At 45.2% G+C, this 72,089-nt stretch overlaps 1 long non-coding RNA gene across 1 annotated transcript; it reads right to left on the bottom strand.

Moving 5' to 3' along the window:
- Nucleotides 1–20,457: 20,457 nt before the first annotated feature.
- LOC109747666 (uncharacterized) lies at nucleotides 20,458–34,691 on the bottom strand. Its single transcript, XR_012188658.1, has 4 exons — nucleotides 34,054–34,691; nucleotides 20,950–21,128; nucleotides 20,773–20,875; nucleotides 20,458–20,705 (listed from the first exon to the last, which is right to left on the bottom strand). It is a non-coding gene; the product is annotated as an uncharacterized lncRNA (long non-coding RNA).
- Between the last annotated feature and the right edge of the window lie 37,398 nt (nucleotides 34,692–72,089).

Here is a 72,089-nt window from a genome sequence, read left to right on the forward strand (position 1 = left end):
TATACCTAATGTTTCTGAATCAGAAGTATATATACATGTTTTAATCATTTAATGTGCTTCTTCACTCATTTGAGTTTGTATGTAGTTCATATTGAACTATACAAAACATCTTATATTTGTGAGCGGAAGGACTAATAAAGAAGATAAAGGAAATGCAAGAAAAAAAATATTCTGATAAGGCATGCCATGTGTTTTCAAAACTCTGAACTGCAAGGAAGAGCATTCACAAGACATTTTTTCACTTGCTGCATGCCGTTATTTTTCTCAAGCACGCATCTAAATGTGCGTCATAAATACTATACAGTATGCCGAGAAAACAAAAAAAAAGCCCGACAAGACGCAACCACAAACTATACAGCTTAATTTGACTTCTGCAAATTAATTAGCATCCTTAATTATAGTGTAACACTAACACAGATATAGATAGATTCATAGATTATCCCTCTTATTATATAGGAGTATGTGACCTCACCATCACCAGCCACCCAATTATGGTTAACCAAATCGGTTATGGTGGGTGGATCAACACCCACACGCATGCTCTTATGTAGAAGCTTCTGGTTCATCTTATTGCAGCCTGCAGCCTTCAGTCGGTATGAACAAGCCATGCATACTAAAATCATGATATGCTCTATATGGAGATATATGTCAGTGGTCTTGTCAGGTCTCTTTGTCTTCTTCGCCATCACAACACGACCACTGTCACTGTCAGAGGGCTTATTGAACTAGTTTCCATTAGCATTGCTGCATGGACAAGACTAGCTGATTGGTCAATTAATAAGACTTTCCCTTCAGCAAACCTGATTTCTTAAATTGCTTCCTCTGGTTCAAAAAAAAAAAGAAGATTCGGTCCGATGCAATCACTGAACTGAACTTGCGAAACTTCGGTTTCTGACAACAAGAAAAACTAGTATGTCTCTGTCGGTCACTGGCATTATGTGCTCATGTTAATAACTGAACATACAAAGCATATTTCAGTGTCTTTGATAATGTGTGAGCTAGTAGATGTGACAGGAAGAAAAAACTTAGTTTTCATTCTGATAGGTTCTGCAAGTACTCCAGCTTATTATGGATGAATTGGCCAACATCCCACTGTAGAATTCAGATATAAGTACCTGACTAGGCATCGAGCTACTAGGACAAAAGACAATGGCTGTTTTTTGCCTGTTAGTAGCATTGAGACGCCAACTTTGATTCATAGTATAGGAGAGTGACATGATGAATTTGAATGCTATTGCATATGTAAAACTAAGATGTGGAAGCGTATGCAATCCTGCAGGGACGCGTGCATGTTATATAGCTCAACAAGTTTACAAAGATCGGCAGATAGTTGGTAGTCTTGACCCATACTCCAAGCTATACATAAGATGAGATCATATCTACTCTAACCACCTGCCTAGATTACACAATGCGCACGCATACACAACCGTGACACATATGTCACGTTACATAGCTATAAACCTATCTGTTAACAGCATAGTGTCTCCAATATGTACGATTGTAGCATGCGTGTAGAATCTTCATATACGGCCCAATACCCTAACACTACTAAAATTTCTAATTGCCAATGACACGTCATCCTGGCTCCTACACAATGTTGAATAGTTCATAGTTCATACTATAAATTAAATATGCTTGAGCTAATCAGAGGGAGAACTTAATTAAACTGCAGTGCAAACATCTCGTCATATACCTCTTGCCAATTCTTCTTTCCTGACGCGCGTGACAGCCTCGACTGAAGAGTAAGTTATTCTAAGAAGAAATCTTATATGGACATCTTATATGACTATGTGTTTATATAAGGAGGCAATCCTTTTCAGCCCATCATTATTGTGTCTCACTGGAATCAACCGTGTTGCAAAATGACATAAGGACTTCCCAGTTATATACGTCATTCACAGAGTTAATTAATAATGTCTATCATTTTCTGAGGAATGTAGTTCCTATCTTTTGGCTCTTCTCCCTTGTTCTGTAATTGGCTAGTTAATTTAGTCTATTCAAAATCATAACGAAAATCAACATATGCATAATATGGATAGATACGTTCTTGCTGAATTTTGGGATCATCCTGAGGACAATACACAACATACTTACTAAGGAGTACTTGATCACATATGAAGCTTGAAGATGGCAGAGAAAGGAAGTTTTTTGTCACCTTTAATGTGTTTTCTTCATTATAATATACCATTCAAACTTCAATGTTGTCCGGTTGACGAATAAAACAACGATCCGAACGGATAAGTCAAGCTTAAATGTTTATACAGCCTTGTGGTGTCTTCTAACTAGGGTCTTAACTTAGTCTGATGAAACCTTAACATGCGTGAAGAGACTGTTCTCATGTCCTTCATATGATACTGCATTGCTTAAAAATTATCGGAAAATTCCTCAAATTTTTGTTTGACTGAATCAATAAGAATTAACAACATGATCTGCCGCGACATGCCCCGGCCAGTCTGCATCCGTTGATTATAATAAATATATTATAGACAGTTAGTAAACAGAATCTGATAAAGAAATCGGACCCAATCTTTGCCTGATCCAATTGCTCATCGCATGTCACTGTTAGGCATATAGTTGTTGCAGTTTGGTGAGGATTGTGTCCAAGTTTGTACTACTTCACTTGTATCTCCGCGCTTATTCTAGACGCTGTATTAACGACCTAGACCTGGATTGATCGCAGTTTGCGCATCGATCTACATAAAGGATAGTTAAACTTAGCAGTCTACTTGCAAGACGGGGTTGTATTAAGTATTAGCCAATGCTAAGCTAGGCCTATTGGCCTAGGCTTTCTCAAGTCAATAGGTTCACTGTCCTAATAGCAGACGTGTAGAAAGGCTCCAGTAGTATGATATGGTGATAATTTGGCTGAGTTGACAAAGACTATATCAAGGCCTCGGCCGATTTGCTCGTCTCGTTAATGTCATCAGTTACATAAACAAAAAAATTTGGTATTCGGATGTGCAGGCATCATATTCATATACCAGTAAAAACCATATCTATAATTATATTTGCTCAAAAATATATCTGCAATTACCTTCGGTTTCAGGTAAGGACATATTTCAATACATATGGTGTCCGCGGTGTCATGCCGTAGCAATAAACCCGACAAGAGCCGCAACAAGAAAACTTGTTCGATCTATCTTAGTTTGTTGCATTAATCTAATCCAGTTAATGATGAGAAAGCGGACCATGTTGCATTTGTATCAGTTTGACTTTGCTCTTGAGATTGACCCCTTTTTATTTACCGGTTTGTGTAAGAACATGTCTGTGCTATTGGCAACAGGAATTATTTATAAATTTCATGGAAGGAATTCAACCCTGAACCTGTGTGTCTGTGTCTGCACCTGAAAAGCATGCACAAGCTATCACCTGTTGTCCAAAGATTGCCAACAAGCCACGGTGTATGAAACTGAATCTGGTCTTAGATCTTCAGTTATCTCATATGTCTTGTAATTATCGATCCTTGACAATACTAATTACTCCGTTTGTAAACTAATATAAGAGCGTTTAGATCACTACTTTAGTACTCTAAACGCTCTTATATTACTTTACGGAGGGAGTACTTGCTTAATCTAGAGTACAGGGGATTACGGAGTTGAAACTTCAACCGCCAGTAGTTTATGCACAGTTAATCGCTAGACTCAGATCACTGGGACCTAGTGAGGTGCGTCCCCTCGGGGACATAATTTGATCAAATGAATCTGCTACACCAGTACGGCAGTACCTCAGCATTACTAGCGTGTACGCACGACACGGATGTGACCCCCAGGTCACAAAATGTAGTGTAATCCATCAGGCTGCGCAGAAGAGCCAATGAGAAATGTGACTTCAGAATGTGGTCCTATACAGACCAAATCCTGTTCTTTGCCCTGATTTATTTACAAAGGCAGTAGGCTCTTAGCAAGCAGCAACTCGGCGCAATTGGTTTGTGGACTGGGGGGTCAAAGGCATAGTTGAGACGCATGGGAAAGCATCACAAAAGTGGCATGACAGTGATGCATATCCATGGCTGACTAGCAACAGTAGTGCCTGCAGGTTCCTATCTGAACCTCTGAGGAAAAGGAAGGTTCTTGTCAATGAGGAACTATTGTGTTGTCACTCTGAAGTCTGAACAGTCACAAGCAGGACACAGAGGCAGAGAAACAGAGAGAGAGAGAGAGAGAGAGAGAGAGGATTGTGCTGTGATCCAATCCAACACATGGATGATGGTGATTGGATTATTTAAGAGCTAGTTAGGTAGGCAGGGTTGTGGCTTACAGGATGGTTAGGTTATGTGGTGATGATGCCATTTGTGCATGCTTGCAAGGGAAGCTCTGTTGTGGATGTAGGCTGAAGTGACTCATGGTAGTACTGCTGCTGGGAAAACTGGCAGCTCGAGGTTGTGATGATTGTTATATAATAATGCCAGTGATTAGTTCGTTCTTTCTCCAGGAATCTGCTAAAACGACAGGGGAAAATGCATAGAATTTTGTCAAAAAAACGAGAGCACATTTTTTAAGCAAAAATATGGGCACCGTTGCCGGTGATCGAACACTGGTCACCCGCATGACAGGCGGGAATACTTACACTATACTACAACGACATTGCCGAATTTATAGGATATAAGCACTCTACCTTACGGAACTATGGTGTTAACATATAAGAGCATCCCTCTTGTCTAACCGAAAGGGTGGGACTCGGCCACAGAAAATTGCGCCTGACTTATTAGAGGCCAAAGTAGCCAGTCAACAGTTTCCTTAGTAAGATCTCATCTCCCAAGCAAATTTTGGATTGACCTGATTTGAAAGTAATGATTGTAGGCTCCCAAAAAAAATCACCTTTTTCTAGCGTTTTGTGTTGCCAAAAAGGTAATTTCCATCAAGTACATGTGACGGTTTTTTATCTTTGAACTCCACACTCGAACTCACTTTAGTCCATAAACTCTTATATGGTTAAGTTCTTGGCGTCCATCTAGCTCAGTGTTCGTCCAAGTCTAATACACCGAGCAAACTTGCTACCATTGAACATGGTATGTCGATTTGGACTGACCGTATGAACAGAACTTACATGGTGATGTTTTGTACCACCCCAATCAAGTGTCCGGTTCCATGATGGTACCCTGAAGAAGACTCCTTCTCAAGCTAACAATTCAAGTGACTACGACACCAGGAGAAAATACTGTGTGGCGCAGTCAGAGATCCTGATGCTTCCATGTCCTATGATGTCTTTTGGTTTTGGCTAGCTTGTAAAAGTAGTATCCAACAACTAAGTTCAAAACTTGTGCCCATCGCGTACACATGTTGTACGTTGATATAATCTTAGCATATCAAAAGCTATTCCAACTAAGTGCAAAACCTTTGTGCATTGTGTGTGGTATATACTAGTATAAACCTAGCAACGACTAAGCTTTACGCCTTGCTCGGCCTCAGGTGTGCAGGATGGCTTTGTAGCGAGTTATAATCATGTTTCATCCATCTTCTCAAGCTTAAAAAGGAACACCATCACGTACATTACCGTACTATTTGATACCATATGGCACAACAACCATGCCATGAATGCTTTTATGTATGCATTTGAATACTGCCATAAAAGGAGCCTATGGAAATTTCAGAACTACTACGGTTTTCCCCTCAATACATTACCTCGTAGGTAGGTGGTCGCCATATCAGTACAAGCTCAAAGTGTGGTAGATGACCACAACTTACCTTTCCATTCACTGTCTCAAGTCGCATGCATCGGCACTATGAACATGGTAAAGATAATAATTCGTCAGAGCAGAATCATGATATCGGAACACATATCAGCGAAAATCATTGAAAGTGCATCAGGATCTAATATAGGTCAATAATTAATATACAACTTTGTCCTTTGTCCAAGAATCCGCACAAAAACGAGGGGAAAGTTTGTATTGGAGAGAAACTGTTGGGATAGAGAGTATGTGTTGCTAAAATGTCAAGAATTATTTATTGGGATGGAAAGTACATATACACTAAAATGCCAAGAACTATTGTAAGCGAAAAAGTAGTTTTACTAATGAAAACAAATGCGGCATTTCTAGTGATAAAACCTAGGCTACCCACGTGACAACCATGAATACTTACCACTATGTTACAATGACTGGGTTGACAGTTTAGTAACATACGATTTATAAAGGTTACTCAATGATCTTGCAACCAACTCAACAAAAAAATCTTGTCAAGCTATAACCATGTCGTTTATCTCTAAGTGAAGAGATGAATTGCATTTTTGGTCTCCACAAAATGCAAATATGGATTGAGTACACGCCAAAACATAAACAAGCGAAAGCTCTATGCTTTGGCGCCGTCGACGGTGACGCCTGAGGGTGTCACTTCCCTCTTGGGGACGTTGTTGTGGGTCCCTTCACGATGTCAGGGCTCCAGGGTGAAAACCCTAGTTTGTCCTCTCAGGCTCGATGACGGTGGCGCTTGGCGTCATCTCACCCTTTTGAGGGCGCTATCATGGAGCCCCGGTATCTTTGGTTGTAGCTAGACAACGGCATCGGACATGCCTTGTCCCTGGCAGGTGGCATCCTCGACGCTGGTGTGGGGTGATCTCGGTGTTCTCCTATCTTTTACACGTGTCCCTGTGGTCTTCGTTCTCGGCCCTTGCGATCTCCTGGCAACAGCAGCGCTCCACGGCCCGGAGCGAGGGGGCAATCTCAACGCTGAGTCAGCCCTTTCCGGCGATGGCTCGGTGTGTTTGGTATCGTGGTGTCCGATGGTTTCTCTTGTTGGCTCAGCTCCTGTCCTGTTCGGTTGTCTAGGGTCTCTTATGTTAGGTGTGACATCTCCTGTTTTCTTGCTTGGTGTTGGGGTGCAACTAGCTTGAATGCCATTTTTTTACCTGCTTTTACGAGGATTTTCTCATCATTTTGAATCGGTTCAGCCGTTTGTGGCTTTATATATAAAGGGGGCGACATTCTGTTTCGTGGAAAACATAGAGAAGGGAAACAGGGGCACGTCTACAAGCCTGACACACCATGTCTTTGTAAAACGCCCTTCGTGTTACTCTAACTCAACCGACAGACCGTGTGGCGGGAAATGGCCATCACATACAAGCGCACCATAAGGTGGTGATTGGCCGGAGAGCGGCGGTGGAACTGCACGTCCCCGCCAACTATCTTACTACTTATTTCATCTTCTATTCAGTAAAAATTAATGTTTTTATACAGTGATGAAGAGATGGAGCAAATTCCGCAAGCTAGGTTTATGGTGTTGGGTTGTTGGCATGTCTGAGCATTTAGCAGCTTAATCTCATTCTAGGAATAACATCAAGGGTCGGCTTCGTCTCTTGTACATGTGCACCCGTACGTTATGGTGCAGCTTGTCGTTTTTGTACTGTTTCGGAGGTCTTCTATACTTGAGTTTCTTTCAAGATTTTAGTTTAGTTACTGTGACACGTTTTGTTAATTCACTACAATCTATATCTATATCTATATCTATATTTATATCTATATCTATATCTATACCTACTAATAAAGCAAGGTGTGTTTCGCCTATATTTTCATCCGTTCACCGTCGGGAAAAAAAATCGTTCACCGTTGGAAAAAAAAAACTTTCTACACGTGGTGGTACTAAAGTCTTATGCGTTTGTTTGCTAGAAAAAGAACTGTTGTACGTGGGCTGCATGTGGTGGCCCAGCAAAGCCAGCCCACTTATTTTTCTGCCCATGCTTCTGGCAAAACTCTATTTTCCGCACAGTGCGATAAATAGTCAGAATTTCGCACAGGGCAAACAACAATGGGCTGGCCCATTTATATTTTTTCTATGTTTTACTTTTATTTTTATTCTCCTTTCCCTATATCTTTTTTCCCTTCCAAGTTTATTTTTCTTTTAGAATTTATTTCGTAAACTAAAATTCTCAAAAAAGTTCAGAATTCCAAAATTTTGTTTCTATTTCAAAAAATATTCGGAAATTATAAAAAGTTGCCCTTTTCAAAAATAATATTGTTTTGCATAATTGTTAGGGATGTCAAAAAATAAAATGGCATTTCAAAAAGTGCCCCAAAATTTTTTTGGAACAGAGGCTCCAGAGGAGCCCGACTTTGAATTAACAAAGCCATCAACCGGCCAGGAGTACAAGAGCAGACCACGAACAAAGCAACGGCTAAAGGATACAAGGGAGAAAGCAGAACAGCTTACAACGCTACACCTACAACCAGCGAACGGAAAATTACAATGAAGTGCAGCTAATTGAGGATAAGCCCACTACACAAAGGCCCTGAAACGACTACGGAAGAAGCCACGAGGATCTGCAGCCGCTAGAATAGGTCGGGCACATGACTGAAACCAGGAACTGGAGATGGCTTAACACATGCTTTCTCTAACACCGAAGGGGAACCCTTCCCCTCGCCTAGGCTCGAAGGCGCCGAACCGTCAAAGTGTAGAGACGCTCACCCGAGAGCTAAAGCAAGGTTGGCCTCAAGTCCGGGCCAGCCATGGATCACGACCAACATCACGCCGGAGCACACACACGGAGGCTGCGACGCAGACGCCGTAGGGAACCGATGGAAGAGGGTAAGCCGCCGGGAGAGTCGCCGAAAGGAAGAAGCTGCCAAGCCCCATGGCGAAGATTAGGTCCGAGGAACTCAGGAACCAGCCGAATCGGCACCAACGGCGTTGCTGCTGCCAGGAAGGGGAACCCGATCCCCTTCCGCCCTGTCTCGAGGGCGCCAACCCGCCGGGGCATTGCAAAACACCGCCGCTGAGCAACTTGTGGCTGGATCTGAAACCTGCACCGAATATATACGCCATCGACTCTACAGACGCCAGGCGCCCACCTGCAGCTGCTACACGCCCCCAAAGCACCAACCTTCCCCAGACGGCGCCTCCAAGGAGGACACGACGCACCAGGCGCCGCCGCCGTCCATCCCACGCCGGGATTTGAGCTTTCGCCCGGGAGGCATGGCCGGGGTGTGGATGGGAGCCCACGGCTGCAACTCCAACGGGCAGACCGACGCAAAAGGGGCGCCACCACCGCCGTGTTGGGAATACCAACAGGGGTTTCCCCCGGGCTCGTACAGCACCACCAGCTCAGGGAGCACCCCGCTGGCACCGGATCCGGGGATCAGAGGCCCGGAATCAGGCGAATCCAGCAAGGGAGAGCAGAGAGAGGGAGAACCTGTCCCCTCCCCTCGCGTCGTCCTTCCCGGGGCGACCCGAGGGCCCCTAGGGTTTCCCTAGGCGCCGCTCCCTCCACCCCTCCTCCCCTGCCGTCACCCGAGGGAGTCGTCGGGCTTCGCCTGGGCGACTGCTGATGACGGTGGCGGCAGGGCTTCGTCGCTTCGCTCGCTTGCGTTGGACCCCGGAAGCTCCTTTCCCCTCCCCTCGCGTCGTCCTCCCCCGGGCGACCCGAGGGCCCCTAGGGTTTCCCTAGGCGCCGCTCCCTCCACCCCTCCTCCCCTGCTGTCACCCGAGGGAGTCGTCGAGCTTCGCCTGGACGACTGCTGATGACGGTGGCGGCGGGGCTTCGTCGCGTCGCTCACTTGCGTTGGACCCCGGAAGCCGGGCGGCGGCCTGGTTGGTGAGGCGGCGTCGTCCTTCGGCTAGCGGCGCGCGCGGGAGGTGCGGGCCGGATCCCTCGGCTGCTCGGGCAGCGAGGTCCTGGCGGGCAGTGGTCGCGGCGCGGCGAGGTTCTCCCTCCTCTGCTCCAAGTGCCCCAAATTTGAAAAATATTCCTGTTTTAGTGAAATTTTAATATTAAAAATAATGTTCGTGTATAAAAGATACACATTCTCTGTTAATCTTATGAATTCTCAACACATGTTCCCGTTAAAAAAAGGTTCACAAATTCATATAATGTTTATTTCTTCTGTGTTTTACATCTATTTTGATTCTCCTTTTCCTATATCTTTTTTCCCTTCCAAGTTTATTTTTCTTTTGGAATTTATTTCGTAAATTGAAAGTTCTCAAAAAAGTTCAGAATAAAAAAAAGAAAATTTGGAAAATGTTCGGAATTCCAAAATTTTGTTGCTATTTTTAAAAAATTCTAAAATTTCAAAAAGTTGCCCAGTTTTTAAGAAATTATTGTTTTTCGAAATTGTTCGGAATTTCATAAAAAGAAAATGGTGGTTCCAAAAATTCTCCAAATTTGAAAAATATTCATGGTTTCGTGAAATTTCAAAATTAAAAATAATGTTCGTGTAGAAAATATACATATTTTCTAAAAATCTTATGAATTGTCAACACATGTTCCCGTTTTAAATAAATGTTCATGTTTTTATTTTAAAAAATTGGGGTTTTCATAAAATGTTTTTGAATATTAAAAGTGTAGTTAATTTTTTATAAACTGTTCAGCATTTAAAAATTTGTTCATATTTCTTAGAATATTCAGAAACTTCATACCTTAAAATCCCCTTGATTAAAAGGGTTGAAAGGAATAGTAGATTGAATAACTCATGCGCAAACTCTTAAATGCCATCGATCAATGAATGAAAAAATAGCAGGTTGATTCCTCCACACGCGGCGAAACCGATAAGCTAAATGTTTCTTTTTCGTGTGCCCACATATAATTCTCACTGACTTTAAATGCATACTATTTTATCTTCCGTTGCATCGCATGGGCATATTTGCTAGTCATAGTATAACATAAAACTGAAAAAGCACCACCGATTATGTTCTCACGGTTGTGACACTATGCACTGTATGTTAGTGCTGTTGACAACGTACAAAGTGGCCATTACTTAATTTTCAACGTGTCTTAACGAAAAAAAAACAGAGTGTGGGATGTTTATATTATTCCAGTTTAAAGACATCTTGTACCACCTGAATCGGCTGTGCTAGTTCCATGATGATCCCCTAAAGAAGAGTCCTTCTCCATCTAACCATCATACTGATGTAACTTCGTTTAGGAATCTAGGTTAGTACAGTTGCAAATTCTGATGACTCCTAGTCCTAGGTTGTTAGTAGGTTTCTACAGCATTGCAGAAGCGGATACAATTAAGGGTAAAACCTGTGTCAACTGAGTACGCATGTGGTTTATGAAGTGCAAAGCTTACGTCTATCATTGACTAAACTTTATGCCTGGCTCGGCCTCAGGTATGCACGATGGCTTTGTTGCAAGCTATCATCATGTTCTATATCTCTTTTCATGCTCAAATATAAAGGCTATTACATGAAACAAACATTGCTGTTTGATACTATATGGTGCAAAAACCATAAGATCAGGCCCGTCTGGAGGTGGCTGAGGTGGGCAACTGCGCAGGGCCCAAAAAAATTGGTGCCCCCAAATAACTACTCCCTCTGTTCCTAAATATAAGTCTTTTTAGAGATTCGAATACTAAATACAAAGCAAAATGAGTGAATCTACATTCTAAAATATATCTATATACATTCGTATATAGTTTGTATTGCAATCTCTAAGAAGACCTATATTTAGGAACTGAGGGAGTAGATATTAGTATATTGTATGTACAAGTATAATCACACTTTGGCACGACCAACTAATTAAGGGTTATGTGTCAGGGCTATGTGTCACACGTACCAATTACTATTACGAATCGCCTAGAGCAGGGGATACCGGGCCATCCAAACACTGTAGCATGAATTTATGTGCTATTTTTTTGCGGGTTTTCCACTATTTGTAGCAAGGTTTTCCTCGGGTTTTCTTCCGTGTCTCTATACTTTCTTTTGGGCATTCCATTTTACATTTTTTTTCGTATTTCTTCGTTTTTTTCCTTCAGTTTTCAATGCTTTTCTTTGGGTTTCTTTTCTATTCCTATTTTTTTCTTTTTCACCCTATATATTATTTGTTTTCATACACACGGTATATTTGTTGTATAAATGATGAATATTTTTATACATGTTTAACATTTTACAAACACATGGTTAACTTTTTTTCAAATAAACAAACATTTTTGACATATATAACTTTTTTCTTAAGTGTCGCATACATTTTTCAGAAAGCATGACTTTTTTGTAATCTCACATACTTTTTGAATGGTACAAACATTTACAGAGGTTGACTGGTCACTTTTTTACACTAGCGCTGAACACTTCTAAAAAGAATTAACTATTTATTTTTCAGTTAAATAGATTAATTGAACAAAAACAGCAAAAGAAAAAAAAACATGTGATGTTAGCATGGCGTCAGCATGACGACGCCACGTGGTTACCAAGCCAGCTGTGTACCACCTCACTGCAGGCGACCCACGCATAGGAGTCATTGCAGGCGGTACATGGCCGCGCCCTGAGCCACTATGTCCCTCTTAGTGCGAGACAAAGTGTCCACTCATGTCTGGCCTCGCTATAAATAGGCCGGCCCAGGTAGTTTCCAAGTTAGTTTGTTTTTTGAAGTTAGTTAGTTAGTTTGTTTATTAGTTTTGTTACATTCCTTCAGTTTTTTTCTGTGGTTCTTATTTGGAAACTATTTTTATACATATATTCCAAAATATAAAATTAATCATAACACCATGAATTATATAAAATGTCAATGCAGTGTAAAACGTTTGTAAGCTTAATTCACAACAAATGTTGATAGCAATCAAAAATTGTTTGTGACACCTAAAAATGGTAACGCATTCCAAAAACATGTTTGTGACATTTTTGTAAAATGTTTGTAAAATGTAAAAAAAAAGTTTGTACCATTCAAAAAATATGTACGTTACACCTTCAGAAATGTTCACGCATTCTAAAAGCATGTTATGACATTTTTGTTAAATGCTTATACAATCTACAAAAATATAACCATAGTTCGAACAAATATTTTATACCATTCAAAAACATGTTTTAACGTGTATTTGAATGTTTTTAACATGTATTCTAAAACAATTCAAAAACTTGTGTTTACAAAAAATGTTAATCATGTATTTTTTTTCAACATATATAGAAATAGTGTAGATGTACACCAAAAGCATACGGTGTGTATCAAAAAAACATAGACATCAAAAACATGCATTTTAAAACATGTTAGTCATGTATTTTAAGAATCTTAAAGCTAAATAGAAATGTTCCTGATATATACGAAAAATGTAAAATGTGTAGAAAAAATATAGTTATGTGCTATAAAAATAGAAAGAAAAGTAAAGGGAAAGAAAAATAAAGGAAAATTGTTTATTGCCATTTAGAAAATGTTGAAAGTTTATTTCAAAAATGTCGAGCATGTGTTCAGAAAATGTTCAAAACAATTAGTAAAAAATGTGCATTTTGTATTTCAAAATGGTCAATGTGTATCAAAAAAATGATTCACGTGTAAAGAAATGTACATTGTGTAAAAGTGTAGATGTGTAGAAAAAATAAATATAAAAGGAAAAAACAACAAAAATAGACGAAGAAACACCAAAAAACCAAAGAAAACCAGTGAAAAAACAAAGAAAATATGATAAACAGAAGTAAACCAGGAAAAACATGTGAAGAAACGAAAAAAAACCCATAGAAAAACAGAAGAAAAATGATCTAGAGTAATGGCTGGCCCACGAGCCTGATTAAAGGAGGTGAGACCAGGGTATAACTCATAATGAGCGAGATATAGCCCAGATGGATATTTTGTGTGCCCCTTGTTGGGCCAGTTTGGGCCTTAAGAGGTCATCAAGTGAAAGAAAAGTTCATCAAGTCAAAAAAGGGCCATCATGCTGACACAGTGGGTTAAGAAAGGTTGTATAGCCGCCTCATGGAATTATTATTCCCCTTGCCTCCATATGCCATCTTCACGTTAGGAGGTGGAGGACCTCGAATCTTCAAGAAATTTAGGAGTCTTTGTCACATATAGAAATCTTCTTGGTACTTTTGTGAATAAATCACTCTGGTTCGTTGTGGCAGTGCCATGGAGACACGGAGTGTTATTTCTTCCAAGGGCCGATTATTTGGATCTTGACAAGTTTATGCTATTGTGTCATGTTACTTTTGTTGGGTTTATTTTGTGGAGTTACAGTGCTTTCACGACATTGTGGTTCGACTACTGCACTTTTTGGGGATAATCCTGGCCTAAGCACGTTCAACGCTCACAGTTTCACATCTTTTTGGATGGGCTACTCAAGGAGCTTTTAGAAACCTTTTTTGGTAATCAAGTCTGTGAAGGTGAATGAGTAGCGTTATCTCTGCTCTAGTAAAATTGTTGTATCTTTACTAAAGTCTTGAAGGTATTTCATCTTGCAGAAATTGATACCAAGGAGAAGATGTCTCCAAGAGATTTTATGGTAATTCTATGTTTGTGAGGGTTACCTTTTATTTCTTGGGATCCAATCAATGTGCTGGTAATATTACATTCTCCAAAAAGTTAAGAACTATTAAACCCGAACCACTAAATAATACTATGTAATTATGAGGGTCCACCTGGTGGCTAGATGATTTGATTTTTCTGGAGAAATCTTCGCCTGTCCCTTTCGATTCCTATTATTTCTCAATATAAAATAAATAGATAGATATGATGAACATACATTTCACCGAACATATAAGAGACCCCAAAAATGTTCTAACAATTTTTTACATTGTGCGTTGGTATTTACAAATATCTACATCATTGTGTCTTAACGGAACAAACACACAACGTGGAACCTTGTAGTTGTTCTATTTCAAAGAATTTCAGAAATAATCCAACCCGGTGTTTTAGTATCATAATGGTAATCTTTATAAGAAGAGTCATTCTCAACCTAACCACCATGCTGAATTTTTCTTCGTTAGGAGAGCAACGACATGCAGTCAGAAATTTCGATGCTTCCCAATCCTAGGATGAATGTGAGTTCCGACAACGTTTCGAAAGAAGTTCCAACTAGTCCAAGTCCTCTAGTACGTATGATGATTTTGTTCTAGTTATGATCCAGTTCCATCTCTCCTCTCAGGCTTAATTAGGGTCATAATTACATTGTCATTTCATACCATGTGGTGCAACAACCATGGGAGGGATGCTTTGATGCAAGCAATGCAATACTTCCATAAGTAACAAATGGACATTTTTGTTTTGCTATGATCATACTCTCCCTTAATGTAGTACATTTCTACAGAGCTAGGGCTAAATGTTAACAACATAGAACCGCAGGAACATCACAGCATTAGCAATATTGTTACATCACCCTTCCACAAATTAACAACAAAAGATCCATTTCAGTTATACCTTGATCCATGTTGTCACATATTCTCATTCATTCTATCAAAAATATGGCATGATAATTCTTAGGAAATTGCTGACATGGACTATCGGCAATGTTGCAGCTAGAGCAGATTTAATGCATAGTCACTTGTTGAGTAAGAAATATATTCATACGCCGCATGAACTAAACGGCTCTCTTTCCCTGAGAGCTAACTATCATATGGTGACTGAGAACATAGCCCCGGCCATGTTAAACAACTCCTAGGAACCACACATCACCAGAATTATTATTACAACACCCTTCCACAACTTTAATAAAGTAAAAGGTTCATTCTAATTCTACTCTAAAGCAATCTTGAACATAGTATAAACACCTATAATATAATGTGACCACTAGCAGCATGTTCTTGTATTGACACAAAAACCTGCAAAAGTTTACATGCAGGAGGATGGTCTGATGTGTTATATATCTATGTTTCTAATACACCAATACAACATGATGAGACGCACCAAGGAACATGAGATGATCAGCGGATTGGAGTGTACGAGCTGCCCCCAAATTCCTTCTGCTAGTCCTTGGCCGACATCCTCTCCTTTGTCACTGTGTTGACGTTGGTGGCAGCCTTGCTAACCATGTTGGTTGCCCATGACACACTTGTGAGGACGTACATGTTCTTCATGCTGGCGGACCCCACGCTGCTCACCATCTACTCGGCTACAGCCAACGTGACTTGGTCTTGTTGAAGACCTGGAACTTCTGATCCATCCCCTTGACCTTCTCATTGACCACTGTAGTGCCCAAGGTGAATTTTTGGCTAAGCCCGATATTCTTGTTGATGGAGGCCACCTTGGCACCAGCAGTGTATGTGAAGCCATGCTTCCCCTCGAAAACATTCGCATTGCCAACTGCTTCAACCTTGTAAGAACATAAGAGTCATGGCACATTGCAAGGGCCATGATTACCTAAGGACTACTGATGGAACCACACATCTTGGTGGACTATCTTACTACTTGTTCATATTCGAACGGAAAATACATTGATGAAGAATTGGTGCACATTTGGCAACCCAGGTTTCTTGGGGGTGATACTTTCCATTATTTGGCAGCTTAATTTAGTGTAGGTGTACATCAAGTATGCATTTTGGTCTCTCATGCTTGTGTATTTTTATTTAGTGTAGCTTGTCATTTGTATTATTTCCGTAGTCTCCTATACCCGAGTACCTTTTTTGCGCATAAGATATTACTTTCTCAGTTACTATGATAACTTATGAATGTGTTCCCCACTGTTAATTGTTTGTAATAATATCTTAAATAAAAATTTCACTGGTTAAAAAAATGTCATTGATGATGTTCTCATAGTTGTGGATATTATTTATTGCAACATACAACAATGAACTGACTATTACCAAATGTTTAGTGTGTCTTAACAGAATAAAATAGAGTGAAGGAGACTGAGATTGTTCGACTTTGTACATACAAAGTAGTGCTTTCAAGTGTGCTTGTTCTCTGACGGTGCACACAAGAATAGTAATTCTCAAGCTAACCACTAATGGGAATGTGTCTTTGTCTGGAAAGCAAGGTCATGTAGTCAGAAATTCCGATGCTTCCAAGTCCCAGGATGTTCGCGGGTTTCGACAACATTACAATAGCAATTCCAAGAGAAGGCTAAAATTGCGTCCATTGCATATGCATGTGGTGTACATGTTTATGTGCGGCATATCAATACCTATTCCAGCTAAATGTAAAACATGTGTGCATTGCTTATGTGGTGTATGCTACTATGAACCTATAACCGACTATTTACGCCCTGGTCACCCTTAGGTACACATAATGGCTTTTTTGAGACACTACACCACAACATTGATGCAACGACATGTAAACAGCCGTGAGAAAGCACTTTAAGCGACAGACTATCTGCCGGGACAATATTTCTCTCGGCAGATAGAACTGCCACGAGAACGGCTGCCGGGGATTGCTTGTCCCGGCAGATAAAATATTCCCGGCAGTCCAACTGCCCTAGTGCATTTATTTGCCGGCAGTTTCTTTTCTCCCGGCAGATTAGGCAAGACACGTGGAACATCAATTACTGGCAGTCAAACTGCCGGCAGAAGAGTGTTGACCCGGCAGTTATTTTGCCAGTATGCAAATTTCGCTACCTAATTGGTCTAGGCGTCCCCTATGTAATATCCATTTAATATGTTCAAGCAATCAGGACATATCACACGTACAATTTATACATATTTCTATCAAAGTCACATATATGTCTCATCCATACACTTCAATCAAAATAACTCCAGGCCTCATCCAGAACCTTAAAACATCATTGGATAAACATAATTAACAACCAAATATATATATATATATATATATATATATATATATATATATATATATATATATATATATATATATATATATATATATATATATGGAGGTTGTGCCACAAAAGGTACAGTGCATATATATTTTAAAATGTGCCACACAACCAACAAAATGAAATAGTGCGACAAATGGGGAAGTACATGTTTCTGGGTGTGCCACACAACCAAAATGAGCACAGTGGCTTAACAACCAGCAAAAGGAGTGGAGCAAGTGTCCAGGTTTCACAAACTAAACAAGCATATTACATAATCACTCCACCAACTGTTGTAGGTATTCCAAATCTTCAGGAGTTTGAAAATCTTCGAAACCTTCATCGACTTGTGTACCTTTGGGAAACCTGCAACAGATAGGATACTCAATAGGGAGCTCTTGTTTCAGAATTTAAATTAACATTCAAGTTGACATGCTACAGTTTAACTCAAGTTACATTTACAAAGACCTGGAGAGTAGTCATTCTTTGCATCTCAAGGAATAATATGACACATGTACAAAAGAATACACCATAGTACAAAGTTGCAATTTTTTGACAAACAAAACTATGCGCCTATGCCTCGTCTAGTATACAGGAACACAAATATTGCTCATGTACTGCCAAGTAGTAGCGAACAAGGCATCAAGCAATCAATATTTCAATAGGAAATCAGCAAAATAGTCTGATACAACAGTGGAACTTGGTGACTTAACATGCAATTCAGAAATAGTAAATTTTCAGCAGCAGATTCAGAATTGGACTGGCATTTAAGAACAAATCAAGAACTTTGTCAAACTAAATACTCTTTTCAACGGACATGTAAAAGCTACCACTAACATGCATACACAGGACATGCAAGAACAACATCCAATAAAAGTCTCCATCGGCCCAGTCACATAGATCAAGCAATTAACCATGCAGCAAGTTAACATCACCCACATAGCAGCCAAGAGAAACATGTATATTACCTCCTCAGCCTGCTTGTGGTCGCATTCCTGCTTTTTCCATAGACTTGTCCACTTCCAACTGCATACATAGAAGCAAAGCTTTTTCAGCAATCAACCATCATAGTCGTCATTGGTAAGTTTAATCATAAGAAAATAAGAACAAAAGCTCACATGCTTGTATGGCCACGCGATACATCGCCCTTGAACTTGCCCCCTGGTGGTCATGTTCCCAACACCACGAGGTAGTATAGCATCCCTTTTTATTACATAGTTCACGGCAACCTCACAATATTCAGAGCCAAGCTCCTGACCACCTACCACCTTTCTACGATCAATTGATAGAATGGTTGCTTTTGCCACTGGGATACTATGATCTCGATAAACATTGTACAAGATCACATCCTTCCCTTTCTGAGTAAGCATGAAAAAGAACTCAGATAAGAAAAAGTGTGTTTGTCATCCTAAACAAGAAAGAACAACAAAATATAAACAAAGTACAATCTGGCCTGCTGATTTTTTTTGTGTGATTGCAACTTCCTTCCTTGTTGCCATCTTGTGGCGATGAAGTGCCACATCCTTACTTTGTTGTGTTAGCCCTGTTGCCTTCTTCTTTTGCAAAATGGTTGATTCCTTCTCTTGCAGCACCTCATGTAGAGCGGTACTAGAAAGTACAAAGTTTTTCTGAGTGGGTGATGTTAACTTCTTTTGCAGGAGTGCTTCTTCAGCCTTCTTATGCAAAATGGTTGCTTCTTTCTCTTGCTGCACCTCATGGCTGCGGGTGGCAGATTCTGCAGTCTCTTCATGCTCATACTCCCCTTCATGTTCATACCCCCCTTCATGTCCATATCCACCTCCATATCCACCTTCATATCCATCTTCATGTCGATATCCACCTCCATGGCCACCTCCATATCCACCTTCATATCGATATCCATATCCATATCCAGAGTGAGACAAGTCATAGTCTGGATTGAACTGAATATTTTACTGCACATTTGATTGTAACAGTCTCCTCATTTGTTGAAGTTCATCCTTCAGAGTTGTAACTACTGTTTGGAAATTATGCTCCATTTTATCTACATGCTCGACAAGAATTGCATTTGATTGCAGAGCTTCTTTTGCTTCTTCCTCGGCCATTTGAAGCTTCGTGGATTTCAGCTTTCTAGTACCCGGCATGCCCAAACCTGCAGCACTTGGTCCTAGACCTATACACCTCACATACCCATTCCTCTCCTTTCCCGCGACATGCGAAAAGAGGTCACCTTGCTTGATGCTTTTTTCTAAAAGTTCTGGACGCTCATTTGACTTCTCTTCTATCTTTTTCTACAAGACAGAACATATGATCCATGAACACATCAGCAACATAGTGTCTACTAAAGACTATAACTCCAATGTTCTATAGAAAAAACTAACAAGTACAAAGCCTAAAGATTGTTGCAACTCAAATACTTACAAACATAGTTGTTGCAGTCACACTTCAAGGGGCACCGGTCTTCTTGCACGTGTGTGTTTCTATAAACAGTTCGTGTCTCTGAGGGGGATATCCATTCTTCTTATGCTACATTCATTTTCTTATAATTAGTTCATAACAATCAAGAAACGGTGCAAAATAGAGTTATATAAGATCATTATATACCATTTCATGAGAAACACGAGCATGAATTTTGCTGCTTGATGTATGCAATAATTCCATCTCCATTCGATTTTTTCTTCCTTGCTCGCTACATTGCTACAAATATTGATTCAATGAATTGTAAATTAGAGCAAAACTGCAGGAAACTACACATATTTTTTCTTGCAGTGTACCTTCCCTGCTTGAGTTTTCCAAAAAGCAACAAGCTCTTTTCAATCAGTTGGGCTAACTCTGTTATCTGGGACAACTTGAAGTTCCCCATCGGTCATCTTCTCATCAAAATACAAAGTCTTCAACTCAGATTTGAAATCCCTCCATTTCTTCGCAGCGCTTCCCATTACCCAATCCTTCAGTTTGTCATCCATAACATAGTACATCTGCTTTCAAGCAAGTGTAAATGGAGAGTGTAAGGGTGATGTATTAGATAAAGGGGAAAGTTATACTACAAGTCATCTAGAGATAAAGGGGCAAGTTATACCAGAAATCATAGATTATACCTTTAAGGTTTTCCACAAATGATTTTTTCTGCTCAACATCAACCTTTCTCCAATCTTTATGCCCAAGAGATATTTTACTTTTCACAAGTGTGGAGATGAAGTTTGAAAACTCCGATGCATTTTCCCCAATTGGTTGTCCATCACCATTGTACTCCACACAAATTGGTGGGACTGTCCCCAATCTATCATACACATTTTGCATTCTAGTGCGTTTTTCCCCTTCTTCCCCTTCGTTTCTTGAACCAACTCATGGTCTAAACATGGAAAATAGTTAGTAGGCTATATATCATCATTTAACTAACATGGAAAATAGCTACGTACCTTCATGCTCTTCAATGTTATCACTTGGCATGTCATCAACATCTCTAGTCATTTGGGACCTAAGAACTCGAGTTACTTCAACAGTAGGCTTTTCTACGGTGCTCTACACATAACGAAACAAGATATGTAAAACTGAAGTAATAGATGCAATAACCAAATAGAAACATGTTATATCACCTTGTTTCTTTTAGTTTGGTGCTGACTGGCTTTGCCTCCAGAAACTTCGTTAGCATCTGCAAATCTGAAAGACCCAAATCGTGCAAAATCCTCACCGTTTCTTGCTTTAAGATTCGCTAGCCTCTCTTCCTCTCGTGCTTCAGCATTGTCTTCGTCTCTTCCTTTTTCCATTTTTTTTCCTGAAAAGAAAATTTATAGCACATTAGAATTGACACATTGGATATCAAGTATATAAGCATGTAACTGAAAAATGAAAGGAAAAGGCACACACTTTGGTTGCTAAACTACAGGATCAAGTGTTCCATCTATATCCATCCTACTACGAGGTATATTTCTAACATCAACACTAAGATCTACATTGGCATCCAGATCAGCAACTGACACAGTAGGTGCATCATGGTGGTCAAAATCTTCATCTCCCACTCCAAACATATCATACAGGTCTCATGGATGAGGAAAGCTTCTAACAGAATACCAATCTTTATCAAGCTTATCTTGCACATAGTACACTTGGGTTGCTTGAGATGCCAAAATGAAAGGTTCATCAGACTTGAGTAAATGCTTGAAGTTCACACGTGTGACACCAAGATCATCGACTTGAACCCCCTTGTCTTGTGCACTGTTGTTGAAGGATATATGCCCTAGAGGCAATAATAAAGTTATTATTTATTTCCTTATTTCATGATAAATGTTTATTATTCATGCTAAAATTGTATTAACCGGAAACTTGATACATGTGTGAATACATAGACAAACATAGTGTCACTAGTATGCCTCTACTTGACTAGCTCGTTAATCAAAGATGGTTGAGTTTCCTAGCCATAGACATGAGTTGTCATTTGATTAACGGGATCACATCATTAGGAGAATGATGTGATTGACTTGACCCATTCCGTTAGCTTAGCACTTGATCGTTTAGTATGTTGCTATTGCTTTCTTCATGACTTATACATGTTCCTATGACTATGAGATTATGCAACTCCCGTTTACCGGAGGAACACTTTGTGTGCTACCAAACGTCACAACGTAACTGGGTGATTATAAAGGTGCTCTACAGGTGTCTCCGAAGGTACTTGTTGGGTTGGAGTATTTCGAGATTAGGATTTGTCACTCCGATTGTCGGAGAGGTATCTCTGGGCCCACTCGGTAATGCACATCACTTAAGCCTTGCAAGCATTGCAACTAATAAGTTAGTTGCGGATGATGTATTACAGAACGAGTAAAGAGACTTGCCGGTAACGAGATTGAACTAGGTATTGAGATACCGACGATTGAATCTCGGGCAGTAACATACCGATGACAAAGGGAACAACGTATGTTGTTATGCGGTCTGACCGATAAAGATCTTCGTAGAATATGTGGGAGCCAATATGAGCATCCAGGTTCCGCTATTGGTTATTGACCGAAGACGTGTCTCGGTCATGTCTACATAGTTCTCGAACCCGTAGGTCCGCACGCTTAAAGTTCGATGACGGTTATATTATGAGTTTATGTGTTTTGATGTACCGAAGGTAGTTCGGAGTCCCGGATGAGATCGGGGACATGACGAGGAGTCTCGAAATGATCGAGACATAAAGATCGATCTATTAGACGACTATATTCGGACATCGGAAAGGTTCCGAGTGATACGGGTATTTTTCAGAGTACCGTGGAGTTACGGGAAGACGGGAAAGAAGTATTGGGCCTTAATGGGCCTTAGTGGGAAGGAGAGGCAGTAGCCAGGAGGTGGCGCGCGCCCCTCCCAAGCCCAGTCCGAATTGGACAAGGGGTTTGGGGCGCGGCCCCCTCTCCCTTCCTTCTCCTCTTGCCCCCTTTCCCCCCTTCTCCTAGTTGGACTAGGAAAGGAGGAAACCTACTCCAACTAGGAGTAGGAATCCTACTCCCTTGGGCAAAAACTTTAGAAAAACTCTAAATTTTTCTAAATTTTTGGAAACCACTCTCACGAGTGGAACTACTCTGTCCCGAACAATGGTCGGTCGGTTTGGAAACCTCAAACTCCCTTTCTCCTCCCTTGCTCCTTTATATACGGGGGTAGGGGGGCACCCCATAGACACAACAATTGATCCCTTGGATCTCTTAGCCGTGTGCGGTGCCCCCCTCCACCATAATCCACCTCGGTCATATCGTAGCGGTGCTTAGGCGAAGCCCTGCGTCGGTAGAACATCATCATCGTCACCACGCCGTCGTGCTGACGGAACTCTCCCTCAAAGCTCGGCTGGATCAGAGTTCGAGGGACGTGATCGAGTTGAACGTGTGATGAACTCGGAGGTGCCGTGCGTTCGGTACTTGATCGGTCGGATCGTGAAGACGTACGACTACATCAACCGCGTTGTGCTAACGCTTCCGCTTTTGGTCTACGAGGGTGCGTGGACACACTCTCCCCTCTCGTTGCTATGCATCACCATGATCTTGTGTGTGCGTAGGAATTTTTTTGAAATTACTACGTTCCCCAACAGTGGTATCAGAGCCTGGTTTTATGCGTAGATGTCATATGCACGAGTAGAACACAAGTGAGTTGTGGGCGATACAAGTCATACTGCTTACCAGCATGTCATACGTTGGTTCGGCGGTATTGTTGGATGAAGCGGCCCGGACCGACATTACACGTACGCTTACGCGAGACTGGTTCTTCCGACGTGCTTTGCACAGAGGTGGCTGGCGGGTGTCAGTTTCTCCAACTTTAGTTGAACCGAGTGTGGCTATGCCCGGTCCTTGGGAAGGTTAAAACAACACCAACTTGACAAACTATCGTTGTGGTTTTGATTCGTAGGTGAGAACGGTTCTTGCTAAGCCCATAGCAGCCACGTAAAACTTGCAACAACAAAGTAGAGGACGTCTAACTTGTTTTTGCAGGGCATGTTGTGATGTGATATGGTCAAGACATGATGCTAAATTTTATTGTATGAGATGATCATGTTTTGTAATCGAGTTATCGGCAACTGGCAGGAGCCATATGGTTGTCGCTTTATTGTATGCAATGCAATCGCCCTATAATGCTTTACTTTATCACTAAGCGGTAGCGATAGTCGTAGAAGCATAAGATTGGCGAGACGACAACGATGCTACGATGGAAATCAAGGTGTCGCGCCGGTGACAATGGTGATCATGACGGTGCTTCGGAGATGGAGATCACAAGCACAAGATGATGATGGCCATATCATATCACTTATATTGATTGCATGTGATGTTTATCTTTTATGCATCTTATCTTGGTTTGATTGACGGTAGCATTATAAGATGATCCCTCACTAAATTATCAAAGTATAAGTGTTCTCCCTGAGTATGCACCATTGCGAAAGTTCTTCGTGCTGAGACACCACGTGATGATCGGGTGTGATAGGCTCTATGTTCAAATACAACGGGTGCAAAACAGTTGCACACGCAGAATACTTAGGTTAAACTTGACGAGCCTAGCATATAACAGATATGGCCTCGGAACACTGAGACCGAAAGGTCGAGCGTGAATCATATAGTAGATATGATCAACATAGTGATGTTCACCGTTGAAACTACTCCATCTCACGTGATGATCGGACATGGTTTAGTTGATATGGATCACGATGATCACTTAGAAGATTAGAGGGATGTCTATCTACGTGGGAGTTCTTAAGTAATATGATTAAGTGAACTTAAATTTATCATGAACTTAGTCCTGATAGTATTTTGCAAATTATGTTGTAGATCAATAGCTCGTGTTGTTGCTTCCCTATGTTTATTTTGATATGTTCCTAGAGACAAATTATGTTGAAAGATGTTAGTAGCAATGATGCGGATTGGATCCGTGATCTGAGGATTATCCTCATTGCTGCATAGAAGAATTATGTCCTTGATGCACCACTAGGTGACAGACCTATTGCAGGAGCAGATGCAGACGTTATGAACGTTTGGCTAGCTCAATATGATGACTACTTGATAGTTTAGTGCACCATGCTTAACGGCTTAGAATCGGGACTTCAAAGACGTTTTGAACGTCATGGACCATATGAGATGTTCCAGGAGTTGAAGTTAATATTTCAAGCAAATACCCGAGTTGAGAGATATGAAGTCTCCAACAAGTTCTATAGCTAAAAGATGGAGGAGAATAGCTTAAGTAGTGAGCATGTGCTCAGATTGTCTGGGTACTACAATCGCTTGAATCAAGTGGGAGTTAATCTTCCAGATAAAATAGTGATTGACAGAATTCTCTAGTCACCATCACCAAGTTAGTAGAACTTCGTGATGAGCTATAGTATGCAAGGGATGACGAAAGTAATTCCCGAGCTCTTCGCGATGCTGAAATCGACGAAGGTAGAAATCAAGAAAGAGCATCAAGTGTTGATGGTTAACAAGACCACTAGTTTCAAGAAAAGGGCAAAGGGATAGAAGGGGAACTTCAAGAAGAACGGCAAGCAAGTTGCTGCTCAAGTGAAGAAGCCGAAGTCTGGACCTAAGCCTGAGACTAAGTGCTTCTACTACAAAGGGACTGGTCACTGGAAGCGGAACTGCCCCAAGTATTTGGTGGATAAGAAGGATGGCAAAGTGAACAAAGGTATATTTGATATATAGATTATTGATGTGTATTTTACTAGTGTTTGTAGCAACCCCTTGGTATTTGATACTGGTTCAGTTGCTAAAGAGTAGTAACTCGAAACGGGAGTTGCATAATGAACAGAAACTAGTTAAGGATGAAGTGACGATGTGTATTGGAAGTGGTTCCAAGATTGATATGATCATCATCGCACACTCCCTATACTTTCGGGATTAGTGTTGAACCTATTTGGTGTTTGCGTTGAGCATGAATATGATTTGATCATGTTTATTGCAATACGGTTATTCATTTAAGTTAGAGAATAATTGTTGTTCTGTTTACATGAATAAAACCTTATATGGTTACACACCCAATGAAAATGGTTCGTTGGATCTCGATCAAGTGATACACATATTCATAATATTAAAGCCAAAAGATGCAAAGTTAATAATGACAGTGCAACTTATTTGTGGCACTGCCGTTTAGGTCATATTGGTGTAAAGCGCATGAAGAAACTCCATGCTAATGGGCTTTTGGAATCACTTGATTATGAATCACTTGATGCTTGCGAACCATGCCTTATGGGCAAGATGACTAAGACTCCGTTCTCCGGAACAATGGAGCGAGCAACTGACTTATTGGAAATAATACATACTGATGTATGCGATCCGATGAGTGTTGAGGCTCGCGACGGGTATCACTATTTTCTGACTTTCACAGATGATTTGAGCAGATATGGGTATATCTACTTGATGAAACATAAGTGTGAAACATTTGAAAAGTTCAAAGAATTTCAGAGTGAAGTGGAAAATCATCGTGACAAGAAAATAAGGTTTCTACGATCTGATCACGGAGACAAATATTTGAGTTACGAGTTTGATCTTCAATTAAAACAATGTGGAATAGTTTCACAAATTCGTGCCACCTAGAATACCACAACATAATGGTGTGTCCGAACGTCATAACCGTACTTTATTGGATATAGTGCAATCTATGATGTTTCTTACCGATTTACCACTATAGTTTTGGGGTTATGCATTAGAGACAGCTGCATTCACGTAAAAAAGGGCACCATCTAAATCCGTTTGAGACGACACCATACGAACTGTGGTTTGGCAAGAAACCAAAGTTGTGGTTTCTTAAAGTTTGGGGTTGCGATGCTTATAAGAAAAAGTTTCATCCTAATAAGCTCAAACCCAAATCGGAGAAATGTGTCTTCATAGGATACCCAAAGGAGACAATTGGGTACACCTTCTAACAGATCCGAAGGCAAGCTATTCATTGCTAAGAATGGATCCTTTCTAGAGAAGGAGTTTCTCTCGAAAGAAGTGAGTGGGGGGAAAGTAGAACTTGATGAGGTAACTGTACCTGCTCCCTTATTGGAAAGTCTGTTCCTGTGACTCCTACACCAATTAGTGAGGAAGCTAATGATGATGATCATGAAACTTCAGATCAAGTTACTACTGAACCTCGTAGGTCAACCAGAATGAAATCCGCACCAGAGTGGTACGGTAATCCAGTTCGGGAGGTCATGTTACTTGACCATGACGAACCTATGAACTATGAGGAAGCGATGATGAGTCCAGATTCCGCAAAATGGCTTGAGGCCATGAAATCTGACATGGGATCCATGTATCAGAACAAAGTGTGGACTTTGGTTGACTTGCCCGGTGATCGGCAAGCCATAGAAAATAAATGGATCTTCAAGAGGAAGACGGACGCTGATAGTAGTGTTATTATCTACAAAGCTAGACTTGTCGGAAAAAGGTTTTTGACAAAGTTCAAGGTGTAGACTACGATGAGATTTTCTCACTCGTAGCGATGCTTAAGTCTGTCCGAATCATGTTAGCAAATTGCCACATTTTATGAAATCTGGCAAATGGATGTCGAAACTACATTCCTTAATGGATTTCTTAAAGAAGAGTTGTATATGATGCAACCAAAAGGTTTTGTCAATCCTAAAGGTGCTAACAAAATATGCAAGCTCCAGCGATCCATCTATGGACTAGTGCAAGCATCTCGGAGTTGGAATATACGCTTTGCTAAGTTGATCAAAGCATATAGTTTTATACAGACTTGCGGTCAAGCCTGTATTTACAAGAAAGTGAGTGGAAACACTACAACATTTTTGATAAGTATATGTGAATGACATATTGTTGATCGGAAATAATGTAGAATTATTCTGCAAAGCATAAAGGAGTATCTGAAAGGAGTTTTTCAAAGAAGGACCTCGGTGAAGCTGCTTACATATTGAGCATCAAGATCTATAGAGATAGATCAAGACGCTTGATAAGTTTTTTCAATGAGTACATACCTTGACAAGATTTTGAAGTAGTTCAAAATGGAACAGTCAAAGAAAGAGTTTGTTGCCTGTGTTACAAGGTGTGAAATTGAGTAAGACTCAAAGCCCGACCACGGCAGAAGATAGAAAGAGAATGAAAGTCATTCCCTATGCCTCGGCCATAGGTTCTATAAAGTATGCCATGCTGTGTACCAAATCTATTGTATACCCTACACTGATTTTGGCAAGGGAGTACAATAGTGATCTAGGAGTAGATCATTGGACATCGGTCAAAATTATCCGTAGTGGAATAAGGATATGTTTCTCGATTATGGAAGTGACAAAAGGTTTGTCGTAAAGGGTTACGTCGATGCAAGTTTTGACACTAATCTAGATGACTCTAAGTCTCGGTCTAGATACATATTGAAAATGGGAGCAATTAGCTAGAGTAGCTCCGTGCAGAGCATTGTAGACATAGAAATTTGCAAAATACTTACGGATCTGAATGTGACAGACCCGTTGACTAAAATTATCTCACAAGCAAAACATGATCACACCTTAGTACTCTTTGGGTGTTAATCACATAGCGATGTGAACTAGATTATTGACTCTAGTAAACCCTTTGGGTGTTGGTCACATGACGATGTGAACTATGGGTGTTAATCACATGGTGATGTGAACTATTGATGTTAAATCACATTGCGATGTGAACTAGATTATTGACTCTACTGCAAGTGGGAGACTGAAGGAAATATGCCCTAGAGCCAATAATAAAGTTATTATTTATTTCCTTATTTCATGATAAATGTTTATTATTCATGCTAAAATTGTATTAACCGGAAACTTGATACATGTGTGAATACATAGACAAACATAGTGTCACTAGTATGCCTCTACTTGACTAGCTCGTTAATCAAAGATGGTTGAGTTTCCTAGCCATAGACATGAGTTGTCATTTGATTAACGGGATCACATCATTAGGAGAATGATGTGATTGACTTGATCCATTCCGTTAGCTTAGCACTTGATCGTTTAGTATGTTGCTATTGCTTTCTTCATGACTTATACATGTTCCTATGACTATGAGATTATGTAACTCCCGATTACCGGAGGAACACTTTGTGTGCTACCAAATGTCACAACGTAACTGGGTGATTATAAAGGTGCTCTACAGGTGTCTCCGAAGGTACTTGTTGGGTTGGCGTATTTCGAGATTAGGATTTGTCACTCCGATTGTCGGAGAGGTATCTCTGGGCCCACTCGGTAATGCACATCACTTAAGCCTTGCAAGCATTGCAACTAATGAGTTAGTTGCGAATGATGTATTACAGAACGAGTAAAGAGACTTGCCGGTAAAGAGATTGAACTAGGTATTGAGATACCGATGATCGAATCTCGGGCAAGTAACATACCGATGACAAAGGGAACAACGTATGTTGTTATGCGGTGTGACCGATAAAGATCTTCGTAGAATATGTGGGAGCCAATATGAGCATCCAGGTTCCACTATTGGTTATTGAGAGTTTATGTGTTTTGATGTACCGAAGGTAGTTCAGAGTCCCGGATGAGATCGGGGACATGACGAGGAGTCTCGAAATGATTGAGACGTAAAGATCGATATATTGGACGACTATATTCGGACATCGGAAAGGTTCCGAGTGATTCGGATATTTTTCAGAGTACAGGGGAGTTACGGGAATACGGGAAAGAAGTATTGGGCCTTAATGGGCCTTAGTGGGAAGGAGAGGCAGCAGCCAGGAGGTGGCGCGCGCCCCTCCCAAGCCCAGTCCGAATTGGACAAGGGGTTTGGGGCGCGGCCCCCCTCTCCCTTCCTTCTCCTCTTGCCCCCTTTCCCCCCTTCTCCTAGTTGGACTAGGAAAGGAGGAAACCTACTCCAACTAGGAGTAGGAATCCTACTCCCTTGGCGCGCCCCTCCTAGGGCTGGCCTCCTCCTCCCTTGCTCCTTATATACGGGGGCAGGGGGCACCCCATAGACACAACAATTGATCCCTTGGATCTCTTAGCCGTGTGCGGTGCCCCCCTCCACCATAATCCACCTCGGTCATATCGTAGCGGTGCTTAGGCGAAGCCCTGCGTCGGTAGAACATCATCATCGTCACCACGCCGTCGTGCTGACGGAACTCTCCCTCAAAGCTCGGCTGGATCGGAGTTCGAGGGACGTCATCGAGTTGAACATGTGCTGAACTCGGAGGTGTCGTGCGTTCGGTACTTGATCAGTTGGATCGTGAAAACGTACGACTACATCAACCGCGTTGTGCTAACGCTTCCGCTTTCGGTCTACGAGGGTACGTGGACACACTCTCCCCTCTCGTTGCTATGCATCACCATGATCTTGCGTGTGCGTAGGAATTTTTTTGAAATTACTATGTTCCCCAGCAGTTGTCAATCCAATCACATTTGAAAAGCACAATACTTCCTTTGTTGTTATAATTTAACTCAAGGATTTCAGTTATCACACCATAATATATTTTATTGCTGACCATAAGATTTTCATTATCTTCACTTGTGGAAGACAAAATCTGAGATACAAGAGCAACCCCGCTGCTTTGGTTAGGTCTACCCTGATCATACGAATTTGTGTGGAAATTGTACCCATCTATGGTATAGCTATTACACTTCCTTGCAGCTAAGAAGGGCCCGTTAGCTAAAGTTTGAATCTCTTCAAAAATATCTTCACCATTCGCAATTAGTTGTGCCACATGGAGCTTAAACCACTCATGGAATTTCTCTTGGCGAATGCGACTAATCTCTAAGTTATTCCCGTGGCCAATAAAAGTTAAATAGGCATCATACTTGCTGCAGGAGTTAAGTATGCAAATTCAGCAATATGACAAATATCGTTCATAGGCTCAAATGAAAGAAATTCTTAGAAATAAAATACCTCAAATATGAATCTATGTTATCATAATTAAACAAAACATATCGATGTACTTGCATCCATGACTTGTGATCTAAGGTCACTATATGTCTTCCAGCCAAAAATCGACCCTTGTTGGTAAAAAATGGCATAGTAGATACATTGGTCTCAGGGGCGTCATTTCTGCATTTTCTGTTAAATCTAGTCTCACATCCATGCAAATAACGGGAGCAGAATGTAAGGCTCTCATCAAACACATAGCCCTCTGCAATTGACCCCTCGGGGTGGCTCTTGGTACGAACAAACCCCTTTAGCTTCATATTATACCTATATAGTATATACGTAACATATATCAGATTGTTTTGAAGAGCAAGAAACCATATGATACCAAGAAAATAGGTTTATAGGGATGACCTTTCTACTGGGTACATGCTACTGTACTTTACTGGCCCCCCTAGCCTCACTTGGGTTGGAAGATGAACCATCAAGTGAACCATAAGATCAAAAAATGATGGCAGAAATATGGCCTCAAGAATGCTCAAGGTCTCAGCTATTTCTCCCTCTAGCTTCTCCATGTAACTTATGCTAATGACAGGAGAATATATTTGCTTGAAGAATCTGCTGACGAACCAAGGCAACACCGACTTCCTTTGGCAATGTGTTCCGAACAGCTAGCGGAAGCAATTGCTGCAAAAGAATGTGATTGTCATGGATCTTTAGCCCAATGATCTTTTTCTGCTTCACAAGGACATTCCGGCGTATATCAGATGCACAACCATCAGGGAACCTAGCTTCCTTACAAATTTTGCAAAACAATTTCTTCTTTTCATTGTCCATTGCATAGGGTGCAGCAGGAAAATCAAATTGTTCACCTACTGGGACAGGTTGGAGAGCTTTTCTTATTCCGAGATGCTCTAGATCTCTACGAGAGCTATAATTATCTCTTGATTTTTGGTCCATGCATAGAAGTGTGTTAATTATATTTTCACATACATTCTTTTCAATGTGCATTGCATCAAGATTATGAGGCTGCAGCAAGTCTTTCCAGTATCTCAACCTAAACCATATGGATTTTCTTTTCCGAACCATTGGTGGTTCGCCAACCTTGCGCTTCTTGGTGGTTGTTTTCCCGGAAGGGTCCTTTCCAAAAACAGTCTTCATATTTTCAGTGAGGGCTAAAACTTCCTCCTCAGTAAGTGGTACAGGTGATGTCCCTAATTCCACACCATCAAAGGATTCTTCATCAAATCTGTATTCATGGTTAGGATCAAGAAACCTTCGATGACCCATATAGCAAAATTTCTTGCCTTCCTTCAACCGAAGAGAGCAAGTATGTGAGCCACACAATGGAGAGCCAAATTCACCAGAGGTTACAATCCCGGATAGAGTGCATAAGCCTGGGAGGTCTGATGCAGTTGACAATACAGCAGCATGCAGGTTGAAGGGTTTACCGGTGGAGGCATCATAGGTTTTAACACCCTCCTCAAAAAGCGAGTTCAAATCATCAATAAGTGGTTCAAGAAAGACATCTATATCTCCCCCAGGTGACCTTGGACCAGGAATTAGCAAAGAGAGGATGAAATTATGCTGCTTCATGCACAACCAAGGAGGAAGATTCAACGGAATTACTACAACAGGCCAGATAATATAGGATAACTTCATTGTCCTAAATGGATTAAAACCATCAGATACTACAAGCAGCCTCATGTTGCGACTATCTTTAGCAAAATCTGGATATTTGCCATCAAAGTCCTTCCAAACAGGCGCATCCGCTGGATGCCTTATTAGTCCATCTCTTGTACGTTCTTCAGCATGCCATCTGCAGTCCGCTGCACTCTTTGGGGACACAAAAATGCGTTGTAGCCTCTTCTTTATTGGAAAATAACAAAGAACCTTCCTTGGGACCTTGTGTACATGTTTCCCATCAAGACTATTCTTTTCAGATTTCCACCGAGAAGTTTTGCATGTAGGACAAATATCCTTATTTGCATGTTCCTTCCAGAACAAAATGCAATCATTCTCACATGCATGAAGTTTTATATAACCAAGCTCAAGGCATTTTATCATCTTCTTAGCTTCATAAATTTTTTTGGGTAGCTTTGCTGTTGGAAAGGCCTCTTTTAGCAACTCTAGCAGTATGTCGAAACTTTTATCACTCCAACCTCCAAGAGATTTTGTATGGAGTAACCTAACAACGAAACGTAGCTTTGAGAAGGTTGTGCACCCTGGATAAAGCTCCTCCCTATAATCAGCTATGAATTGTCGGAAAGCATCTTCGTCCTTCTTCTTTTTCTTCTCTAGAAGAGGGTCGACGCCCTCAGGCTCAGCATCCTGGTGACTTGGATCCTCCTCACTACTATCACTAAAATCCCCATTTTGATGTGCTATATCTTGAATCATTTCAAGCATCTCATCATAGTCATCTAGGTCAATCTCCTCTTGAAAATTATCAGGTTGAACCTCATCATTGTCACTCTCGGATGCAAGAGGTGATGATGCCTCCCCATGATATATCCATCTTTTGTACCCACTAATAAACCCATCGCATAACAAGTGCTCATAGACAACACTAGCTTCAAACCAACAACAGTTCAAGCAAATTCTACAAGGACATAGTATAGTGTTCCCTCTTGCTGAATGAGTAAAAGCAAAATCTATGAATTTCTCTACCCCGTCTATATATGCTTGTGTATTTCTAGCTTTATCCATCCAACACTTGTCCAATCTTGACCAGTTTCACTAAAATTGCCTAACATGCGAAAGAAAGTTTACTTCTATTAATGAAAAAATCTAGTAACAAAATGCATATCATCAATATCTAGTACAGGCGACAAGAAATACAATACGAAGAAGAAATGCCATCACACAACAGAATATAGTTAACCGAAACATGTAATTTCAGAAAATACAAAAACCAAAATAGCAGCAAGAATGTCATCATCTATGTCATAAAAGCATAGCACCTGTTCTGTCCACATCTCCTGTTTCGCAAAGCACAAACAAATATGGTACTACTTTGGGGCATCAACTAAACAAACAAAGACTTAAATAACTAGCTTTCTTTCATCTCAAATTAAATGAACTCCAAAGCTCAATGAAACAACTTAGTCAGGTGTCAACGAATCTAATTAAGCTATGCACTTGTTAATCTCCAATGGTCCCTGTTCTTTGATCTGAAGGGCTAATAACAGTAGCAGTGTTCGTTCGTAGACAAGCAAAAAGTTCAGTAATAACATTGCACTTGCAGTAGCAGTGTTCTGAAGGGCTACAAATGAACTCCAAAACTAGCTTTCTTTCATCCCAAATTAAATGAATCTGTTTTTTTGCTGTTATTACACCAAAGCAATTAAAAATTGATGCTTTGTTCTAACTGACGGAATAGTTCAGTGCTGCACATTCAGAACAAAAGAAGGCGCACAAATTGCTACCAAACCTCACCTGTCCAATGAAGTACAGGAGGCAGCGATGTCCAGGGAAAGGATGTTCAGCAGGCAAAGCTGCTCGCTGGAGAGGAGGGCCAACACGTGGTCTGCTGCTTCGGGGGCTTGTGGAGGAGGCGGACCCGTCACTTGATGCTCGGTGAAGCCTGCTCGGGGAGGAAGTGCACGAGCGTAGTACGTAGTTGCTGCGACGAAGCCCTTCCATGGAGGATGGTGTCCGCCGGTGGTGTGGCTTGGCGATGACGATGGTGGCCGACGGGGTGCTCGGAGGTGCCGCTCTGGAGTGGGGTGACGACGGCAGCAGGATGCAGTGGTTGTTGGGGCAGCGGAGGGGCGGAGTGTCTGCCGCGCGTGATGGGGGGCGACGACGGCAGTGGTTTGCTGGTTGGAGGGCCTCCGCCGGCGGTGGATAGTTGGGGGCAGCGGCGGCTTGCGGTCCAGTGGAGGGCGGATTGGGGTGCGCGGCGGTAGAGGAGCTGCGTTGGTGAGGGGCTACGCCGGCGGTGGGGGCGGGGGAGCTACGCTGGCGCGCGGTGGTCGAGCGCGGAGGCGGCCGCGCGGTGCGCGAACTAGCTAGGTTTCGGGCGGCGGTGGCGGGGGATCTGCTGGAGGCAGGGTATTTGGGGGTGGCGTGTTGTGGATCTGGTCGTGGGAGGGCCGGCGCTATTATTTCTCAATGGGCCAAAATATTGGTCAAGTCGCGTGCTTTTTTTCCTCTCTGGCGCGCGCTTATTAGGGCCGTTTTTCCGTTTCGCGCCAAAGACGGTCTCCGGCATGGGCCGGCAGATTATGGGCCGAGATTTCGTTCTCCCGGCAGATTATGTGCCGTAAAGTGTACCGGCAGTGCGGATGCCGTTGTTGTTAAAGTTCTCCCGGCAGTTATACCGCCCTAACATGCTTCTAGCGGCAGTAACACATGTCCCGGCAGTTAGTTTGCCCTTAAATAGGTTTTTCTTCCGGCAGTTAACTGCCCCCAATCAAGTATTGTGGTGTAGTTGATCTATGATCATGTTTCATCTCTCCTCTCATGCTTAAATAGAAACATTATTGCATTAGCATTTGATAGATGCAACAACCATATGGAGGATGCGTTCATGCAAACAATTCAATACATGCATAAGGAGCACATGGGTCTTTTTTATACAGATGACCATCTAAGTACAGTGCATTTCTGCAGAGGCGGGGCCATTGTCAAACAACACAATGCTAGAAACGGATCATCACTACCCGCCGGCATGCAAGCAACCGATGAACTGCCACTAGCCACTAATCTCGTCAGCAAGACACAACTCCAAGATCATTCCCCCAATGGGGAACACAACTTATAGCGCCGCCATCATCCGATCCAAGTAGACCCAGGCCTAGGGTTTTCCTGAAGTGTTCTGGGAGGGGAGTCGGGGATAGATGTCGGCGCCTTCAGCAAGGTAGCAATGCTCGCACGCACCACCGTTGTTAGCTTTGACCATAGTCGAAGTCTAGCTTTCCATGGAAGTCTTTGTCCCCTCCAATAAAATGAACCTAGCTGCACCGCCATGTCCACCATCGTCACCACAGGACCACCACGACAGGATAACTGGATCCTTCCAGGTCGGACAATCATGAGGCTCATCTGGATGAGATCTGAATCAAATCGAGTACTGCGCCCCCGTAGAAGATGCCATGTTAGAGCACCGGATCGCCACCGCCCCCAGCACGCCATCCTGCCAACGCCACGTCACCCATCTGGACCTCCCAACATTGCCGACACCACGTCGTAGCCCGCCGATGAGCACGGCAGCCCCACCACCTGTTGGCGCAACCGAACCTAGCACACGAAGGCGATCACCGGAGACACAGTCGGAGGGGAAGAAGAAGGACACGGACGATTTGCAGGCGCACAAACACCATCCCGCACAGACGATTTTTTTCTGTTTTTCACCTCGAGCACGAACTCGATCCAGGCAGCGCGTACACAGGCGAGGAGTGGGCTTTATACGCGCGTGCACGGACATGCCATGCCGCGCACCTAACGCTCCCACCCACGCACCCCCACGTCCCGCACTCCGCGGCTCGCGCCCCCGACGCGCTCCGGGCACAACCGGGTCCAGCGCCCGACGCGGTCACACACCTGCACACCTCCCCAACAAACCCACGCACGCATGCACACACTCTCGGTCACGCACACACACGCCTGAGCCTGCCACGGGCCGAGCCCGACGTGTCCACCACGTGTGCACACACGCACCGCGTCCGAGCCCGCCATGGCTTATTGCCCTACACCACCGTCTCCCCCCAGATTCAGTCAAAGGCATCCCGTGGACAGCCGCCGCTGGGATCGGATGCCAAGGCATCCCGTGGGCTGCCGCTGATGGGCTCCAGACAGGGGGGAGGTCGGGGAAGGGGAACTCCCCGCTGCCATCGTCCCTAGACACTACTAGAAAAAGGCTTACTAGTGGCGCACCAGTTTTGCCTACTAATGGCGCACTACTGGTGCGCCACTAGCACCACGCCACTAGTATTTTTTACTAATGGCGCACCGCCGGTGCGCCATTAGTATCTGGTATACTAATGGCGCACCAGGCAGTGCGCCATTAGTATGCCTCCCGGGGGCCATATATACCCATGTGCTTTGCCATACTAATGGCGCACTGCGGGGTGATGCGCCATTAGTATCCTTTGGCATGCTAATGGCGCACTGCTGGGTGATGCGCCATTAGTATCCTCGGCATACTAATGGCGCACTGCGGTGTGATGCGCCATTAGTATCCTTTGGCATACTAATGGCGCACGTTGGTGTGATGCGCCATTAGTATGTATATTAGGGATTATTTTCTTTTCTTTTCTGATTTTTGCACAGATTACAAAATATATTATTGGACAGAATATAAGCAGCACCACACAGCAATAGCAGATTCATCGAATACAATAGAAGATTAGTCTCCGAATACAATTCATCATATTAGTCTCGAATTCAAAAGACCGAACAAAGATAGAACATTACAAGTCTCGAGACCGTGAGTAGCGAGTTTGTCTTCACATTACAAGTCGATATCGATCATATAAACTACCATCACATAGAAGAGAGCTGCGGTCATCACGATGAGCATCATCGCAATGAAACTGGTCTTCATCCGGTTCCTCCAACGCTCCCTCCTCTCTCACGCTAGATAGCGCGCGTATCTAGATTCTGCCTCCGCCCTAGTGGTGTACCCTTTGTAACTGTTACCGCTGAAACGGTGAACCTGTCTCCAACACTCCTCCCAGTCGTCGTAGACTCCGGGAACCTTACCCTTGTACACGACATACGACGGCATCTCTATGCACTAGCCAAACAACAGACAATACATAAGCAATATATAAGTATGCAACAAAAGGATCGGAAGAGAAAAGCAAGACATTAATACCACGATTCATGGTCCTACTAATAAATAGCATCGATTACATCTAAGTTGAATGACTGTCCAAACCAAAGAGACATACAAGTTCATTAAAGTTTAATTACAACATGAGGTAATCAATGTTTCAGAACTACACATAGCATCACTACTTTCGACTCGACTCGGGGGACCGGAGCGTGGATGAAGCCGCCGTCTGTCGTGATGGTCATGAAGTCACGGGCGTTGTCAGCCTGCATTTGTAGCGTTGTGTCTATCTCACTGTTGGACGGTTGAAATTTGAGGTAGAACTGCCCCGAGGTACGAAGGACATCTTGATGGATGATTTCTGCAAACTCCGACTGGATGCGAAAGAATTCTTGTCGGATGTCCGCGTCCTGGATTGCCGCCAAGCTTGCGGCCCAATCTTTGAGATTATTTGGTAGCAGAAGGTGATTATGGTCCCGCACGATCGCCCGCATGTGATGGAGGGCGTAGTAGGCATCCTTCCGACCGCCAGGCGGCTGCTTGACGCAGGGGAACGTCGTATTGTGGGTGAACACGTGCCTGCCGTACCTACGAACTGGCCTCTTAAAGGTGCCTCCAGATGCGGCGTAGCTGGGGAGAGCATCATCAAGAACTTTCTCGATATTTGTGTAGTCTATCTTGGAGTCACGGTCCGGGTCGAAATACGTGGCCATGGAATATTTCGGGCTTAAGAGGATGAGTGTGCAATGTGTGTCACTGCACAGAACACGGAATGTTAGAAAAAAAAGAACGATTGAAATCTAAGAAATCATATGTTACGGGGCGGTTAGGAGATGACTTACTCGGGAAAGTAAGGCACGAGGAAGTTATCCTTATCTGGGTTTGCCAGAATGACGCCTTCGAGGTGTGAACTCGCGACTTGCCAGTCCCCAGCGCTGCCCAAGATCTTGGCACACATGTAGAAGGGGTCGACTATCACAATGTCCGGGGTCTTGTCTCTAATGATCCGCATCTCCATACTCAGCGAAAACAGCCGAATGAAGGTGTAGTGCAGCGGATGAAGGTTAAGCATAGCAAAGATGTCATCAAACCACAGGACGATCGTACCCCCGACGACGCTATCCACAAAGCCCTTGCCCTCTGGCACCTTGGCCACGAAAACCGGGTATGCCACATCATTCTCTCTGAGACGCTGCTTCTCCAAAGAAAGAACACTGTCATGCAGACTCCGCATAGCACCGGTTGCAGCATTGAGCATATTTGTCGGTAGCATCGGCCTACCCGCCACATGCACCCTCCTCGAGATATCCTTAGGTGAAGGTGGCCCGTCCTGAGCACGGATCGTACTCGGTGCCGGCTGGCTCGCACTGGCGCCCTTGTTAGTCTTTCGTTTCCGTCCCTTCTTCCTGATCTGCTGTAATGGGATCGAGTTCTGCTCACAGACCGCCTTCTTGAGTGTGTTGGGGCTGATAATATTTGGCACCTCAGCTATCTGAGGCTCGGTGAAGGCGGCAGCTGGAGGCGTCTCCTGAGAACTGAACGCCAGACGACGCCTGTTGCAATTGGGTTTCTCCGCCGTACCAGCTAGATCGCGGTCGTCTTTTTCAGGGTTGGGTTCTTGAGAAGGAGGCCCGCAGAACTCGTCACCGTACCCATGTTCGGCAAAGTACTTATCGATGTTGGAAAATGTACCGCCGTCGTTGTCGTCGTCGTCCGGATCCTATGCCATATGCATGTCCGGATCCTGTGCCATAGGGATGTCCGGCATGTCCGGTAGCGTTGCGGCGTTCTTGCCATGGCTTGGCGCTGGCACGACTGGCGGTCTTGTCTGTGGGGTGGTGTCCCCCGCCCCCAAACGAATCTGGCTCTTCGGCCAAAGCAGGGGCCAGCTTACACAGGCGCTGAGGGTCATCACATCATCTTCGTCGGCCCCAGCGGGTCGAATCGGAGGTAACAACTCGTCGCAGCCTGGCAGCACCCGAACCAGTTCAACCCTATACAAGGTGGGTGGCATCGGATTACCGTGGAACACGCGGTTGCCCGGTTGAACGATTCTGCCCTTGGCGACATCGACCAACTCGCTGCCCACGAAGTGCAGGAGAGTGCAAGGAACATCGGTGGCGCCCTGTGAAAACATGTAGGGCGTCAGGGATGCCCAGTCAAAGGCAAGGAGATGAAGTCATCGGCCGAGAGGCTTAGTTACCATGATGCCGTCGAGCTCGGCTAATGTCGAGGCACCGCCAACGGCGGGCGTGCGTGTGCAACTGACGGAGGGGCCGCTTGCTGGCGAGGTGCCGGCCGGCATACACCCGGGTGCATTAAGCTCCAATGCCCGTGCCGGCGCCAGAGACACGAATACCGCCTCCGCCGGAGACACCAATGGCGCCTCCTGCGCGTTGTGCGAGTTGCTGGCCGTGCAGCTAGGAACCGGGGGAGGCCCTTGTTGGCCGCCCGCAATCCACGTCGTCAGCCCTTGAATCAAGGTAGGCACAATGGCGGTGAGCGTCATTCCCAGTTGTTGTTGCACTTGCTCTTGGACAATCTCCGGAATCCGCGCCACTAGTGCCTTGAGTTCTTGAACCTCGCGCGACTGGCTTTCCGAGCTGGTCTTTTTCTCCTTTCGCCCACCAGCGGTATAGTATGACGACCATTTTGTGGACAAGCCTTTCCCGGCCACACGACCAGCTGACGACTGCTTACTGAGCTTATCCTTGTTTTTCATTACGTTCAACGCCCTATTTAAAGGGGTGTCAAAAGGGGAGCTCTGAGATGACCCCGCGCTACTGCTTTCAGCCTCCTGCGGAAGGAATGTGAACCATTTAGAAATTTGGCTTCATTAATTAGAATGCAACCATATGGAGCTAATTACGCGGGGGTGTATTCCTTACCAGAACAAGCTCAAGCGCCCTGGTCTTCCGATCCGTGGTAAGCTCCTTTGTTACCGGGTCCTCCTTGTACCGGGCCCTGACAAAGTTCCTGGTCTGCTTGTCACGTAATTTCTCGAAGCGGGGCGGTAGGCCTTGCTCGGCACGCTCCGCGTCCTCCTTGTCCCATATAGGCTCCGCCACTCTGTAACCGCCGGGACCGAGTTGGTGGACCCCTAAGTTCAACTCCCACATTTCTTTCCCCCACTGACTTGATTCGGAGGTTGCGCTGCTCTCGCACTTGATCTTGAACTCCTTGTAGTCATCTTCACTCATCAAAGGATATTTCGCCTTGATCTTGTCATAACTATCACCTTTTTCAATCATTGCCTTCACCGTGCTTCTCCATGTAGACAGGGCCGTGCTCATCCTCGTGAGGGCGGCACTGTTCACTTTATTTCCTGAGAGGCGTGTGTTTGCAAACTCAGCGGGGAACTTGTATCGTTCGTGCAGCTTCGTGAAGAGGAGGCTGCGCAAATTCCCTCGGTCCTTATGCCTTAGGTTCTCGGTGTTGATCAAGACGGTGCTCCGGAGAATGCACCCGAGCTGAACCGAGTACCCCTTGACTACATGTTTGGGCGCCGTCGGATGCCCGTCGGAGTTCACTTCAGTAAATTCCTCCTTGATGGTGCCGAGCACGTTCGGGCGCCGGTCCTTCCGTTGCCTCTTCGGTTGGCTGCCATCTATGCGTGCGCCGCCATCATCAGTGGTGGCATCCTCGGCGGCACCATTAGTGGTGTCATCCCCGACGCCACTAGGGGTTGTGTAGTCAGGATCGGTGTCTTCCACGGCGTCCTCATAGCGGTGAGGTTCTTCCTCCATCTCCTGGGACAGCTCCCAGAATTGCTTGCCGCCCGAACCGCCGGCCTCATCGTTGTGGGCCATGTTTCGCTCTAAATAGGAAAAAAGTTTGGTCAAAAAGTTGGTTATTGTCAAGGAACAAGATCATGGTCTCATCATTTAGGGTTTGTCGACACCGAGGCATCCTAAAAGCTAAGCTTTTATCATTTAGGGTTTGTCGACACCGAGGCACCCTAAAAGCCTAAGCGTACATCACTTGGCACTAATCACTTGGCTCTATTGCCACCTATGTTGGATTTATCATCTAGGGTTTATCGATGCTAAGGAGAATTCTAAGTTGGGCCTAATCACTTGGCTCTATTGCCACCTATGGTTTAATGCAGCAAGAATGGCGGGGCAGTTGATCCTACTTAACTAAGTACTAAGATACCCCGGCCCATGCATTAGTCGCAAGTACCCCATATGTCCTATTTTTAGCAAAGTCATGCTAAAATTCACGGAAAATTTCAGCATGACCTTTGCTGAAAATAGGACATATGGAGTACCTGAATTTGCCGGAACGGAAGTTAATCGACATTCCAGCAAACTCAAGGGCCTCTTGGGGTACCTGCAAATTCATCACGACACAATGGTCGGAGACAAAACCCAGCAAACTAGCAAAGTTACTGACGTGTTTACAGAAATTGTTTTCTCTAAAAGATGATCATCATCTTTGCAAGTCTTTCTCAATGTGATCACAAGTAATTCAGAGGCATCACAATAAAGCAACACCCTGCAGTAGCCTAAAAACAAGTGAAGTTTCACCCATATAAGAACAACTTTATAAAATCAGAGAAGTTGCTAAATTTTTTGTATCCTTCATACACACTGGAGTACAATGCTATATAATGTTCCATCATCATTACAGAAATCCAAGAAACACATGGTCTTGAGGATATTCTTTATGACTGATTATTTCAGTTTTACATGCAGATTTTGACCAAAAAACACATGGTCTTTTTAACAGTTTTCAGTTTGGACAGAATACTGAAAACTACAGTTTGGACAGAATTCCTAACACTTTGGTCTTCTAGTTACAAAACAAAACTGACATAATTCTAGATGCCATAACTGATTTTTTTTACAGTAGCTCAAGTTTTTGACAGTAGCTCCTCACTGTCTGTCGCCTGCAACACTTTTTATGCTAGCAGCTCAAGTTTGTGCCATCGGAGCAAATAAGCAGGAACCAACATATGTAAGGTTTCAACAAGACTCATCATCAGTATATATAAGCAGGATCTTTGTAAACAAACGAACACTAAGAGCAGAATGTTCTTGCAACAAACATTATTGTGTGACATCGAAAGGCATCACTCTGCTTAAAGGGAAGGATGACTTAAGTGGCCAGATGTATATGATTGCACCACTTGATCTGCACTTCTCTATATTATATGATGTACTGAAGAACTTGAGCAAAAAAAGATAAATAGGAACATATTTCTCACCTTGGTGGTGTTGCTGCTGCTGCACTGTCTGGACTTCACTTCCTTTACCTCCTCGGAAACCTGAAATATGCAGATGTTAGGAAGGTTCCAATTTGTATATGATGATTCTAAGAAAAGGGAAAAGGAGTATCAAGAACAGATTTACATGTCCGGCTGTTAGCCATTACAAACTTAAATTTATCTATTTCTGTATCTCACAAACTATCATAAATGAATAATAGTATTATAGTTCAGCTATTCCATGGAATAATGGGCTTAAGATTAATGAACCAAAAGATGCCCTAATGGAAGTAATAACAACATGACAGCAAACAACCAACAAACATGACGGGCAGGCCAAATACTCATGTCACTTCCATTAGGGCATCATCTTCCTACAACTACTCATCTTCAGCAGCACATGATACTGCTACTGTATCTAATACAACAACATGACACTTGTTACTGTAGCACATGATACTGCTACTGTATCTATAACTATAACTACTACAACAACATAAAACTACTATGCATCATCTTCCTACTATACTTGCTACTCATCTTCAGAACCAAACAACAGCAAAAACAGAACCAAACTACTATCCATCCATCTAGCAAGCAACTAGCACAACTCATCCATCCATCCATCAAGCATCGTATACCTAACTAACATCAACATACATACATCTATCTAACATGCATTGATCCGTGTAACTAGCAGCATGAACAAGAGAGGAACAGGGAACAGTGACATGGACAAGAAGCATAGAGGCAAGGAAGAGAGGCTCACCCCAGGCCGTGGTCGAAGGAGAGCAGCCGCTGGTCACGCGCAGGAAGAGACGGCGGGAGGTGGCGGCAAGGGTCATGGCACCGTCCTTGGCTCGCCGGCTGCTGCGGAGGTGACCGGTGGCGGAGGACGGCAGGGGCAGGCGGGGTGTGGGCATGTCGGGGCTGCGCTCGCCGGCTGCTGCAGGGGCCGGAGGAGGCCCTCGCTCGTCAGAGGGAGGAGGAGAGGAGAGGAGCGCTCGGCCGATCTCGTTCGGGGGGCGCGGGGGCGGCGGGGGTGGAGTCCCGCGGGGGTCGGGGCGGCGGCGTCGGGGCAGCGCAAGACCACAGCGGCGGCGGCGTCGCCGACGGCGTGCAGGCGCGGCGAACGGAGGGGGCGGAGCAAGGGGGCGGCGGCGTACGGTTGGGGTCGAGTGGGGGATCTGGCGAGGGAGGGAGGGAGGCCACAGTGCGAGGGGAATAGGTGGAGTGGGGGAGGGTTAGCAATGGCGCACCTCCCCCAAGTGCGCCATAAGTACGACGATAACAATGGCGCACCTCACCCTAGTGCACCATTAGAAATTACTAGCCCGACTGGTCAGGTTATATTCCACCTAACCCTATCTCCATCAGAACACGCCCACTAGCCCGACTGGTCAGCACGCGGCACACACACTAGGAAGTCCTGGGTTCGATTCCCAGGCTCCCCAATTTTTGTTTTTTATGCATTTCAAATGATGTTTGATATTTATTTGTGTTTAAATATGATCAAACTTGTTTAAATCATAACAGTAATATTTTTTTTATAAAAACAGTAATAATTTGTTAAAAAATATCATCAAATTTATTATTTGAAAATATCATCAAATTTATTATTTGAAAATATCATCAAATTTGTTATTTGAAAATATAATCAAGTTTGTTTTTTTTGCAATTTTAGTTGCATTCATTTGTGACGGTGGAGTGGGCCGGGGAGGGTGCGGGGGAGAGGGTGCGGGGGGTGCTCGGCGGCGGTGGAGCGGGGGAGGGTGCGGTGGGTCGTCGGCGGCGGTGGAGTGGGGGAGGATGCGGGGGGTCGGCGGCGGCGGCCGGTGGAGCGGGGGAGATGGTGCGGGGGGTGCTCGGCGGCGAGGGGGACCGGATCCGGCGAGGTGGGATAGCGATCGAGATGGAGGGGGATCGAGATCGAGTGTCCATGAAATTTAAAAACATTCATGAGTTCAAAAAGTGCCCATGAAATACAATCGAGAAATGAAGACTGCAATTTAAATATAATCGATCTTAGCTAGCTATCTGTTCACAATCTTCTTGCCCTTATTTTTCGTAAATGGAGTTCTTCTCTTGAACGGACGTCCTTTAGGTAGGGTGGTCCTGCTTCTTCTTGTGGTGTATGCTGGTACTTCATCGTCGTCGTCATGTTCCATCTTCGGGTCGCCGTACTTGTCGAAGTCTTGCTCATTGGTGACTCCATCCATTCCGATGATCTTCCTTTTGCCTCTCCTCACGACAACACGACTGGGCTTTGGCGGGTCGGTAATGAAGAAGCATTGGTCCACTTGGGAAGCCAGTACCCATGGCTCATTTTTCGCGGTGACGTTCGCGCCTGCGGTCTTGGATTTGGCTTCGGGTATAACCATGGTGGTGAAATACCGGTCTTCTTTTATGACGCTCTTGGCCCATCTGACACGGAACATCGGGACCTTCTCTCCAGCGTAGCTCAGCTCCCAGATCTCCTCGATCCTTCCGTAGTATCTGTCCTTGTCGTTACCGGTGTAGGATTCCATGTTACCCCGGAGTTCTGATAACCATCGCTCTTCATGTCCTTGTCCTCGGTGTAGAATGTGTAGCCGTTGATATCGTACGCCTCATACGTCATCAGGTTGTGCTCGGCGCCTTGTGACAAGGCGAATATGAGTTGTTCTTCCGCGGAAGAATCCTCATGTAAAGGATACTGTTGAGGATATAACCCTTAGAGTCACCCGCCAGGAGGGGCCAGGTTACAAATAATGGTCATCACGTGAAGCCCAATACCGAGCTTGAAGACGGCGGGTCAATGATGGGCCTAAGACCCGGCGACGGCTTAAGGCCCGTAGTGATAAACCGCCGTATGGCAAGACTTGTAGTGTAAGGCAAGAATAGTTGGGAGTCCAAGCCGGACACTCTTATGAGCCGTCCGGGACTCTGAGAGCCGCTGGGCGTCAACCTCTCTATATAAAGGGGCGACCCGGCGGCGGTTAAGGGACAAGTAAGATCTCGTCGAGAGCCAGGCATAGCAATTAAGCTCCCTGGTCATCGAAACCCTAACCAATACCACCTCAACCGGACATAGGCTTTTACCTTCACCGTAAGGGGCCGAACCAGTATAACCCTCGTGTTCCTTGTCCCGTTTAACCCCTTTAAGCTTCCTAGCTGCGATGGCTCCACGACTAAGTCCTTGCACGAGGACATCTGCCGTGACAATTCCACGATAGTTGGCGCCCACTGTGGGGCCAGCGCACGGTGGATTTGAGTTCTTGAAGGGCAGCTTCGAAGGGCTCAAGGGATACGCTGTGGGCCGGATGACCAAGAGTCGTCGCGGCAAGCTCTACATCGACAATGCAAACTGGGGCCCCGACGCCGGCTCAATTGAGTACGGGTACCGGGTCCCCTTTGGCGGAATTCATGTTTTCATTGGCAAGATTGGTGAGCCGGGCCCTGAGCCGGATCTCTGCGCCGATATCATTGAGACGGCTCAGTGTGCACGACCCGCCCGGGCTCTACCTGCCTTGAAACATGCTTTTGTGGGATGTGTTCATGGAGGACTCTCTGAAGGGTCTGGATCTGGCGATGAGACAGCTGCCGGCTCTGACGGCGAGTCGTCTACGGATGAGTCAAATTTGTTGTATCAACTTCAGGATGGCAGGCTCAGGGGTTGTTCCGATGGCGACAGCATTCCGGACCCTTTTGAACCGCCGAGCCGGGTTGGAATCTTCATGGCCGGCGCGCAACCTGTTCAAAACTCCGCCTCCGGGTCAGGAAGCCCGGTGCCTTCACCGGCTCAGGTGCTGATGGATCTCACAGACAAGCTGACGGTCCTGTTGACCGCTACGGTGGCTCCGGCGGATCAAGTTCAGCATGACGCGGAGGTGGCCCAGTTAAAGTTGGATCTAGCACAGGCCAAGGAGGATCTGGCGGCGGAGGGGATCAGGATGGCTGCAGAGAGGGCGGCTCTTGACGCCCAGACTCAGCTGATTCAAGCACAGTCCTTCTGGCTCATGATGGATCAAAACGCATCCAATGAGGTCATGAGAAGGAGGCATCAAAAGGCCCAATCTCGACTCCCTCCGGTTTACGATCCTCGAAATCTCTTCAACACGCCGGGTGCAGAGTCTAGTAACCCGCCAGGGATCATAGTGCCCGGGGCTGGGACACCTATTCAGCCCCAAGTGATGGGGCCTCCCCGGGTGAACCCTGCCCCGCCTCAGTACGTGCCAATACCACCGGGTCATTATGCTAACTCGCTGGAAAACATGGTCGCCGCGGCGGCACGGCTGGCGGCTCTCCCAATTGACGGCGACTCTCCAACGGCTGTTGAAACCCGCCGGGTCAGAGAACTCCTTCAGACAGCTCTGGCGCAGCAAGAGGCGTACTCTTACAGTCGGGACAGGATCCATTCAACCCCTCGTCCAGGCCGAAGCCCGAGTTATAGCAGCCACATGGTTTCAGTGACCGGCTCAGGTAATGTCCGACGCCATGACTTGCCACCTGGCCACGGCCCGGCTCATAACGGGGCCTTTCACACAGCATATCAAGACAGAGCACGGCAAGAGGCGGAGCAGGTGCCTCAGTTGACGGCTTACCAGACACCCCCGGCTTATCCGACGACTTCCGTCGACGTGGGTATCCCTACGAGGACTGGAGGCGTCCCTTGTTTAGTGTCGGCTCTCCGCAACGAACGTCTACCCAAGGACTTCAAAGGGCCTAGGAAGGTGCCCAATTACACGGCTGATTTACAACCCGGAGCCTGGATTGAGAGTTATGAGATGGCCATGGAATTGCTGGAGGTCAGTGAAGCGGCGATGGCCAAGTACTTCACCATGATGTTAGATGGGACTGCCCGCACTTGGTTGAAAGGGCTGCCGCCGAATTCTATCGGGTCTTGGGCTGAGTTGAAAGCCTGGTTCATCCAAAACTTCAAAGATACCTGTAGGCAGTCTATGTCAATTGTGGATTTGACTAACTGTAAACAGCAGGAGGGTGAGTCTACGACACATTGGGTTCGCCGGGTCAAGGAGATAATACATTCATCGAATAAGATGGATGCCGGCTCTGCAGTCTTGATGTTGGAGCAGAATTGTCGCTTCCTGCCCCTGAAGATGAAACTCGGGCGGCTCAAACGCGACTGCAATGACATGGGTACGCTGATGGTGGCTCTCGTCAAGTACGCCGACTCTGATAGTACCAAGGACCCCGCTTCAGATGATGAAAGGACAGGGAAGGGCAAGAAGAACAACAATGGCAAGGGCCCTTAGCATAACCCGACAAATCAAAGAGGTAACAAGCATAAGGCTGATGGCAGCATGGAGTTTGTGGCCAATGCCAGCTCACAGGGTAACAACCAGCGACGTAAAGGGAGGCCACCTCCCCGAGCCGGCGGTTCAGGCCCAACGCTTGAGCAGTTGTTGAATGAGCCTTGTCCAAGGCATGGCTCCAGGGAGAAGCCAGCTACTCATCTATGGAAAGATTGCGCGATCATGAAGGCCTTTAAGAATTCCAACGCCTTTAATGGCAACAATGGCCCGGGCGGCGGCTCAAATTCCAATCCTCAGAATGTTCAAGGGGGCTTTAATCAGCAGTCCGGCCAGGGTCATCAACAGCAACAGGGGGGATACCAGACCAATCCAAAGCAGCTCAATGGTGGACAGTACCATGTGTTTACCACCAGTCTGTGTAAGCGAGATCAGAAGCTTCACAAGAGGGCAGTGAATGCTGTTGAGCCGGCGGTTCCACGCTATTTAAGATGGTCTGAGCGGCCTATTGTGTGCAGTAGGCAGGATCATCCTCCCCGGGTTGATAATCCGGGTCACTTGGCCTTGGTGGTGGCTCCTCAGGTGGGAGGATATAAGTTCACTAAGGTGCTCATGGATGGAGGCAGCAGCATCAACATCCTCTACTATGAGACCTTCCGTCGTATGGGGTTGATTGATAAGAACCTCAGCCAGTCCAATACCGTTTTCCATGGTGTGGTGCCTGGTAAGTCGGCTTATCCAGTTGGTAAGATCGAACTGGAAGTGGCCTTTGGAGATGAGTACAACTACAGGGTGGAAAAACTGACCTTTGAGGTGGTCAAGATAAGAAGTCCGTACCATGCCATATTTGGGCGGCCGGCTTACGCTAAGTTCATGGCACGGCCGTGTTACATATACTTACAGCTCAAGATTCCGTGTCACAATGGGACCATTACGGTTCATGGTAGCCGAAAGATAGCCTTGGAATGTGAGGAAGGCGACGCGGCTTATGCAGAGTCTGTTTGTGCAACAGAGGAGTTGAAGTTTTATAAAGACAATGTTGACCCAACAGATATGACGTCTCTGAAAAAACCGACCACGGAGCATGAGCCGGCGATGAAATTTAAGTCGGCTGATGAGACTAAACTCATTGATTTCGTTCCAGGTGACTCATCTCAGCAGTTTAGCATCAGTGCCAATCTGGATCCAAAATAGGAAAGCGCGCTCATCGAGTTCATCCGTGAGAACAGGGACATTTTTGCATGGAAACCTTCTGGCATGCCAGGTGTACCTAGAGAACTCGCTGAGCACACTCTCAATGTTGATCCGAAATTTAAGCCAGTCAGGCAATTCCTTCGGCGGTTTAATGAAGAGCGGCGAAAAGCCATTGGTGAGGAGGTGGCCCGGCTCTTGGCGGCCGGGTTTATTGTCGAAGTCTTTCATCCAGAATGGTTAGCTAACCCGGTGCTCGTGCTCAAGAAGAACGACACCTGGCGGATGTGTGTGGATTACACGGACTTAAACAAGGCGTGTCCGACTGATCCTTTTGCTCTCCCCCGTATTGATCAAATAATTGATGCTACGGCGGGTTGTGAACGCTTAAGTTTCTTGGATGCTTATTCTGGATACCATCATATTAAAATGGCAGTTAAGTGTTGGGGAACGTAGCAATAATTCAAATTTTCTACGTATCACCAAGATCAATCTATGGAGTCATCTAGCAACGAGAGAGAGGGGAGTGCATCTACATACCCTTGTAGATCGCGCGCGGAAGCGTTCAAGAGAACGGGGTTAATGGAGTCGTACTCGTCGTGATCCAAATCACCGATGATCCTAGCGCCGAACGGACGGCACCTCCGCGTTCAACACACGTACGGAGCGGGGACGTCTCCTCCTTCTTGATCCAGCAAGGGGGGAGGAGAAGTTGATGGAGATCCAGCAGCACGACGGCGTGGTGGTGGAAGTAGCGGGATCCCGGCAGGGCTTCGCCAAGCGCAAGCGGGGAGGAAGAGGTGTCACGGGAGGGAGGGAGGCGCCAGGGCTTGGGGTGCTGCTCCCATGCGCCTCCCCAATATATATAGGGGTGGAGGGGGCTGGTTTCTTGCCCTCCAAGTCCATTGGGGCCTTGGCAAAGGTGGGGGAAAGAAATCCCATCATTTCCCTTCCCCACCGATTGTTATCCCCCCTTTTTAGGGATCTTGATCTTATCCCTTCGGGATATGATCTTATTCCTTCTAAGGTGGGATCTTGGTGCGCCTTGACCAGGGGTGTGGGGCCTTGCCCCCACTACCCACGTTCATGTGGGTCCCCCCATGCAGGTGGGCCCCACTTCGGAACCTTCTAGAACCTTCCCGGTACAATACCGAAAAATCCCGAACATTTTTCGGTGGCCAAAATAGGACTTCCCATATATAAATCTTTACCTCCGGACCATTTTGGAACTCCTCATGACGTCCGGGATCTCATCCGGGACTCTGAACAACTTTCGGTTAACCGCATACTAATATCTCTACAACTCTAGCGTCACCGAACCTTAAGTGTGTAGACCCTACGGGTTCGGGAGACATGCAGACATGACCGAGACGACTCTCCGGTCAATAACCAACAGCGGGATCTGGATACCCATGTTGGCTCCCACATGTTCCACGATGATCTCATCGGATGAACCAAGATGTCGAGGATTCAATCAATCCCGTATACAATTCCCTTTGTCAATCGGTACGTTACTTGCCCGAGATTCGATAGTCGGTATCCCAATACCTTGTTCAATCTCGTTACCGGCAAGTCACTTTACTCGTACCGTAACGCATGATCCCGTGGCTAACTCCTTAGTCACATTGAGCTCATTATGATGATGCATTACCGAGTGGGCCCAGAGATACCTCTCCGTCATACGGAGTGACAAATCCCAGTCTCGATTCGTGCCAACCCAACAGACACTTTCGGAGATACCTGTAGTGCACCTTTATAGCCACCCAGTTATGTTGTGACGTTTAGTACACCCAAAGCATTCCTATGGTATCCGGGAGTTGCACAATCTCATGGTCTAAGGAAATGATACTTGACATTAGAAAAGCTCTAGCAAACGAACTACACGATCTTGTGCTATGCTTAGGATTGGGTCTTGTCCATCACATCATTCTCCTAATGATGTGATCCCGTTATCAATGACATCCAATGTCCATGGTCAGGAAACCATAACCATCTATTGATCAACGAGCTAGTCAACTAGAGGCTTACTAGGGACATGTTGTGGTCTATGTATTCACACATGTATTACGGTTTCCAGTTAATACAATTATAGCATGAACAACAGAAAATTATCATGAACAAGGAAATACAATAATAACCATTTTATTATTGCCTCTAGGGCATATTTCCAACATTAAGGACCAGGAGAAGATGGCGTTTATCACTCCCTTTGGAGCCTTCTGTTATGTGTCTATGCCTTTCGGACTCAAGAGTGCACAGGCGACTTACCAGCGTTGTGTGCAGAATTGTCTTCATAACCAGATTGGGCGCAATGTTCATGCCTATGTGGATGATATCATGGTTAAATCCAGGGAAAAAGAGACTCTGGTCGATGACCTTAGAGAAACCTTTGATAATCTCCGGGTTTACAAGATGATGCTCAACCCGGCCAAGTGTGTTTTTGGTGTTCCTATAGGAAAGCTCTTGGGTTTCCTGGTTTCTAACAGAGGCATTGAAGCTAACCTGAAAAAAAATCAAGGCAATCACCTCTCTGGCTAAGCCGGCATGTCTAAATGACGTCCAGCGTCTAGCAGGCCGCATTGCTGCTTTGAGCCGGTTTATAAGCCGCTTGGGTGAAAAGGCCATTCCACTGTACCAGTTGATGAAGAAAATTGATGACTTTGTCTGGAATGATGCTGCTAATACTGCTTTTGAGGATTTGAAGAGACAGCTGGCGGAGCCCCCAGTCCTTGCTGCTCTGGTTGAGAAGGAGCCTTTATTACTGTATGTAGCTGCTAACGCACGAGCCGTCAGTGTGGCTGTGGTGGTGGAGCGCAAGGAAGAAGGTAAGGAACATCCGGTTCAGCGGCCGGTTTATTACGTCAGTGAAGTGCTCATCGAGTCCAAACAGCGGTATCCACATTGGCAGAAGCTTGTTTATGGTGTGTTCATGGCAAGCCGGAAGCTTAAGCATTATTTCCAGGGTCACCCTATCACTGTGGTCAGTTCTGCTCCCCTTGGAGATATCATCCAAAACAGAGAAGCCACAGGAAGAGTGGCTAAGTGGGCTATAGAGCTCGGGCCTCATGGTCTGAAATACGTACCACGCACTGCTGTTAAATCTCAAGCTTTGGTGGATTTCATCAACGATTGGACAGAGCTACAAGTGCCCGAAGAAAAGCCGGATAATACATATTGGACTATTCACTTCGATGGGTCCAGGCAATTGGAGGGCTCGGGGGCTGGAGTTGTATTGGCTTCCCCTAAAGGTGACAAGTTTCATTATGTGCTACGGTTGATGTTTCCTTGCACTAACAATGCGGCTGAGTACGAGGCCTTGCTCCATGGTCTTCGGATGGCTAAGGAGATGAGCTTGAGCCGGGTAAGGTGCTTCGGCGACTCAGACTTAGTGGCTCAACAAGTATCAGGCAAGTGGGATTCCAAGGACCCTCTCATGGCGGCTTATCGCCGTGAAGTTGATGCCATTGCTGGACACTTTCAGGGTTACCAAGTAGAGCACATCGATCGCAGGAAGAACGAGGCGGCTGATGCATTAAGCCGGCTGGGCTCTCAGCGAAAACTGGTGCCGCCTAATACTTTCCTGGACATCTTGCATAACCCTTCTGTTAAGGTACCTACAGAGGAAGATTTGGCTGTCCCTGACCCGGAGGTACAGTTGGTGGCGGCTCTCCACATCACCCCGGACTGGACGGTGCCATACTTGGCTTACATGACCCGGGGAGATTTGCCTGAGGATGAAACTTTGGCCAGACAAATAACCCGGCAGTCTAAGTCAATGGTTGTTATCAATGGTGAGTTGCATCGCCGCAGTGTTACGGGAGCATTCCAGCGTTGTGTTTCCCCTGAGGAGGGTCAAGAAATCTTGCGTGAGATTCACGAAGGGGATTGTGGCCATCATGCCGGCTCAAAATCCCTTGTGGCCAAGGCTTTTCGTCATGGTTTTTATTGGCTGACGGCTCACGCGGATGCGGAGGACTTGGTCAGTAAATGTGATGGTTGCCAGAGGTTCTCGCGACGGGCTCATGTGCCGGCTCAGGAGCTGAGGATGATTCCAATTACTTGGCCATTTGCGGTTTGGGGGCTTGACATGGTTGGGCCTTTCAAAAGGTCCAAGGATAAGAAGACTCACCTCTTGGTGGCAGTTGACAAATTCACAAAGTGGGTTGAAGCAGAGCCAGTTAGCAAGTGTGACGCAGCCACGGCGGTTCAGTTCATGAAAAGGGTGATATTTCGCTTTGGCTTTCCACACAGCATTATAACTGACAATGGTACCAATCTGTCTAAAGGCGCCATGGAGGAGTTTTGTCAACGAGAGCATATTCGACTTGATGTTTCATCAGTGGCTCATCCTCAATCCAATGGTCAAGCTGAGAGAGCTAATCAGGAGATCTTGAAGGGCATTAAGCCCCGGCTTTTGGTCCCTTTGCAACGGACGCCGGGTTGTTGGGTGGAGGAGTTACCCTCCGTGTTATGGAGCATCAATACTACTCCTAACAGGTCTACGGGTTACACGCCTTTCTTCATGGTTTATGGAGCGGAAGCAGTCCTCCCCAGTGACATCCGTCATGACTCGCCTCGAGTGGCGGCTTATGTTGAGGCAGATAATGAACAGGCGCGCCAAGATGCTCTTGACTTGTTGGACGAGCAGCGTGACGTGGCAGCAGCTCGCTCAGCAATTTACCAACAAGACCTGCGCCGTTATCACAGTCGCCGGGTTAAGTCCCGGGTCTTCCAGGAAGGTATCTGGTGCTCCGGCTCATCCAAGATCAAACAGATGCACACAAGCTATCCCCGCCTTGGGAAGGACCCTTTGTGGTCAGCAAGAACTTGCACAACGGGTCATATTACCTTATTGACGTTCGGGAGCATAAAGATTCACGCAAGTCGGAGGAGGAGACCCGTCGGCCGTGGAACATAGCTCAGCTTCGGCCTTATTACACTTGAGCCACCGGCTCTCATAATGTACATATTTCTATAGCCATGTATATATCATGTTAAATAATAAAGCAGGACCTCTGTCCTTTTCTCCTCCAAAGGTAAACGTGTTATTTCCATTACAACATCACATGGTTGCTTGGAGGTGGATCCGCCTATGATCGTATTCGAATCTAGCCGTAAGCAATATAATCACCTGGGGGCTTCCTGTTCAAACATAGGTCGTATTCGAACCAAAGAGAACATAGCTATCGATACCCACTTGATTGGCAATGTGCCGAGCTCATTGGGGAGTTTTCTTTGATCATATTTGAATCATAGCTCAACCCCCTTTGGGAACTGACGTGGATCGTATTCGAATCAGCGTCGTTAAACAACTCTTAAGGTCATTTGGGGGCTTCCTGTTCAAACATGGGTCGTATTCGAACCAAAGAGAACATAGCTGTCGGTACCCTCTTGATCGGCATCGCCAAAGCCACTGGGGGCTATATGATCGCGTTCGAATCTTAGCTTAACCCCTTTGGGACGGTTCTCTGGTCGTATTCGAACCGGAAGCCCCTAAGTTTTTGATCTTTTGACTTACAACAAGTTCTGTTGGTCACATCCACAGTGTGCAAGGGCGGCTTTTCCTTTGCCGACTTACTTTTGATTCACAATGTTGATAACATACAGTAAGTATTCTTGACGCTGGTAAACCGGAGTTGAGATCTTCACCTCATTATTCGGGTTACATAAGCCGGAACTGGACTCGAAGGCTCGTAAGTATGCTGTTATGGTTACATAAAAGATATAATTAAGGGCCAGTCTTCGGTGATTTTTTCCGGGTTATATATATGGTCTATGGTTCTCAGTGTGGTAAGCCGCCTAGAGACTTGTGACTTGTTTTTCTATGCAGGATGGTTAAGAACAACAAATGATCAATTATGACCCGGAGGAATATAAGGAAGCAATTTTAACGGAGCTAAGCATTCAACATGTGCACGATGGCATGACAAGATTAACATGTTTGTCCTACTCTATTACAAGACTCCCCGAGTCCAAAAGATGAGGCATTGTTTTAAAGGCATAATCATGGGCCGCCTAAGAGTCAAGATGCTTGCTGGGTCGACGCTTCCGGCTCATCCCTCTCCGCTCCTCCAGCTGTTCCCATGACCTGGAAGGTTGACGATTTCCAGTCAATGCCGCTCAGAGCTTCAAATTGAGCCTCCTCGTCAATTAACCCGTCCGGGTCAATTTCTGGGGCAAAGGTGTGCTTACGAGTCGGCGGGACCAAGCTGATGGCTTCATAACGCGGAGTGGGGATCCTCTGATTCTCTGCGTCGTAGCCCGGCTGGTACTTGGCAAGGTCGGTGTCATTCCCAATCTGGGTGGCCACCGGGCGTACGATCTTCACACAGGCAGCAAAGTCTTTTTGGTCGAAGGGGGTGCCGTCTTCCTTCAGGCTGGGATATCCAAGTGCGATGTCAGCCGGGTCTAGCTCTGGAAGTTAAGCCTTGGCCCGGCTCAGAGCAGCTATGGCTCCGGCTCTTGCAGAGGCCCGTCGCAGCTCTTGGAAACACTGAGGAAGAATAGCAAGCCGGTGAAGTACGTCCGCCAGGTGAGTCGGAACCTCATTGGATAGGGCCACAACGGCCAAGGCGCGCTGTGACCCGGTGTAGAGTTGCTCCACCAAAGTATACACGGCCTTCAGCTTGGTCAGCACATTTTGATTGAGGTTGGCGCTTCTGGGACCTGTTTTACAACGTCAGGTAAGCCGCTAGCAATGATGGGACTTATGAGACATAGAGAATGTAAACTTGTTGAAAGTCTGCAGAATGACTTACCGAAGATTGCGGCGACCATCTGTGATACATGGCGCTTTAAGCCGGAGAGTTCGGCGGTTCTCTCCGTCAGAGCTGCCTCCGCCTGTTCGGCCCAGCTGACCAGAGCAGCCTTCTCTTCGGCCCAAGTCTTCCTCTCGGTTTCAAACCTCTTCTTCAGCTTCTCTTGAGCGGCAACACTGGACTCAAATTTAGCGTTGGCCTTCCGGGTTTCAGTTTCCTGAGTCTTCAGGCGGTTCTTCAGCTTAGAGATATCAGCTTCAAATTTCTTGCAAGCAGCCTGTACAATTTCCGGGTTATAGTATGAATCATTATTATACAACTTTAAAGTCCCAAGCACTTTCCAAACAAAGACACTTGGCACTTGGGGGCTAATGTATGCTGAAAGGTTCTATCTACAAATTGCCGGTTCATGAAAGTAAGCCGGAAGTTAAGTCTACAACATATTCTATCATAAGTAGTAGACTTGGGGGCTAGTATGGTAAAGATGGCTATGCAGTACGCAAGAGAGTGGTACCTCTGATTTCTGCTGTATCTGCTTCACCATGTCGATCTCCAGGTCCCGGCTGTTGTGCACCTGATTGACATAGACGGAGATGATATCTCCAATGCTCAAGTTAGCGTAGTTGGTGATGTCTAGCTTGGCCCTGCGGCGCTCTAGCAGCTCTTCCTTGGCAGAGCACTTAGCCAATGCAGTGGGTCTCCCCGGCTCGACAAATTCCGTCCGGGTGATTACCATGTCCGGGTCATCGGTCGGCTGAGCTGGGTTGGAGATCTCCGGGTTAGCAGAAGTCTCTGTGATTGGCTCGTCGGTTGGAGCGGTGGCTTCAGGAGTAGAGGCAGCTGGCGGCTCTTGAGCTGAAACCTCCGGCTCAGTCAAGACCGGCTCTTCGACCGGTTTATTCTTCTTCGCCCTCTTGCTGAGCTTTGCCTGGGCACTGAAAGGACAAAAGGTTAGTACAGAAGCATGAGTAAAGATAAGTACAACATAAGATGATCATTGTTACCCGGGTGCGGTCTTGAAAGCCGGCAGGTTAGATTGCATAGAATCACCAGAGGAAGGTGAAGTTTCCTGATAATTTGAATCAGAAGAATTGAGCGGTTGACGAGTAACGCCCGCCAAAGGATGAAAAGGATATAAGTTGGAGATAACCTCGGTCCGGCGCTTCCTCAATGCTTCAGGTAAGCCGGAGGAGAGGTCTGCGTCCTTGTTGGTCCGGGTGTGCCGCCGGCTCTCATGAATCTGTCGCTTCAAAAGAAATTGAGGATCTTGATAAGCTAAAGGATGTGAAAATCTTACTTTTCGGGTCACTCTTTGGACTTTCGGCCGTGGCAAGGGCTCCGAGTCGGAGGAAAGTATAGTTACCTCTTCAATCACCAGGTTACTTGCTCCGGTATCATCCTGCGGATAATCAAGTCAGTGGGATAGTTAAAAACAGATGAAAAGCAGAATAAGAGCCTGAGGAATCAAGGGTTACCTCTGACTCGGAGCTATCACTTAGATGAAGTAGCTCTGAGGCAGTAGGCCTGCTTCCCTTCTTGCGAGGGGCGGCTCTCCTAGCGGCTTTCTTAGCCTTCCTGGCTTTTTTGGCCGCCTCACGGTCATATTTGACCTTCCAGAACTTGTCATTAGCCTGAAACATACAACAAAGATTTCTTAAGGTTCAGATGGAAACTATTAAAAAGAAAGCCGAGGTATTCAGGTCAGTGGCTTACCGCCGGAGCCGGGTTAGCTTGGCAGAAGGGGTCCAGGCCGGTTCTCCCACAGTCGGCTAAGCTCTCATTCAGGAGAGACTTGGTCATGTCGTCCACAACATCCTCAGAAAGATCATTGGGACTGTGCCGCAGAGGGTCATCCTTCCGGCCCGTGTAATCACACATTAAGCCGGGGCGGCGGCTCAAAGGGATCACCCGCCAAGAGATCCAAACCCGGACCAGATCAATGCCGTTGAGACCGTTTCCCAGGAGAGCCTTGATCTTATTGATGGTAGGGATCAGAGGTTGACGCTCAGCTTGAGAGAGTTTGTCTGGCAAAGGGTGATTTGGCTCCAGACGCAGGGCACGAAAGCCGGGCAGAGGGCTCTCGTCAGCCGGAGAAGTGTCCTGGCAATAAAACCACGTCTGGTTCCAGTCCTTTGGATGACTTGGCGGCTCAGCATAAGGAAAGAGGCAGTCTCTCCGGCGTTGAATGGAGATTCCACCAAGTTCCAGGCTCAGCCCGTTGGCGCACTCATTCTGGCGGTTCAGATAAAATAGCTCTCTAAAGAGCAGTAGGCTAGGCTCTTCTCCAAGATAGACTTCGCAGAATACTTGGAAGTTGCATATATTTGACACGGAATTGGGTCCTATGTCTTGCGGCCGCAGGTCAAAGAAGTTCAGAACCTCTCTAAAGAATCTTGAGCCGGGCGGTGCGAAGCCCCGGCTCATGTGATCAGCAAATATTACCACCTCACCATCTCTTGGTTGAGGTCTTTCCTCCGACGGGTCAGGGGCACGATAAGACATGATTTCCTTCTTGGGCAAGTAACCCGTCTTTACGAAATCAGCTAAGGTATCGTCGGTGACATTGGACCTCATCCAGTTGCACGTGATGGGTGCCTTGGGAGCTTTGGGAGGCATTGTGAAAGATGAAGCCTATGACAAAAGGAAAATGTCCGGTTCAATTATAAGCCGGCAGACGTCTACAGTTTAATACTCAATGGCGGCTTATGAGAGGGGCCTAATGACATATGGTTAAGTGCATCGGGTTATATAAGCCGCTGAAGGTATCGCGAGTAATTCAAATTGTCTACAGCTTTATCATAAATGAGCCAGAAATTTTACGGCGCATGGCTTCTTTTGAGCCGGAAATGTAAGCCGCCATAGCTCAGCAGATGCAATTTTTCACTAAGTGTGGTGAAAACAAGTTTCACAGATCGCAGTAATTATTTTGGATCAAAACAGTCGGCTAAAGAGAAAATTTTCTAGACCTAGAACTGACGCAGAGGAAGTTCATGGATTCAGAGTGGGATCTTATTTCAAACAAAGGGGATCTACTAGTGGAAAAATGGAAGTACAACAACTACCGCAGGAGCTCTGTACTACTCTTGGATCAAACATAACTACAGTGGAAGAACTACAGAGGATTCGAGAAGAACAACGAAGAACAGAGGAAGAACAGTGGAACCCTAATGCGGATCTACGGTGGAGAGGTGCAGGGACTTACAGGTGCGGAGTTACGGCGGGGGTTGGTCGCGTTTCTCTGGTCACGTCAGGTTGATGCAGCGGCCTGAGTTGGTGAAGACGAGGAAACCCGCGGCGGCGGCGGCGGAGCTCGGGCGGCAGCACAGTGGCGAGAGGAGGAAGAAGATGGAGGCGACGAGTGACTGGAGGCTCATGGGCCGGGCTATTTATAAAGTGAGGCTCATAAGTGGGCGCAAGAAACGAGGAGGCCACGGCGTGATTATCTCACCACAAAAACGCCTCGATTTTCGGGATGGCCTTTAAAGATAAGATCCGTTGAGGATATGGTGGGATAAAAAAATGGACTTAATGGAAGATGACGTCATGGCGGGTTACCAGGAATCCAGAAGATGACGTCACGGCGGGTTATAACTTTCACACGACCATAAGCCAGAAGATCTTTTCTCTCAAAAGAATTGAAGATTGACATGAACCGGTTCAAATCAATCTGGGGCCTAATGTTGAGGATATAACCCTTAGAGTCACCCGCCAGGAGGGGCCGGGTTACTCATAATGGTCATCACGTGAAGCCCAATACCGAGCTTGAAGACGGCGGGTCAATGATGGGCCTAAGACCCGGCGATGGCTTAAGGCCCGTAGTGATAAACCGCCGTATGGTAAGACTTGTAGTGTAAGGCAAGAATAGTTGGGAGTCCGAGCCGGACACTCTTATGAGCTGGCCGGGACTCTGAGAGCCGCTGGGCGTCAACCTCTCTATATAAAGGGGCGACCCAGCGGCGGTTAAGGGACAAGATCTCGTCGAGAGCCAGGCATAGCAATTAGTCTCCCTGGTCATCGAAACCCTAATCAATACCACCTCAACTGGACGTAGGCTTTTACCTTCACCGTAAGGGGCCGAACCAGTATAACCCTCGTGTTCCTTGTCCCGTTTAACCCCTTTAAGCTTCCTAGCTGCGATGGCTCCACGACTAAGTCCTTGCGCGAGGACATCTGCCGTGACAATTCCACGACAGGTACGACAGAAGCTTCTGCTTGAACCAACGCGTGAAACATGAGTTGTGCTCTTTGATTATATCTTCATCCGTCCTCTGTTGGCCTCGGTCATTGTACGTCTTCTCAATAAACGTTTTGTGCTCTACCACCCAAGGATCGACCACATCTATGTGTTGTAGCGCTACTAGGTTTGCTCTTTCAAAGTCGGCGAGTCGACCATCGAAGTCGACATGCATTTCGCGGCGACCCTCACGGTGACCCCATCCAGCGAGCCTGCCGAGGTGCCTGTTGACGGGCAGACCAACGGGGTTCTCGATGCCTAGATAATTCGTGCAGTAGGAGATGCACTCTTTGGTCAGAAAGCCCCTGGCTATGCTTCCCTCTGGACGTGACATGTTGCGAACGTATCCTTTGATGACACCATTCATCCTTTCAAACGGCATCATGCTGTGCAGGAATGTCGGCCCGAGTTGGATGATATCGTCCACGATATGGACCAGCAGATGCACCATAACGTCGAAGAATGCGGGCGGGAAGTACATCTCAAGCTCGCATAGTATCACCACGATCTCTTCCTGTAGCCTTCTGAGTTGCCTCACGCCAACCGACTTCCCAGAGATGACGTCGAAAAAGTTGCATAGGCCAAATAGCATTTCACAGACGTGCGTGTCCATGATCCCACGGATTGCAACTAGAAGTATCTGCGTCATCAGCACGTGACAGTCGTGAGACTTCATCCCGCTGAACTTCTGCTTCGCTGAGTCTAGGTATCTGCTTATCTTCCCCGCGTAACCGTAAGGAAGTTTTACTCCTACGAGGCAGGTGAAAAACTGATCGATCTCCTCCTGACTTAGAGTGAAGCACGCGGGAGGGAAGTCATTTCCGGTCTTCTTCGCCTTTTTGCCTTTGCAACGACTTTCCGTGTCCTGCTTCGGCTCATCATCATCATCATCATTAGCGTGAAGCTCCTCCCTGATGCCCATTGATTTCAAGTCTGCCCTTGCTTTCGGCCCATCTTTGGTCCTCTCTGGCATGTTGAGCAGGGTACCAAGCAGACTCTCGCACACGTTCTTCATGATATGCATGACATCAAGGCTGTGAGGCACACGGTGGATCTTCCAGTACGGCAAGTCCCAGAAAATAGACCTTGTTTTCCATACCTTCAGCAGTGGCTCTGGCGCCTTAAGCTTCCGCTTCTTTCCCGGCTCTGGCGCCTTTTGCTTCTTTCCCGGCAGTGGGCAATCTTTCCAATTTTTCAACAACTCGTCTATTTCCTCGCCGCTCCTCGTACGCGGGCGCCTTCGGGGTTTGGTTTCACCATTGAACAGATCCTTGCGTTTCCTCCACGTGTCATCGTCGCGAAGCCACCTTCGATGTCCCATGAACACGGTTTTCGAAGACCTGGGATCTCTATCTAGCTGGCGATACATTGTGTCATCCATGCACCTGACGCATCCAGAAAATCCGTGGACCACCTGCCCCGCGAGATATCCGTAACCGAGATAGTTGTGCACCGTCGTGAGCAGTGCGGCTCTCATAGGGAAATATTCTTTCTCTGCGGCGTCCCACGTATTGGCTGGCGTTTTCCACAGCATGTCTAGCTCCTCTTTCAGCAGCCCCAGATACAGATTGATGTCGTTCCGTGGTTGTTTCGGCCCTTCAATTAGCATACTCATGTGAATGTACTTCCTCTTCATGCACAACCAGGGGGAAGGTTGTACATCCACACAAACACAGGCCAGGTGCTATGTGTGCTTCTCTGGCTGCCAAACGGATTGACTCCATCGGTGCTCGTGCCCAGCACGATGTTCCTTGGATCGTTCCCAAATTCTGGGTGTTCGAAGTTCAACGCTTGCCACTGGCTCCCATCCTTAGGGTGACTCAGCATCTTGTCTTTTTTATTTATCTCTGGATCATTTGCGTCATCTTCTCGCTTCTTCTCCTCCCTATCCGCGTGCCAACGCAGGAGCTTTGCTACCTTAGGGTCCGCGAAATACCGCTGCAGACAAGGAGTGATCGGAAAGTACCACACCACTTTTCGAGGAGCTTTCTTCCTCTTCTTGTATCGAGTGACGCCGCACACTGGATATATGGTAGACTCCGCATGCTCGTCCCGATAAATGATGCAATTGTTCATGCACACATGGTATTTCACGTGCGGTAAATCCAGAGGACACACGATTTTCTTCGCCTCCTCGAAACTGGTCAGGCACTTGTTCCCCTTGGGAAGACGTTCGTGCCAGAATGACATGTTCTCGTCGAAGCAGGCGTCGGTCATTTTGTGTTTTACCTTCATCTCCAGAGCCATGAGCGTTACTTTCAGGCGGGTATCCTCGGGCCTGCATCCTTCATACAATGGAGTAACCGCGTCTATCTCCAGTTGATCCAGCTCGGCTTTCTCTCGGGCGGCAGCTCTTGCGTTATCCGTCTGCTTGAGAAGCAGCTCTTGAATATGAGGGTCCTGCACCCAACCCATCGATGGTCCATCGTCGTCTGCTCCGCCGGCATCTTCATCTTCATGATCCTGCCCTTCGTCTGCTCCCGCATCTTCCTCATCATCATGTCCGGCATCTTCTACATGATGACTGTGTACAGCATCACCGTCGTGATCATGTCCTGGAGATTCTTCGTCTTCTCGCCCGCCCGAGCCGCGGTGGTTGTCTTGCTGCCCATCCTCATTTCTTGCCCGACCCCCATGGACGACTTCATAGTCATCTTCATCACCTTGCCACCGATAGCCATCCATGAAACCACGCAAGAGCAGGTGGTCCCGCACCTGCCCGGAATCCGGGTCCGCAATAAGGCTCTTCAGCTTGCATCTTCGACACGGACATCTTATCTCCGTCTCGTTCTTTTCAAGCATCTCGGCCTTCGCGGAGCTCAAAAACCTATTCACGATGCCTTCGGTCATCGTGCGGACCATGGTCGCCTGCGGGGCAGAGCAAAACGATATTTTAGAACCAAGAAAAAATTTGGCATGACTTTCCCTAAAAATAGGACCAAAAAGAATGCATAGTGCCAAAATTCTCGCCGAAACGGAAATGAATAAACATTCCGGCAAAATATTGGCAACTATCGCATTTCAAATACCGGTACCTGCAAACACAAACATATATGCAACACCACAAACATATGCAACACCACAAACATACATAGATCTAGCTAGGACATAAAAAGTGCATGTGCACGTTGTTGGAGGGAGAACAACATAAAGATAGCTTCCCCCTTACTTACCTATCAAAAAAAGGGGGTTTAACCACTTAATTTGGATGAATTTATGGTGCAAATGAGGTGAGGAGGAGGAGGCAGCCGAGACAAGCTTGGAGGAGGAGGAGGAGAGAATGAAGTGGGGAAAGTGAGTGGGTAGGTGTGGCTGTCCAAAATATCTAGCTCGTCCCAGGTTACTAATGGCGCACCACCACCTAATGCGCCATTAGTAACCCTGGTTATTAATGGCGCACCTGCTGGTGGTGCGCCATTAGTAGTTTTGCAAAAAAAACACTAATGGCGCACCAGGGAACAGTGCGCCATTACTAGGCGCACTGTCCCCAGGTGCGCCATTAGTAGTTTTGCAAAAAAGTAAAAAAAAAATTATAGTGGCGCACTATGTGGCTAGTGCGCCATTACTAGTTAGAACTAGTAATGGCGCACTGTGCCCTGGTGCGCCACTATGTCTGGAAAAATAAAAATAAAAATTGTTACTAATGGCGCACCGTGTGTCTGGTGCGCCATTAGTGTATTTCACACTAATGGCGCACCAGCACATGGTGCGCCACTGCTACATAGCAATGGCGCACCACATGTCTGGTGCGCCATTAGTGGCCATTCCATCTATAGCCCTTTTCCTAGTAGTGAGACCAGCCCGCTCTTGGCCGATAGGGCCTCAGGCGGCAGCGCGATTGGATCGCCCCTACGTCGCCAGAGAGGGCTATGCGCGAGGTCTGTTTTGCAGTGTCGCGTCTTAGGAGGATTGAGACGCCAATGCACCAGTATCTGCAGCTTTGATTTAGATTATATGAGAGTGACATGATGAATTTGAATGCTATCGGGCAGCTAAAATCATCTATATATATACGTTTGTAGCATGCACATGTCAGTGTAGAATCTCTATATATGGCCCAATGCCCTAACACTAGTGAACATTTCTGATTCCCAATGACATGTCGTCCTACACTATGGTGAATAGTCCATACTAAAACCCATTAAACAACTCAAACTTAACGTGCAGTTCATTTGATGAATAAAAAAAGAACCCAAATGGCCAACTCAAGCTTAATGTCTACACCGCCTCTTTGGGTTAATTAGAGTCTTAACTTAGTCTAATGCATCCACCTTAACATATGGGAAGAGACTTGTTCTCACATCTTTCATATGATACTGCATTGCTTGAAAATTGTCTGAATCAGCGAGAATTAACAACATGCATGATCTGCCGCGACATGCCCCCGACTGCATCGGATAATTATTATAATATTGAGTAGTATAGTCAGTAAACAGAATCTGGTAAAGAAACCGGACCAAATTTTTGCGTGATCCAATTGTTCACCACATGTCACTGTTAGGTTGTTACAGTTTGGTCAGGATTGTCTCCAAGTTTGCACTACTTCACTTGTGTGTTTGTGCTTATACTAGATGCTAAATTAACAACCTAGGCTAGGATTGATCGCAATTTGGACATTGCTCTAGGTAAAGAATAACAGTTAAACCGGGCAGTTCCCTCAAAAAAAAAAACGAAGTTACTCGCAAGACAGGGTTGTATTGAAGTATTGACCAATAAGCCTAGGCATATTTCAATGTATAAGTGGTATCCCTCGGTGTCATGCCATAGCAATAAACAGGCCAGTGTTGCGCCCTGTGAAAGCTTGTGCAATCTACCTTAGTTTGTTGCATTTAATCTAATCCAGTTAGCTAGGAGAAATGTAGTATAATCCATCAAGCCGCACAGACGAGCCAATGAGAATTGTTGCTTCTGAATCTGGTCCTATAAAGACCAAATCCTGTTCTTTGCCCTGATTTATATACAAATACAATAGGCATGTAGACAGCTTAGCACAAAGACAGTAGGCATGGGGCCAATTTAGCAAGCAGCAACTTGGCACAGTTGTATGTGGATTGGGAGTCAAAGGCATAGTTGAGACGCATGGGAAACTTGACAGTGATGCATATCCATGGCTGACTAGCAATAGTGTTGCTTGCATGTTCCTGTCTGAACCTAAGAAAAAAAGAGAGGAAGTTCTTGTCAATGAGACACTCTGGATTCTTTTCCTCAAGCTTGTGTTATCACTCTGACCAGTAACAAGCAGTACACACAGAAATAGAGATGGAGCCTTGCGTTGTGATCCAATCCAACACATGGATGATGGTGATTGGTTTATTTAACAGCTAGCTAAGTGGTTAGGTCAGGTGGTGATGCCATTTGTGCTGGCTTGCAAGGGAAGCTCAGTTGTGGATGTAGGCTGAAGGTAGCACTGCTGCTGGGAAAAGTTACTCCTCTTCCTTATGTGTCAGCACAGATTTAATACAGTTTGTGATGATTGTTGAATAATAATGCCAATGATTAGCTCCATGAATCTGCAAGAACGGCAAGAAAGAGTTCTGAGGTGAGAGCAAATTGAAAGAGTTGGGAGGCTGGTGGAATCTGCAAAAACGACAGGAAAACTGGAAAGGGGGGTAAAATGCATAGAATTTTGTAAAAGAAAATAGTACGTTTCAGGCAAAATATGAGAAAAAACGCCGTCGCAGGGCCCGGGTCACCTGCGTGACAGGCGAGAATACTTACCACTATACTAGGACGACTTACTTATCTTATTATGCAAAGAACGTTTATTGTATATGTGTTAAGTGATAACGGCATTCTCATCTCCTATCAAAGGGATGGAATCTTCTTTTGGGCCCACAAAATTGTGCCTGACTTATTAGAGGCCAAAGTACCAAATCCACTGTTTCTTTACTAAGATCTCTCCAACAAATTCTGGATTGGCCTCACTTTTAAGAAATGATTGCAACCTCCAAAAAGTTTACTTTTTTTAGCTTTTTCTGTTACCAACAAGGTCGATTTTCATTGAGTACATGTGGCGACATGGCGTGGGTCTTTTGAGCTTCACACTTAAGCTCACTTTAGTTCATAAACTCTTTTTTCTTAATATAGTCCATAAACTCTCATATGGTATGTTGATGTCGTCGGTCTAGCTCACTATCATCCAAGTCTAATACATCCATCTAATTTCAGACCATGGAGCATGGTATGCTAATTAGGACTGAGAGCATGCACGAAACACACATGGTGATGTTTTGTACTACCCCAATCTAGTGTCCCAATTCCATGACGGTACCCCGAAGAAGACTCCTCAAGCTAACAACTTCGCTGAGAAGATAGTATGGTGCAGTCAAAGATCCTGCTTCCAAGTCCTAGATTGTCTACAGGTTTCGGCTAGATTGCAAAAGAATTTCTAGCAAGTAAGTTCAAAACTTGTGCTCATCGCGTACTTCATTGCATATGCGGTGTTTGCTACTATGAACCCACGAATAACTAAGCTTTACGCCTTCCTCGGCCTCAAGTTTTCAAGGTTGCCTTGTTGTGACTTATGATCATGTTCCATCTCTCTTCTCATGCTTGTAGGAACACAATCACCTACATTACCATACTGTTTGAGACCACCGCATGCAACAACCATGCGATGAATGCTTTCATGCATGCATATCAATACTACCGTAAAAGGAGCATATGGGAATTTCTCAACTACTAAGATTATCCCCTCCCTCAATACATTAGCTCGCTGATACACATGTTCTCGTCAACTCAGTTCAGGCTCAAAGTTTAGTATACCACCACAACTTGACAATGTCTTCGTATTCGTCATCTCAAAGTCGAATGCATCATCACTATGAACGTGGCAAAGACAATAATCGTCACTATGGGAGCAGAAACAAACCTAAGCAATCATAATATCTGCAATATAACAATGCATATAAAAACATCGAATTACGTTTGGTAGTATCTGTTGGGAGAGTGGCACTTGAAGAGTGTGGTGGGGGGAGGGGGCAGCTGACCCGGGCCTAGGAGTGACAACTTGCTCCTCTAGCCTTCAGACCACCATGATTATGTGTCATTTAGACAACTTTGTGACGATTGTTGAATAATAATGCCAATGATAGATTACTTTGTTCTTTGTCTAAAAAAGGCAAAAGTGCCAACCCACAATTGGGAGGAAATGGGAAGAGGACATTGCTATGGATGGATATATATATATGTTAAAGTGGCAGTAAAGTTCTTAACAAAACAGTGTCCTAATGTAAAAGAAAGTGCACCCGGATCAAAATCTGGGTCAACTATTGTAAAATACATCTTTCTATATTGTCCTATAATCCGCACAAAAATGAGGGAAATATTGTATTGTGGACAAATTGATGGGGATCGAGAGGATGTATGTGCTAAAATGTCAAGAATTATTTGTCGGGGTGGAGAGTACATATGTACTAAAATTCGCCATGTCAAAACGTGATCAGTGCTTTTTGTCACGGATTACCATTGTGTTTGGTGCAATTTTCTAATAAAATGTAAAGTGGGAATTTTTGTTAATGGCGCCAGTATTGTGATGGTTCTCTGCTTTTCACTTGGAAAAATACGCAGTGAATATGATCCCCAAATGGAAAAGGGAGAGGATAGGGTGTGGACGTGGAGAGTGTGGGTGCCACAAATCCAGCGCGAGAATCGGTGGGCCAATCCCCATCATTTACCTTTTTTCTATAGTACTTCTGCATACGTGTCTAGTGTTTCTTAAGTCTCCTATGACCGAGTTCCTTATTTTTGTGTACCATAATTTGTTTTCCAAGCTACGATCAACCGTGTCAAAGCTCCCCATGTTTAATTTTCTAAAATAATATGATAAATATAAATTTCACTGGTTAACAAAAAGGTGATGGTGACAACGTTCTCACTGTTTGTCAACATTATGCACCAAAAGTTATTGGCCTGGCCCATGTACAACATTTAAATTAATGACTGTTACATACTTCTCCATATTTTTTAAGGAATAAAAACAGTCCATGGAACATTGGAGTTGTTGCACTTCCGAGATATTCAGCACTACTCCAATCAACTGCATGGGTTCCATGATGATACCTAAGAAGAGTCCTTCTCAAGCTTTCCATCATGATGATGTTACTTCATGTATGAGACAGCACGGCGGTGCAATAAAAAATCCCAATGCTTCCAAGTCCTAGGATTGCCATGGGTTTCACTACATTCCATAAGCAATTTCAACTAAGCGCAAAAGTTGTATGCATTGCATATGTGGTATATGCTAGTATGCACCTAGCAATGACTAAACTTTAGACCTGCTCAACCTTGGGTATGCAAGATGGCTTTGTTGCGACCGATGATCTTCTTCCAACTGTGCTATCATGCTTAAATAGGAACAATATTAAATTACCATGTCGTTTGATACCATATGGTGCAACTCATGCAGTTCAATACTATGATAAATCCCTTCCTCGGTACATTAGCTCGCTGATAGATGTTGTGATCATATCAGTTCAAGATCTAGATGCCCACACCACAAATTGACACGGCATTCGCATTCTCTATCTAAGGTCGAATGCATTATCACAATTTAGAGGGTAAATAAAAAATATATCACAGGGAGAGCAAAAACCAATGTAAGCGGTCATAAATTTGCATTATACGGTCATATATCAATGAAAAACATCGAACCATCATTCGGTATTATCTGTTGGAACCATCATTCGGTAATAGGGGCGCAGCAACCGACCAGGGCCCATCAGTGACAACCTACTCCTCTGGTGTTGTGATCACCGCATTTATGGGTCGCTAAGAAAACTTTGTGATGATTGTTGAACAATAATTCAAATGATTAATTGTTTCTTTGTCCAAAATCTGCAAAAAAATGACAGCAAAAATTGGGAGGAAATGGAAAGTGGATGTTGCTAGAGATGGATAGTATATGCTAAAATGGTAAGAAATTATTTTGTTTGCAAAATGTGTTTTCCTAACGAAAAATATGTGTCAGGGCTTAAACACTGGTCACTAATTGATATACAACTTTGCCCAAGAATCTAAGCAAAGCGATCAGAAGAAACTGTATTGGGAATGAAATTGTTGGGGATGAAGGGTAACGTATGCTAAAATGCCAATAACTATTTTTCTTCAGATCTATGTGCTAAAATTGTGATAATTAATTGTGGGCTTAGATAGTATATATCTATTGAGAACCATCGGATTGATAGTTGATGCGTGCAACTCATAGGGCAATTTTCTCCTCCAACCTGTTAGTGTAAGCTATACCCCCTAATGCGTATTGTGCATACCATGAACATATTGCTTTCAAAAAAAGAATTGCGCGTTCTTTCCTCCCTATCAATGAATTCATTTCCAAATATATTCCTATAATTTTTATTTCATATATGTGCACACCATATTATCTAGTCAACCATACGGTGTAACATGCCTCCAGTACACTAACTTGACTTTTCAAACTTCTTCTACACTCTCCGATCCATATTACTTGTACTAAAGCTGCTACAAATCCATTTATGCCCCGGCGGTACGGACCTCCAGTAATAATGGAATCACGAAACACTTGCCAATCAACCAATTCCTTTTCTTCATCTTATCTCTGGTAAAAATGGAATCACGGAACACTTGCCACATAAAAAAAATCAAAGGAATGGGAGCCTTCCAAATCCATTTATTACTAGGCCCCCAAAAAATTTCTCTCCTGCCAACGATAAACTGACTTAGTAGAGAATTCCCTGTTTTAATTAAGTGCCCAGGTCACATTATCAGGCGCTTCAGATAAACGTATCTTCTTGGCTGCCTCAACCAAGCCATCCCATTGGCACTGTAGCTCATCCGACGGCGGAAGGATAATTGGAAATCAATGCTACAGGCCTCAACAAAAGTACATTGATGATTTTGATACACATCAAAATACAGGTGCATGCTCGCTAAGGGGTTTGTCTATATACCATGTGTGATGCATTAGCTCATGTAAGGATAAAATCCCATCAACAATGTACCTATTCTTGATAAAAGCATTTTGTTGTGTACTACATAATTTACGAACAAAATATTCCGCTCTTAAATGTAGAGGTTTTGTAATCCATTTATAGATGCTTCTTAACAAGCAGATGGGCCTATATTGCTCAATCTTGTTGGCATCGGAAAGTTTGGGGAAAAGGGTAATAACCCCATAACTGAGCCTGTGAACATCTAAAGAACAAGCATGAAAATGTTCAAAAATCACCAAGCCCTTTACTACTTCCCAACATCAAATTTGTTCCCCTGACAAAAACACTCAGTACCATTTGAATTAGATATGCTAGTTCCTTAACGGTGCACATAAGAAGAGTCCTTCTCAAGCTAACAACCTTGTTGATCCCGACTTCTCATTTAAAGCAAGATCATGGAGTTAGAAACCCTAGTGCTTCCAAGTCCTAGAATGTTTGTTTGTTTCGACAACATTACAAAAGCAACTTTGACTAAGTGCCAAGCCCGTGTCAGTTGTGTATGCATGTGGTGTATATGTTGATATGTAACATATCAAAAGATGTTCCCACTAAGTGGAAAAACTTGCTTGCATTGCTTATGTGATGTATGCTAGTATGAACCTATCAACGACTAGGATTTATGCCTTGCTCGCCCTCGGATACACAAAATGGCTCTGCTATGACTTACGGGCTATGATCCAGTTGCATCTCTCATGCTTAAATAGAAGCCCTATGCTACATGCAACAACCATACGATGGAAGCTTTCATGGAAGTAATTCAATACTTCATATTGAGCACATGGGCATTTATGTACCGCTATGATCAACACAACACTAGCAATACTATTACAGCACCCTTCAACAACTTAACAAAGTAAAAGATTCATTCCAATCTGCCTTGAACCATTTTGTAACATGTAAAGCCCAAAAGTTTTTTTTATTTTGTTCTTTTACAAAGAAAGGAAAAAAAATTCTAGGTTGCAATAGTTCACATATGGAATGGATGGTCTCATTCATGTTTTCTATATATCTAAAATATTGTTTTCCAATCCACCAATAAATAATACAACATTGTGAGGCAAATAGAGGAATGGAGGATGATGATCAGCGGAAGGACATCTACGAGTTGCCCCAGGAACCCTTTTGTTAGTCCTCGGCCAAAGAATTCTCCTTTGCCATCATGTCGGCGTCGGCGGTGGCCTTGGTGACCTTGCCGAATGCACTGGTGACCCACGACATACTCATGGATACACACTTTCTCTTCATGATGGCGGACCCCACGCTGCTCACCGTGTGCTCAGCCGTAGCCAGCGTGGACTTGGTTTTGTCAGAGACCTCGAACTTCTGGTCCATATCCCTTACCTTTTTTTCAAGAATCCGCACAAAAACGAGGGAAAATATTGTATTGGCGAGAAATTCCTAGTAGGCCAGTCATTGTATTGGCAAGAACTTCTGGTCCATACCCTGATGCTCGAAGAGGGGCATAGCACGGACAATGCCTCCAGGAAGGTGACGACACCTGCGGGTGTCACTGCTGCCAGCAAAAGATGCAGGGCTTTCACCCTGGACAATTCCAAGCAATCCCAAGCCGTCGGAACACAAGTCAAAGAGGAGGTCGTCGGGTGTAGGACGATGCTGCGACTGCAGGAAGGGGAGCCACGCACGGTACCAAAGGAGGCACCGTGCATCACCGGGCGCGCAAACTCCAAGGAGGACGAGGATGCATGGCTGCGTGGAATGAAGTGGGGATGGGACGGTGACCATAGCCCCTGATAAGCCAGGATCTGGAAGGAACGCAGATCTGGGCCACTGGGACCGGAGCAGCAGGGACGCCGACGGGCCCAGGGAACTGGAAGGGGACGCAGCTCTCGGAGCATGCCGGTGATGAAGATGCACCGGGATGGATGGCCAACCAAGACACCGCAGGGTGGTGATGGTGCGGATATGCCGAGGAGCCAAAGAGCCAAGAGAGCCGGAAAGAGTGCACCTTTCGAGGCTTGTCAGGTCCGAAGCCGCGCCGGCCGGCAATGGACGCAAGTCCATTGCCGCCGGGCCGAAGCCGCCCCTGTGGGGGGAGGGGGCGAGGTGGTCGTGTCGAAGTG

Source organism: Aegilops tauschii, chromosome 7 (assembly GCF_002575655.3).
Source record: "Aegilops tauschii subsp. strangulata cultivar AL8/78 chromosome 7, Aet v6.0, whole genome shotgun sequence".
In the NCBI taxonomy this organism is placed as follows: domain Eukaryota; kingdom Viridiplantae; phylum Streptophyta; class Magnoliopsida; order Poales; family Poaceae; genus Aegilops; species Aegilops tauschii.